The sequence below is a fragment of the Elephas maximus genome, chromosome 2, assembly GCF_024166365.1.
Source record: "Elephas maximus indicus isolate mEleMax1 chromosome 2, mEleMax1 primary haplotype, whole genome shotgun sequence".
Classification (NCBI taxonomy): Eukaryota; Metazoa; Chordata; class Mammalia; order Proboscidea; family Elephantidae; genus Elephas; species Elephas maximus.
This window is the reverse complement of record NC_064820.1, coordinates 177,313,451-177,385,539: the sequence shown is the minus strand read 5'-3', so window position 1 is coordinate 177,385,539 and position 72,089 is coordinate 177,313,451. Positions and strand designations below refer to the sequence as shown.

At 39.3% G+C, this 72,089-nt stretch overlaps 3 protein-coding genes across 8 annotated transcripts; 2 read left to right on the top strand and 1 right to left on the bottom strand.

Moving 5' to 3' along the window:
• Positions 1–1,705: 1,705 nt before the first annotated feature.
• PTTG1 (PTTG1 regulator of sister chromatid separation, securin) lies at positions 1,706–10,842 on the bottom strand. 6 transcript variants are annotated; one of them, XM_049874257.1, is made up of 6 exons: positions 10,762–10,842; positions 9,993–10,094; positions 9,452–9,636; positions 7,873–7,966; positions 2,616–2,774; positions 1,706–1,837 (listed from the first exon to the last, which is right to left on the bottom strand). In XM_049874257.1, the coding sequence occupies exons 2-6, from the start codon at positions 10,081–10,083 to the stop codon at positions 1,758–1,760; spliced, it is 609 nt and encodes a 202-aa protein (XP_049730214.1). In that variant the 5' UTR covers positions 10,084–10,094; positions 10,762–10,842; the 3' UTR covers positions 1,706–1,757. The 6 variants fall into 6 exon arrangements, with proteins under 6 accessions (XP_049730214.1, XP_049730220.1, XP_049730215.1 ...); XM_049874263.1 differs by having other exon boundaries at positions 9,452–9,633; XM_049874258.1 differs by lacking the exon at positions 10,762–10,842 and adding an exon at positions 10,622–10,746.
• Positions 10,843–27,367: 16,525 nt separating this feature from the next.
• Positions 27,368–43,217, top strand: SLU7 (SLU7 homolog, splicing factor). Its single transcript, XM_049874256.1, has 16 exons — positions 27,368–27,454; positions 30,172–30,355; positions 31,234–31,387; positions 31,741–31,821; positions 32,190–32,354; positions 33,472–33,540; positions 35,055–35,102; positions 35,294–35,425; positions 35,684–35,781; positions 35,947–36,014; positions 36,143–36,282; positions 37,152–37,313; positions 39,558–39,662; positions 39,829–39,900; positions 40,015–40,122; positions 41,001–43,217. The coding sequence occupies exons 2-16, from the start codon at positions 30,186–30,188 to the stop codon at positions 41,178–41,180; spliced, it is 1,752 nt and encodes a 583-aa protein (XP_049730213.1). The 5' UTR covers positions 27,368–27,454; positions 30,172–30,185; the 3' UTR covers positions 41,181–43,217.
• Positions 43,218–44,491: 1,274 nt separating this feature from the next.
• Positions 44,492–52,866, top strand: FAM200C (family with sequence similarity 200 member C). Its single transcript, XM_049874255.1, has 3 exons — positions 44,492–44,926; positions 45,789–45,866; positions 47,772–52,866. Exon 3 carries the CDS (start codon positions 47,821–47,823, stop codon positions 49,603–49,605), a length of 1,785 nt encoding a protein of 594 aa, XP_049730212.1. The 5' UTR covers positions 44,492–44,926; positions 45,789–45,866; positions 47,772–47,820; the 3' UTR covers positions 49,606–52,866.
• Positions 52,867–72,089: the final 19,223 nt, after the last annotated feature.

Here is a 72,089-nt window from a genome sequence, read left to right as displayed (position 1 = left end):
GAAGTTCAGTTCCCCTTAAAGCCACCAAAGGGTCTGTGGGGTAGAAAGCCATTCCATCACCACTCGAGCAAGGACTGGAAACAAGGGCCTATGTCTGCCTGATGTGCTTTTCCAAAAGGAGCTGAAAAACTGAAGGGATGCGAAACTTCCGAGTTTTAAATGGTATCCAACAATTCAGTTTTTAAAAATATTATCCACACAATCTGTCCAAAAAAGAAAATCCACGGGCCATCATTTACAATCTCTGATGTTTTTATTCCAGTCTCAGATTTGGAACCAAATACCTGCTCTACCATTTCCTAGTTCTTAAAACCTTGGCAAATCAATGAACTTCTGAGCTCATTGTCTTCACTGAAAAATAGGGTCATAAACATTAAACACAATAATGCTCATCAAATACTTATAACAATGTCCAAACCAAAAAACAAAACCCATTGCCATCCAGTCAATTCTGACTCATAACGACCCTATAAAAACCCACTGCTGTCGATTTTATTCCAACTTATAACTGTCATGGATTGAATTGTGGCCTCCAAAAATAAGTATCAACTTGGTTAGGCCATGATTCCCAGAATTGCGTGGTTGTCCTCCATTTTGTGATTGTAATTTTATGTTAAAAGACAATTAGGGTGGGATTGTAACACCCTTACTAAGGTCACATCCCTGAACCAATGTAAACGGAGTTTCCCTGGGGTGTGGCCTGCACCATCTTTTATCTTACAAGAGATGAAAGGTAAGGGAAACAAGCAGAGAGTGGGGAGCTCATACCACCAAGAAAGTAGTATGGGAAACAAAGAACGTCCTTTGAAAGGACCCAGGGTCCCTGAGCCTGAGAAGCTCCTTGCCAGGGAAAGGTTGTGGACAAGGACCTTCCTCCAGAGCCAACAGAGAGAAAGCCTTCCCCTGGAGCCGATGCCCTGAATTTGGACTTTTAGCCTATTTTACTATGAAGAAATAAATTTCTCTTTGTTAAAGCCATCCAATTGTAGTATCTGTGATAGCAGCGCTAGATGACTAAGACAACAGCAACTCTATAGAGCAGGGTAAACTGTTCCACAGGTGTTGCAAGGCTGTAAATCTTTACAGAAGCAGACTGTATCTTTTTCCTGTGGAGCGTCTGGTGGGTTCAAACCGCCGACCTTTCAGTCAGCAGCCGAGCACTTAACTACTGCTACCAAGGGTAACTTAAAACAATGTCCAACATAGAGTAAACAATGAAATACAATTTTCTATAGCTGAAGGGTTAATCAGTAAATCTTACTATCCGTGAGTTATTTTTTGTGATCTGCAAAGTACCTAATTGAAGATTCCAAGTTCTCAGAAGATGTACAGCTACTCAAATTCTGGTTACTGAATACTAGTATTAAGGTCATTAGAAACTCAATAGAACCAGCAATAAACAATGCCCAGCAGTAGATTCTTAATGAGCTGGAAGTGGTTCTTCTAATTAAGAGTTCTAACGACTGTCACTAGTTAACGGCCACAAAAAGGCAATAAGGTACACATCAAGGGGTATATATTTCAGGGAAAACAGTGGCAGCTTCTGAAATAAGCTGTTAAAACACATCAAAGAGTTTTAAGGTTCAGTTTGTGCAAACCAGATGCTGGTCTGATAAACATTTTAGCTACTTTTCATATGGTTATAAACAAACTCCAAGAAATACCGACCACAATATTAGGAAAAGTCTTAAATAAAGAACAGCTTTATTAATAAAAAAAAAAAAAAAAATACATGGAAACTATAAAGCACTAGAAGCTTAAACATCTAAGTCATAGCAAGCAGGTGGCAATTCAACATCCAGGGTCGACAGAATGCTTGAAGGAGACTGCAACAAATCTAGAAAACAGAAATTTATTATATTTCTGTAAATTCCTGAGTCTATCCATGTCAACACTGATATTAGTTGTCACTTATAATCATAGATTCATGTTTTTCTCTAATGGGTCCCTACCCCCACCCCCCTGCCACATATTTCTTGGAATGTGGTTGTGGCCCCAGAATTAACCTTCTTTAGGAAGACTTAGAAGTACCTAAACCTCTATTGTTCTAGTATTAATGTGGTACTATTAATACTATTGATCTAGTATTAATGTGAGCTAACAGTCTCACTAATGTGGTTTATAAAACAGTACAAGTTATTCCATCAAAGCCAGGCAAGAGCAAATAGAAAATATACCGATGATGGTTTTGACTACCAGTTTAAGCCAAGATCTCAAATCTTGTATAATAAGAAGGTATTGCTATTCTATGCTATTACACAAGCATCTTGTTCCTGTTACCCTTGGACTGGATATAATTTGTGATTCTCATCCCAAGCAAGTTTATAATACTTCAACGTACAGCCTAAGAAGTTACATATTAAAATAACTCGTTCTGCTGTACATAAGACAGTCTGGATTCCAGAATGACTTAATTTTACCCTAGCATTTGGAACTAAAAACCAATCCCAATTGAGAACAGTTTTCATTATTCTGAAACCTTATCTCCATAGGTCAAAGGATAGAAATTACTTACATGCTAACTTACTGTACAACTCTGTCCCCACGGTAATGGAAGTGTTATGAAACAAATTGTTAACAGCCCTTCCAAAAGGAAGGGCACTTGGTTCACTTACCAGACTCCCATGTCAGAGAAGGCATCTTCACAGGTGAGGGGGGACCCATGTCTAAGAGCTTTTCGAGTTCCCTCTCCTCATCAAGGATCATGAGTGGCACTCCATTCAAGGGCAGGTGTGCAATCTGGTGCTCTTCAGGCAGATCAAAACTCTCAAAATCTGTCCCAAAGAGAGTCATTTTGTGAGGGCAGCAGTTCTCCGTGTGATTGGTGGAGTCCCCTGGGGCTCTGAGACCCTCTCAGTGTATCCATGAGACTAAAAACTATTTTTATAATAATAGGAATACATTTTACACTGTGTTGACACTTGCAATGATGGTGCAAAAGCAATGGTGGATAACTCTGCTGATGCCTTAGCACAAATCAAGGCAGTGGCAATAAACTATATTAGTTGTCATTGAATTCTTCACCACTAACACTTGCAGTTAAAAAAAATAAATAAAAATGCCAGTTTCACTTGAAGTCACATTATTGCATGCAGTAAAAAAAATATTAGTTTTATTAGCTCTCAACCCTTAAGAACATGTCTTTTAAATATTCTGTATGATAAAATGAAAGTATGCATAAAGCACTTCTGCTGCATACTGAAGTATGATGTTCATCTTGAAGAGAAAGGATTGTACGATTATTTGAGTCGCAAGCTAAGCTAGAGGCCTTTTTCCTGGAACATGGTTTTTACTGGAAAGAATGACTGGTTACTCAGAGCTGGGTAATTTGTCTCACATTTTCTCAAGGGAAGGAAAGAAGTTATCGCAACTCAAGGAAAACTGACAGCTGCCAAATATACAATTGAAAATTTCAAGAAAAAAATTGAGAATTTTGGGAAACTTCTCTGCTACCATGAGTTGACAGCTTCCTAGTACTTAAGACTGTTCTGATTAAATCGCTGGTGATGATAATGTATGTTTACATAATAAAACGCTTTAGGTGATCTACATCTCAGTGGACCAGTATTTCTAAATCATCAATTCTTTATAAATTCAAGGATAAAAGACCCATTCCAAATGAAAGAGAGACCAAGGGATTTTACTGTCAGAGTACAAATATTCATTGGTATGGTTTCCAATTCCACACTGCAACTACAAGGAACAGCCACTTGTGCGGTTTTAGTGTAGTATCAAAGGAAAATATTCATACTTATCTGAAAGAACTAATACAATTCTCCTCCCTTTTCTAACTACATATCTGTGTGAGGCCATACTTTCTTCAGGTACTTCAGTCAAAACAACAGATTGCAACATACTGAATGAAGATTCAGGTGAGAATATAGCTGTCTTAAGACAAATTAAATGAATTTTCAAAAGGCTTACCATTCTTCTAATTTTTGTTTTGGAAAAGTAATTTTTTCACTTAAAAAAGTTATTTCTGTTATTTTAAATATTTACGTTTTTCAGTTTTAATTTCTAGTAAATAAGGATAGAGCACACAAAAGCTCATCAGGGTCCTCAATTAGTTTAAGAGTTCAAAGGATCCTAAAACCAAAACCTTTGAGAGTCACTGTGTTAGGTAACACTGCCTCTTAAAATCCAAGTGCCTTACTTCTTAGGAATCATTTAAAAGATCCAATTTTTCTTGATAGTAACAAAGCGTAACTTAAATATTGAGCCTTTCCTCTTTTCTCAAAAGGTCAAAACCAAACCACTCAGGAAACAAAACAGAGTCCCTGATGGAGCAGGAGAGAAGTGTGGTACAGAATGCAAATTCATGTAAAGAAATCAGATTTAATGGTCTGAGACTAGAGGAACCTCTGAAGACAGGGCCCCCAGACTCTTTTAACCCACAACTAAAACCATTCCCAAAGCCAACTCTTCAGAAAAAGATTAGACTGGACTATAAAACATAAAATAATACTCGTGAAAAGTGTGCTTCTTAGCTCAAGTAGATGGAAGAGACTAAATGGGTGGCTCCTGCCTGGGGGTGGGATGAGAAGGCAGAAAGGGACAGGAGCTGGTTGAAAGGACATGAGAAACACAGTGTGCAAGGGGGCATGTGTTGTCACATTATAGGGATTGCAACTAGGGTCACATAACAACATATGTATAAATTTTTGTATGAGAAATTAACTTGAGCTGTGAACTTTCACCTAAAGCACAATTTAAAGAAGATTGTAATCCCAACAGAATAATCACGAAGTCCAAAAAAAAAAGAAGAAAAACCAAACCCACTGCCATTGAGTTGATTCTGACTCATAGCGATCCTATAGGACACAGAACTGCCCCACAGGGTTTCCAAGGAACGCCTGGTGGATTTGATCTGCCAACCTTTTGTTTAGCAGCCAGACTCTTAACCACTACACCACCAGGGTTTCCAAAAGGTCAAAGTATAGTGTTTTTTCTTCCACCTTTTTTCTTAGGAGTGACATTTCTCTAAAGCCTTAAGCTCTCAGAAATCAGTCTACTCTTTTCCAACCTTGGTAAAACTCAAGTCAAAACAGAATTGAGTGATGCGTGGCCCCTTAATTTAAAACCACTGAACTGTAAAGGAAACCATTAACAGAAAATAGACAACAAAAGAAAAGTCTGCCGCATAACAAGACTAATTCCCTTTATCCACAAATGGCTCTAAAAAAAATCTGTAGGAAAGTCACAGTCAAGGGAAGACAGACACAAACACGAAGTCCTAAGAGAAAAAAAAAAGTACAAAGTCAATAATCAAATATGCTCTTAACACACAGACACAAAAACAAATTTAAAACAATGAGATATCATTGCCCTTCTGATAAAGATTAGAGTTTAAGACATGTGCAGTTAAACACTGTCATCCACTGTGTGTGGGTACAATAATTTATACTCCAGTTTTGGAGGGCAACTTGGTGGTATCTCTTTCCTTAAACACAGCACATTTCAGTCCTCCTTTCTGGTCAATACACAGAGATCACCTCAATTTCCTTAATGACTGAAAGGAAATCACTAGTATGGAGACACTGCATTTTATTAAAACATTTTCTCATATGCCCTCTGACTCAGTAATCCTCCTTAAGGTTTACCCTACAGATATACTTACAAACTTGCAACAATACAATTGAGAATACTAATTGCAGAACTGCTTATAATACACAAAAGCTGGGGAAAACTCAAATGTACATCACCAGAATGGCTAAATGCCCTTTGGCTAAAAGGGGAAAAACTGCTCAGCTCTCTAGAAGGCCCTGCCTGATCTGCCCTTGCCATAATCTGTTGGTCCTTCACTCTGGCCAACTTTGTTTCCTAGAGCCATTTCAATCCTTTTTCCACCTCAAGACCTTGGCATACACTTTTACCTACAATGACCTTGCTTTGCCTCTCCCATTCTTCACATAGCTATCCCCTTAACTCCTTCAAGACTCAAAGCTTCACGACACTTCCTGATCTTCCAAGGCTAGGTTCAGTAATCTCCCCATAGGCCCTATTTTTCTCCTTCCCCACACTCAGAGTGAGATTTGCTCAGTGTTTGACTTTCCCTCCAAATTGTAGGCTCCCTCAGGCCAGGGGCTCTCTGTCTTATTAACCACTGCAACCAAAGCCTAACAGTGCCTGGCACACAGTAGCGTCTCAAACGTTTAAGTACATTAAAATTAGAAAAGCTGATTCTATAACAGTAAATACTTCAGATACACATTGCAGGTTTAAGAACAAAAACATGTTTTTACTGGCTACATGGATTTTTCTAAGCAAAAGAATACTTAACCCTACCAGAAGGACTCTTGGGCATTGCTCAATTGACACAAAGCCCACCTTCTAAAAGGCTTGCTAGAAAAACTCCACATTTATACCTGATCAATGTTAACAAACATATCTTATCTCCCTTAGCCTGATGTACCAGCACTTCCTAGATGGCAGGGAAGGGGACTTTGACTACAGCACAGCAGATGACAAACCCTGACTTCAACAACCTGGACTTTGTGGCGCAGGATGAGGAGAGATGCTTTGACGAGGAGGTGCCTGAGGATGTGACCAGCTCAGAGCTAGATGAGGATTGATGCCAGCCAGCCTCTCTACCTGTCCCTAGCCCCAGAAAGACAGCTGATGACAGACAGGCTCAGTGACTCCTTTTCTGAGGGGCAGTTCCCCACACCACCACTGCCTCCCCGCTGAGGGGCCTCTTCCTCCTACACAGGGCCAGGCATCCCTCTTTGGATTCAAACAGGCAACAAAAACCTTTTACTTTGTTTGCCCCCACCTTCTCCCTCCTCTTCCTCCTTCCTTTTTGTCTAAAGAATCTCTCCTCCTCCCTTGATTGTAAGGTGAGGCTCCAAGTGCCTGAGGGGAGGACCCCTCCCATCCTGTCATTCCAAACCTTCAGCCCCTCAGCTTGCAAGATCTTCATGCAGTTTGTTGTAAATTCTTTCAGGAGCTGTTTTACTTTTCAGGATTTGAAGAAAAAAAAGTTAAAAATTTAAAACACAAGTTTAAAAAAGCAAAATGGGGAGGGAGGAAGGGAGGAAGCAGTGACAGATACTTTGTTTGCTTGTTTTTGGTGACTGTGCTTTTTTTTTTTTAATTTTTAGAATTTGTCAGTTTTTACTGTGGGTAAAAAAAAGCTGTGGGTAGGCTACTGATATTTCATCAAGGTAACCATCTCTTTGCTGAGTTCAGGTGACCTTGAAACAAACCAACACACACAACCAACCACAAAATCACCTAATTTTTTATACGATGTCTCACTTCCCTGTAACTTTGCACGCAAGTGTCTGTGTTAAGTTGAACTGTAATTGCTTTTTGTATTTGGAGAGAGTGTGACTACCGAACTTGAGACTTTTTATTCTGGGCATCCTGGTAGTTTCTGGTGGGATGTAACGGGTGAGAGGGGGAAAAGGGAGGTGGGGGTGGGGGTGGGGGCGGAGGTGGGGGTAGGGGCAGAGGTAGGGGTCTTCTTCCCCTCAGAACATGAAGTTCTCCCGCTGCCCCTCTCAAGAGGTCTCCAGGTCCCAGACCTGAGAGTTTTCCCTACAGTGATCTTCTTCAATTATTTTTACTTTCCCTTGTCCCATGTTTTAACAGGATTTTAACAAACTGCACTTAATGTGTTTGCCCTGTAAAAAAAATAAAAAAGGACAGGAACACGGTCCTCCATCTTTACTCCTATTCTGTGCTCTGTACTTAAGAGTATACCTTGTAAATAATCCCATCAACAAATACACTGTTCAAAGCAAACCAGATTCAGAAAGTCTTTCGTTTCACTTCCTGATCATATGCCATATCCACATCAAAGTACAGCTGAATTGAATTCTAATAGAAACTGAAAGCCAAAATCATTTTTGCAATACTAAAAGATACTACCTAGAGGATTGAAGGGAAAGAATTTTTCTATTTCTGGATAGGCGTCATCCAAAGCAGGAACTGAGCTTTTTGCTTTACCAGTCTTCTCAGTCATCTAAAACAATACAATATAGATTAGTGAGAGGGGAAGCCTTGTCAACTGATTAGTACAATAAAGAAAAGGGCCTTTTCAAAGCATATGATTACTCCACCAGTTTAAAATGTGTCAATTTTATGCTGGCTTCTAAGACGCCATAATCCTTAGTTCTCACAATTACACACAAATATAATCCAGCAAGCAGAATGGTTCAAAAGTTAATTCTGAAATTTAAGTATTAGTACCGGTTGGTGTAACTTATCATCAAAAATGAAGAGATTTATAGCTCAGAGCTAATCAACTCAATTATTTGCCCTAAAAGAGAAAATGGGCATGAATCACCAGAATACTACAGCAGTTAATCCCAAAAGCCATTTGGCTTTTGGAAGTGTGATTTTCCATTAGCGTTATCTTAATTATTTGCTCACCAAAAAAGACCAAACCCTTGCAACAAATCGATTCCAACTCAGAGCGACCCAACAGGACAGAGCAGAACTGCCCCAAAGGGTTTCCAAGGAGTAGCTGGTAGATTCGAACTGCCAATCTTTTGGTCAGCAGCCTGAGCTCCTAACCACTGTGCACCAGGTTAATATTAAAAACAAGTTTGTGTTCCTCAAATACATGCACTGTGTAAGAGTCAGGAAAAGACAATCAAAGACTTTTAGAGTCTACTGTGGATAATTCTCTAGTCTGGAATTGGCAGGCAGGCAGTCTAGTACAGTGTAGGCCAAAACAGAAGCCTAGGTATTCTTGGTTTACCTTACCGCATACGGGCATGCATACCCAGAGAAAATCCCTAGGGCAGGTGTATCCCATACGTCAGTCCTCTGTATAACATTATCATTATTTTTGTCATATCCTTGTAATAACTGTATTTAACATATTTCTTTAACTCACCTTTTTTTTTTTTTTAAAGACATTCTTATCCAAAGGCACATTACACGTAACAGGTTTGACGTAAAATACGTTGTTTTTTTTTTTAACACATTAAACAATTATTAAAATAAAGTGTTAATCCACAGGTCGGCTGAAGTCATCTTACATAGCGAAGTCATCTTACATAGCAAATTCACTGGCATGTAGTTCATGTGCATGCATGCACAAACAGAGGTCAACACACAAGCAGACTGTCACATAACAAGCTGGTGCTTGCTGCTGGCAACATCTGGGCAATATTAGTCCTATTAACAATGTGACCTCTTACAAGGTGCACTCCCTCTTAAAGTGTTTTACTCATCTGTAGGTAGATGCTACCAAGCGATCTGTTTCAAGACACCAGTTAATGGCAGGTGCAGCAAAAACATTCACTAGCTGCTTCTGAGATTTCCGATCTCAAGGTCCACAAAGACCATATGATTCTCCTCTGCTAATCTATGTTTGCTAGCCTGTATTTTCTTCTATTCAGCAGGGTAGAAAGCCAGGGAGGATGCTAAGTTATTTTATTTCTTTAAAGAGTCAAAAGTACTGAAGTGTTTAAACAGTGTGTTTAGAGTCAACACTTACCTTCTTGGCAGAGAAGATTGGCTGCTTTTGTTTGAGGGGTCCATTAGTCTTTCCTGACTTTTCTGTAGCTCTGTTGACAGTTCCCAAAGCCTTTCTGGCAGGTTTAGGTAGGGCAGATGGCGCATCAAATATTTTACCAATATGTGGTGTTGAAACCTGAGATTTCCCATCTAAGGCTTTGACTGCTGAAGAAAAATAGTTTAAGATTATTTAAGCAGTAAACAGCTGTGTAACTTTGAAGGCTGACTGGCTGACTGGTATTTAAACTTGTCCTAATTCTCACCCCTAAACTCGCCCCGATTTTTGACAATGGCATGGCTATGATATGCTCAACAGCACTTCAGTTCAGTGCTCTCTTAAATAATCCTATTAAGATACTAAGCAAGAAAAAGAAACCCATAACAAATTGTTTGCAATAAGAGGGAGCCGTAGACTTGACAACAATTACCGACAGAGCACACCAAATCCCTGAGCTAGCTCTGGACCACATGCACAATGAATTCAGAATAGTTGTATTTTCAATTGTAGCCTGTGTACTTACAAGACCCAGATCCCAGCTTCAGTCCATCCTTGGGAGCAACACGAGTGCCTACTTCTCCATTTTCCTTATCAACAAAAATCAGAGTAGCCATTCTGGATTACTCTAGGGGTGATACATAAATATTAGACCCTGAGGGTTATGGAAGCCGAGAAAAGGCTGAGGCACCAAAAGGCGGATTAAAAACAAACAAACCCGTTGCCCTCCAGTCAACTCCGATTCACAGCGACCCTATAGGACAGAACAGAACAGAACTGCCCTATAGGGTTTCCAAGGAGGGCCTGGTGGATTCGAACTGCCAGCCTTTTCGTTAGCAGCTGTAGCTCTTAACCACTAAGCCACCAGGGTTTCCAAGCGGCGGATTGACCATGTGAAATCACGCACTACCGATTAGCAAGTAAACACAAGTAAACTCGTGCATACCTGGCTTACTGGTTAATCCGCCCCAGTAACAGGACAAAACTTGCCCACCCCGTGAACGGCCACATACCAAGAAAAGCTACACAGGGAGAGAAGCCCGTGTTTGAGCCAGTAAGCACTTAACTCAGCTCTTAACTCTTCAAACCTGAGTCAGGGGCTCTAAGCTTCTGAGGAGCAGGCGGTTTGAGTTCCGCACAGGGCCTGGCACCTACCAGACGAGAGCCGCCGGGAGTCCCAGACGTGGCAGATGCCGCCAGTAAGCCCGGCGCAGTGAAATCGACACCTGCCAGCCCGCCTACCTCCCCTTGGAACTCAGCTCTCCCGACCACACCAGGAGCCTCCGTGGACCCACCTCGACCTCAACAGCCAAATTCACCCGAGACTCAGCCGCCAGCGGTCGCGCCACGCTCGGCGTTTAAACTACAACTCGCGCCCCTATTGGTTCGTCAGCCCAGGCGGCGTGGTGGGGGCTGGACGCCCAGGAAGAGCCAATGGGAGGCGTCCAAACTCTCTGGGCTGCGCCCCAAAGCCCTTTCCGGAAGTTTGTAGCTAGTTTTCAAGGGACGCTGCTTGGAAACTCCACGGGGCAGGTTTACTCCATCCTATAGGGTCGCTGGGTCGGAATCTACTGGAAGGCACAAGGTTTAGTTTTCCGGGGAGCGGGGTGGGGTGGAGGAGGGGGAGGTGTGGATCGTGTAATATTCAAAACACCTGAGTTTTTTTTTTTTTTATTATTGATTATAATGTTGAGCTTGCTGGGCTGGGGCCCTGACCCAATAAGATGGTTTTCTTGTGTTAAGGTCATTTTACTCAAATAACTATGTAGAATTTATTGAAAATAAATTGAAGTAATGAATACATCAGATTGGCTGGTTTGAAGAAAAGTATGCAGATAATCAAAAAGCCCAATTCCTTCTCAAAGAAATAACTACTGTTAATATAGATATTGGTGTATTTCCTTCTAATTTTACATATATGTGTGTGTGTGTATATAGGAAACCCTGGTGGTGTAGTGGTTAAGTGCTACAGCTGCTAACCAAAAGGTCGGCAGTTCTAATGCACCAGGCGCTCCTTGGAAACTCTGTGGGGCAGTTCTACTCCGTCGTGTAGGGTCGCTATGAGTCGAAATCGACTCCACGGGAGTGGGTGTGTGTGTGTGTGTGTGTGTGTGTATGTATATATATGTATATATAAACCCGTTGCCATCCAGTCAATCCTGACTCATAGCGACCCTACAGGACGGAGTAGAAATGCCCCATAGGGTTTCCAGGGAGCTACTGGTGGATTCCACCTGCCGACCTTTTGGTTAGCAACTGTAGCTCTTAACCGTTGGATCTCCAGTTATATACACACACACACACACACAGTCGATGTAAGTCAAACACCTCATTTTTTTGTTTTCATTATTATTGCCTTTTATTATCAGTATCTTTATAAATACAACCTTCATTTGTCTTTGGGAGTTGAAAACATTACACATAAACTTACAGATTCATTCAGGGCTTTGAAGAGGTTCTTTCTCTGGTTTGAACCCCTGCTGAGAACTTGCATTTCCACCCCAGATATACTGAACCAAATCTACAGTTTAACAAGATCCCCAGGTGATTTTCATGTATAAAAATTTTTGAGAAGCACTGCTCTAGTAGTGGTTCTCAGAATTGGTCCCTAACCAGCAGCATTAGCATCGCTGCCCAGGCACTTATTATAAATAAAAATTCTCACCAGGGGTTTGAACCAGAACAAACCAGTTAAAAGCCCTGGATATATTTTAACATTGTATGTAGTACACAGGGCCCTGGTGGCACAATGGTTAAAAACTCAGGTTGCTAACCAAAAATGTCAGTAATTTGAATGCACCAGCTGCTCCTTGGAAACCTATGGGGGGGGGCAGTTCTGCTCTATCCTATAGGGTCATAGCGATCCACTCAATGGTAGTGGTTTTGGTTTTTATGTAGTACACATTACTACCAATAAGATGTACCGAAAAAAAAAAACCGATATAAGTGCAGCTCGTCGACTGCATCTTAAGTTGGAGACTACCTGTACACAAACCTGTTGCCGTGGAGCCAATCCCCATAACTCATAGCAACCCTACAGGACAGAGTAGAACTGCCCCATAGGGTTTCCAAGGCTGTAATCTTTAAGGAAACAAACTGCCATTATCTTTCACCCACAGAACAACTGATGGATTCCAACCCGCAATTTTTCAGTTAGCAGCCGAGCACTTAGCCACTGTGCCACCAGGGAGATGTATGTATGTATATATATGTGTGTGTGTGTATGTTTAAATTTATTCAGTACACACGATTTCTTAGCTTAATGAGCACTTAATATGATCTTGTGGCCATATCCCTATGACAGTGATTTTGTGTATTTTTTGAAAACATTTTGATGGCTACAAGAAAGTTGTAGGGATATATGCACCACAATTTATTTGATGAATCTCGTCCTGCAGGACAATCAAGCTGTTCTTAAAATGGTGCTAAGTTGCTGAAAAGTCTTCAAAATTGCTTTAGAGTCTTTTTACTTAAATAACACCTTTCAGTGGGGTGTCAAGTAGAATTTGTTTCTCAGGTAAAACAAGAAGGAATTTTACTTTTTATTGAAATGAAAGGTATAGGCTGTTGCACTTGGGTGTCAGGCATCTGTTTCTTTTGTCCAAATTATTTCTTTCTTAGAAGGAGCCATTATAAGCCTAACAAAGGAAGATCACCAAAAATCTCAATTCTAGAGAATTAAATCAGGAAAAAAATATTAAGAAGAATATCAAATAACATTTTTTTTTTAAGGAAAGAAATAGTTTAATTAGTTTTTAATTACAAAATTAGCACAGGTGTGGTAGAAATAAGATTCATCGTGGAGTGAGCATCACATGGGGATATGATGGTGAAAGGTGATATAGGAGATATTTCCATTTAGTTTTCAAATTTTCCCTTTATTTATTTGCGTGGGTGTGCTTTCAAACTTTTTACTTTGTCAATTGCCTTCTTTAAAAATAAATTTCCTTCCAGATTTCTCTTAATCCCCCAAATAAGATAAATGTAATGACAACACAGCATTTCTTTTAGGAAAGGAGCTTTTGAAGGACTAAGTGGGTCAACAGTTTCGAACTTTGATGTGAGTCAGAATCAGATGTGGTGCTTGTCAAAAATACAAACCCTGGAGGCGGAGCTAAGATGGCGGCTTAGTCACACACACCATAAGGTCCCCCTCTACCAAAGACCCCAAAAAACAAGCAAATCAGAAGCAAATAACAATCCAGGAACCTTGAATGTCAAAAAAGAAAGTCTAAGGACTGCATCGAATACCAACTGGAAGGAATAAAGAAAGCAGTGAAAAGAGTAACACTGAACAGTGGAGCTCCACCAGTCCTTCCAGGCCACCACAACTAACTTAAGACTAAGCCAGCAGAGACTGTGACCCTAATACCTCACAGCATGTTTTCTCTTTTTCAAAACGGGTGACTGAGAGCTTGACATGACTAACGCCATAACGATACTCCAAGTAACCTATAAGTTTTTTTTAACTGTACCAGCTGCACTGGTCTCTTTCCAAAAGGGCGTGGGGCCTTCTCGGCTCTTGCGGCTTTGGTCTCCCTCCTGTTCTTTGTTCTCTTGGGAGATGACCTTCAGCCTGCAAGACTGCAGCTAGAAAGGCTGTCTGGCACTTTTGGTCTATAACTTTCTTTCTTGCTCCTCATCTCAGTCAGAGTAAACTTGGCAGGCTAGTTCCACTGCTGAGAGATTTTTATGTCTTTTTTTTTTTTTTTTGCCTGTTACAGACAAAGATTAGAGTCCGGATGTCTGGCATGCATATCTTTAGTTTAATAAAGAGTTTTCTTGTAGTTGTTTTATGATGTATACTCATCCGACTATCTCTGAGCTACGTGCTTGAAGACATGAAATGATACATAAGCTTGCAGAAATGATATATAAGCTCTGATGTGCAAATAGCTTTTCAGGACTCCATAGAGACAGCCTGCATTGCTGCCAGACTTCCCGTTGGTGTCATCTCCTAGTAAACTTTCTCTCTCTTCCTGATTTGGAGTATGTTTCACTGGCTCACCTGCTCCAGGGCATGGACCTCAATTGGGTAACAGAGACTTTGGGTGAAGAAAAGAGCAAGGCAGCTTCACGACTTTTCCAAAAGGGATAGAGAGCCTCTATAGACACAGGAGAAAGAAGCAGAGACAGAGAGTGTGCTAGATCTAGAACCAGAGATACTGAGGAGGGTGGCCCTTGACTTCGGGGTGAGTGTGCGCATGAGGCAGTGGACTTGCGGAATGTTGGCGGGAGCTCTTCTAACCAACTGGTCCCTGGGTGGCCACAGGTCCTATTTGCTGGCTGCAGTGGATGCAAGGTGCCCTGGCACCTGCATATCCTAGCTGGAGAAACACACTCCCCCACACCCCATCCTCCTGATCAGAGTCAGCAGAGGGTCCCATACACCAACTGCCTTGCCTGACTGAGGGACCATAACGCAACCCTATCCTTTTCCCCCCACCCCACCCAACCCTGTCTACTACCCTTGCCCACCTGAACAGCCAGTCTAGGCGCACCCCCCTTCATGTGCCAGCCCACCACCTACACCTCCACCCCTTCGGGCCCGGTAGAGGGCAGCAGCAGCAGGACAGGAAGAGAGCTCGCCCGCCGCTTCCTCCTCCCTCCTCCCATCCAGCATGAGAGGGCATTTCTGTGCATGTATTCACCAGACGGGACTCTCTCCCTTAACCCACCCAGTGAGGGGCAAAGGAACTGTGATTGTGTGCACATCCCACTGCAGCCCCTTTCTTCCCTCCTCACCAGCTGATATAAAAAGACACCACTGTATTTGCATTTGCCAGGCACAACTTTCTCCCTTAACCCATCCAGCAAGGGGCAGAGGAAATGTTACCAATATGTCTCATGAATATAGACACAAAAATCTTCCACAAAATTCTAGCCAATACAACAGTATATCAAAAAAAATTCACCGTGACCAAGTGGGACTCACACCAGGTATGCAGGGATGGTTCAACATTAGAAGAACAATCAATGTAATCCATCACATAAATAAAAGACAAGAACCACATGATCTTATCAGTTGATGCAGAAAAGGCATTTGACAAAGTCTAACACCTATTCATGATAAAAACTCTCGGCAAAATAGGAATAGAAGGGAAGTTCCTCGACATAATAAAGGGCACATCTACAAAGCCAACGGCCAACATCATCCTAAACGGAGAGCATCTGAAAGCATTCCCCTTGAGATCAGGAACCAGACAAGGATGCCCTTTATCACCACTCCTTATTCAACATTGTGCTGGAGGTCCTAGCCAGAGAAATAAGGCAAGAAAAAGAAATGAAGGGGATCCAAATTGGTAAGGAAGAAGTAAAAGTATCCATGTTTGCAGATGATATGATCTTATACACAGAAAACCCCAAAGAATCCACAAGAAAACTACTGAAACTAATAGCAGAGTTCAGCAGAGGATCAGGATAAAAGATAAACATACAAAAATCAGTTGGATCCCTCTACACCAACAAAGAGAACATAGAAAAGGAAATCACCAAATCAATACCACTTATAGTAGCCCCCGAGAAGATAAAATACTTAGGAATAAATCCAACCAGAGACATAAAATATCTATAAAAGGAAAACTTAAGATGCTACTGCAAGAAACCAAAAGACATCTACGTAATTGGAAAAACATACCGTGCTCATGGAAAGGAAGACAACACTGTGAAAATGTCTATTCTGCCTGAAGCAATCTACAGATACAATGCAATCCTGAACCAAATTCCAAAGACATTTTTTAACAAGAAGGAGAAACTAATCACCAACTTCATATGGAAAGGGAAGAGGTCCCGGATAAGTATTACTGAAGAAGAAGAACAAAGTGGGAGGACGCACACTACATGATTTTAGAACCTACCGTACTGCCACAGTAGTCAAAATAGCCTCATAGTGGTACAACAACAGCTACATAGCCCAATGGAACAGAATTGAGAATCCAGACATAAATCCATCCACATGAGCAGCTGATACTTGACAAAGGCCCAAAGGCAGTTAAATGGGGAAAAGACACCCTCTTTAACAAATGGTGCTGACATAACTGGATGTCCATCTGCAAAAAAATGAAACAAGACCTATAGCTCATACCATGTACAAAAACTAACTCAAAATGGATAAAAGACCTAAATATGAAATCTAAAACAATAAAGATCATGGAAGAAAAAGTAGGGACAATGCTAGGAGCCCTAATACATGGCATAAACAGAATACAAACCATAACTAACAACGCACAAACATAAGAAGAGAAAAGAGATAACTGGGAGCTCCTAAAAATCAAACACTTACGCTCATCCAAAGGCTTCACCAAAAGAGTAAAAAGACAACTTATCTACTGGACTGGGAAAAAATTTTGGCTACAACAAATCCAATCAGCATCTAATCTCTAAAATCTACAAGATACTGCAAAACCTCAACAACAAAAAGACAACCCATTTAAAAAATGGGCAAAGGATATGAACAGCACTTCACCAAAGAAGACATTCAGGCGGCTAACAGATACATGAGGAAATGCTCACAATCATTAGCTATTAGAGAAATGCAAATCAAAACTACAATGAGATGCCATCTCATCCCAACAAGGCTAGCATTAATCCAAAAAAACACAATACAGGTTGGAGAGGTTGTGGAGAGACTGGAACACTTATACAATGCTGGTAGGAATGTAAAACGGTACAAGCACTTTGGAAATTGATTTGGCGCTTCCTTAAAAAGCTAGAAATAGAAGTACCATATGATACAGCAGTCCTACTCCTTGGAATATATCCTAGAGAAATAAGAGCTGTCACATGAATAGAAATATCCACACCCATGTTCATTACAGCACTGTTCACGACAGCAAAAAGATGGAAAAAACCTAGGTGCCCATCAACAGACAAATAGATAAACAAATTATGATACATACACACAATGGAATAGTACGCAAAGATAAAGAACAATGATGAATCTGCAAAATGCCTCATGACATGGATGAATCTGGAGGACATTATGCTGAGTGAAATTAGTCAGTCACAAAAGGACAAATATTGTATGAGACCACTATTATAAGAACTCAAGGAAAGGTTTAAACACAGAATTAAACATTCTTTGATAGTTACGAGGGTGGAGAGGGAAAGAGAGGGAGATTCACTAACTAGGTAGTAGACAACAGTCATCTTAGGTGAAGGGAAGGACAACACACAATACAGTCAGCATGACTGGACTAAACCAAAAGCTAAGAAGTTCCTGAACACAACCGAACACTTTGACAGGCAGAGTAGCTGGGATGGGGGTCTGGGAACTATGGTTTCCAGGGTCAATTGGCAGAACAAAGTTTATTAAAATGTTCTGCATCCCACTTTGGTGAGTGGCATCTGGGGTCTTAAAAGCGAGCAAGCAGCCATCTAAGATGTATCAATTGGTTCCAAAGGAAAATGAAGAACACCAAAGACACAAGGAAAATATTAGCCCAAGGGACAAAAGGACCATAAAACATAATTCTCGTGAGAAATGTACTTCTTAGTTCAGGCAGATACGTGAGACCAAATGGGTGGCTCCCGTCCAGAGGCAGGAGGAGAAGGCAGGAAAGGACAGGAGCTGGTTGGATGGACACAGAAAACCTGGGGTGGAAAGGGGGGTATGGTTTCACATTATAGGAATTGCAACTGCTGTCACATAACAACATGTATATAAATTTTTGTATAAGAAATTAACTGGAGCTGTAAACTTTCACCTAAAGCACAATAAAAGAAAAAAAAAAAAGACGAAATTGAACGGATCATTAAAAAAAAAAAAAAAAAACCTCCCAACAAAAAAAAGCCCTGGTCCAGTAAGCTTCACTGGAGAATTCTACCAAACATTCAGAGAAGAATTGACACCAATTCTACTCAAACTATTGCAGAACACAGAAAAGGAAGTAATACTCTGGAACTCATTCTGTGAAGCCAGCATAACCCTAATACCAGAGCCAGGCAAGGATACCACTAAAAAATAGAACTACAGACCAATATGCCTCATGAATATAGATGCAAAAATTCTCACAAACTCCTAGCCAATAGAATACAAAAGCATATCAAAAAAATAATATCATGACCAACTGGGATTCAAACCAGGCATGCAAGGTTGGTTCAACATTAGAAAATCAATCAACATAATCTACCACATAAATAAAAGAATCACATGATCATATCAATCAATACAGAAAAGGCATTTGATAAAACTCAACACATTCTTGATAAAAACTCTCAATAAAATAGGAATAGAAGGGAAATTCCTCAACATAATAAAGAGAATTTATACAAAACCAACAGCCAACATTATCCTCAACTGAGAGAATCTGAAAGCATTCCCCTTGAGAACAGGAACCAGAGTAGGATGCCCTTTATCACCAGTCTTATTCAATGTTGTATTGGAAGTCCTAGCAACAGTAATAAGGCAAGAAAAGGAAATAAACGGCATCCACATTCATAACGAAGAGGTAAAACTATCCTTATTCTAAGGTGATAGGATTCCATACATAGAAAATCCTAAGGACTCCACAACAAAGCTATTGGAACTAACAGAAGCATTCAGCAAAGCAGCAGGATACAAGACTAACATACAAGACATCAGTTGGATTCCTCTATACCAAAAAAGAGAACTTCAAAAGGGAAATCAGGAAAACAATACCATTTACAGTAGCCTCTCAAAAGATAAAATACGTAGGCATAAACCTAGCCAGGACAGAAAAGACATATACAAAGAAAACTATAAAACACCACTGCAAGAAACCAAAAGAGACCTACATAAATGGAAAAACATATAATGCTCTTGGACAGGAAGACTTAACATCGTGAAAATGTCAGTACTACCTAAAGCAATATATAGATACAATGCAATCCTGATCCAAATCCCAACAGCACTCTTCACTGAGATGGAAAAATTAATCACTAACTTTATAAGGAAGGTAAAGAGTCCCCAAATAAGTAAAGCCTTATTTAAAAAGAAGAACAAGGTAGGAGACCTCACCCTACTTACCTCAGAATGGTAGTCAAAACAGCCTGGTAATGGTACAACAACAGATACATAGACCAATGGAACAGAATTGAGAACTCAGTAGTAAATTCATACACCTATGGACAGCTGATCTTTGACAAAGGACTAAAGGTTATTGAATGGGGAAGAGACAGTCTCTTCGACAAATGATGCTGGCAAAATTGGATATCTATCTGTAGAAAAATGAAAGAGGATCCATACTTCACATCATACACAAAAACTAACACAAAATGGCTCAAAGATCTAAGTATAAACCTAAAACTATAAAGATCATGGAGGAAAAATTAGGGACAATGCTTTGTTGTTAGGTGCCATTGAGTTATTTCCTACTCATAGTGACCCTGTGTACAACAGAAAGAAACACTACCTGCTCCTGTGCCATCCTCACAATCATTATGCTTGAGCCCATTGTTGCAGCCACTGTGTCAATCCATCTCATTGAGGGTCTCTTTTTTGCTGACACTCTACTTATGGCATAAATACATTACCAAACATAACTTGAAATCCACACACAGAAGAAAATGAACTAGATAAATGGAACCTTCTAAAAATTAAACACTTATGCTCAACAAAAGACTTCTCCAAAACAGTAAAGAGAGAACCTAGAGATTGGGGAAAAAAAATTGGCTACAACGTATCCAACAAAGGCCTCATCTCTAAAATTTATAGAAAACTTCAAAACCTCAGCAAAAAAAAGACAAATAATCCAATTGAAAAATAGGCTAAGGAAATGAACCAACACTTCACCAAAGAAGACATTCAAGTTGCTAACAAACATGAAGAAATGCTCACAATCATTAGCAATTAGATGCAAATCAAAACTACAGTCAGTTACCATCTCACCCAACATTGCTGGCAATAATCAAAAAACAGAAAATAACAAAGGTTGGCGAGGATGTGGGGAGATTGGTACTCTCACACACTGCTGGTGGGAATGTAAAATTGTACAACCACTATGTAAAATGGTATGGCATTGCCTCAAAAGGCTAAAAATAGAAATACCATATGATCCAGCAATCCAACTCCTAGGTATATATGCTAAAGAAATAAAAGCTGTGACACAGATAGACATATGCACACCCATGTTTGCTGCAGCATTATTCACAATAGCAACAAGGTAGAAGCAACCTAAGTGCCCATCAACAGATGGATGGATGAACAAACTGTGGTACATATACACAATGGAATACTATGCAACAATAAAGAATAATGACAAATCCTTGAAACATCTCACAACATGGATGAATCTGGAGGGCATTATGCTGAGTGAAATGTCAATCACAAAAAGACAAATATTGTATGAGACCGCTTTTATAAAGTATCAACAAAAGATTTAAACACAGAAAAAAAAAAAAAAGACTCTTTGATGGTTACCAGGTATAGGGAGGGAAAGGAGGGAAAATTACCACAGAGATAGTAGACATGAGTAATATTGGTGAAAAAAACCAAAACCAAACCCAGTGCCATCGAGTTGATTCCGACTCATAGTGACCCTGTAGGACAGAGTAGAACTGCCCCATAGAGTTTCCAAGGAGCGCCTGGTGGATTCTAACTGCCGACCCTTTGGTTAGCAGCCATAGCACTTAACCACTACGCCACCCGGGTTTCCAATATTGGTAAAAGGGAACACGATACACAATATGAGAGAAGTCAGTACAACATGACCAAGGCAAGAGAGGACACTGAGAGGAATGCAGGAATAAAGGACAATTATGGTAACTACAGACCTCTAGTGGTGCTGTGGTTAAGAGCTTAGCCTGCTAACCATAAGATTGGCAGTTCAAATCTAACAGCTGCTCCTTGGAAGCCCTATAGGGTAGTTCTACTCTGTCCTATAGGGTCACTATGAGTTGGAATCAACTTGACAGCAAGGGGTTTGGTTTTTTTTTATGGTAACTACTTTCTTTTTTTACAGGAGTCCTGGTGGCACAGTGGTTAAGAGCTTGGCTGCTATCCCAAAGGTCAGCAGTTCAAATCCACTAGTCACTCCTTGGAAACCCTATGGGGCAGTTCTACTCCGTCTCATAAACCCAGTGACCCATACTCTGTCTTATAAGTTCACTATAAGCTGGAATCAACTCAACAGCAGTGGGTTTTTATGTTAACTATTATAGCGTAGACACGGAGGTGGAAATTTCTAAATACATGGCTATAGGTTCTCCTCATATATTAATACAGACAATAGAGCACACAAGTGGCACAGTCAGGGAAACCTCTTAGACATAACTAAACACATCACGGGATGAAGTTCCCAGGCTTGAAGGCAAAACATCATAGACTCAGGGGACATCTACATCAATTGGCACAACATAGTTCTTAAGATCGATATTCTATATCCTACTTTGGTGAGTAGCATCTAAGGTCTTAAAAGTTTGTGAGCGGCCATCTAAGTTACAACTATCGATCCCTTCCACTCCAGAACAAAGGAGTGGGAAAAAATCTAAAGACCCAAGGATGCAATTAGTCCAAAGGACTAATGAACCACAGCCCACATGACCCTGAGACCAGAAGAACTAGACGGTGCCCGGCTACCACTACCAACTGCTCTGACTGGGACTACAATGGAGAGCCCTGGAGAGAGTGGGAGAAAACTGAAGAACAAATTACCAAATTTACTGAAAAAGACCAGACTTACTGGTCTGGTAGAGACTGGAGGTACCCCTGAGACTATGGCCCCCCAGAAATACTTCTAACTCAGACTTGAAGCCATTCTCAAAGTTCACCTTTCAGACAAGGATTAGGCAGGCCTATAGGACAAAAAATAACACACATGAGGAGTGTGCTTCTTAGATCAATCAAGTATATGAGATCAAAAGGGCAACACCTATCCAAGAAGAGAAGGCAGGAGGGGACAGGAAAACTGGACAAATGGACATGGTGAACCAGAGTGGAAAGGGGGAGAGTGCCAACACAACATGGGATTCCAGCCAATGCCATCAAACAATTTGTGTATAAATTTCTGAATGAGAAACTAATTTGCTCTGTAAACTTTCACCTAAATCACAATTCAAAAAAAAAAAAAGACCCTGGGCCCACTCCTAGAGACTCTTGATTTAATAGATTGGCTTTGGGAAATGGGCCAGGCTGTCTCTGTATGTTTGACAAGGGGACAGGTAAATCTAATGTACACTAATGTGTGGGTTAAGTGGGCTAGGTATTATCTTACGATGTTGGAATTACATAATATTATTAATGGGTTATATTAGACATCAGTACATAAGACATCAGAACATAAGACATATGCCTATTTTACCCTTTTAAAGTCATTACATACGTCATGAGTAATGGCTTTAAAAGGGTAAAATAGGCTATCTAATTCATACCCTTTACTTTCTACAGAAAGAAACACTGAACCTTCCGGGGGGGAGGGGGAACATTTAACACAACTCTCAACCCTGGCCCAGGCCATAGGAGAGACAGAGTTAGTGTTTAGTATACTTTCTCAAAAGTTTGGAAAAATCTGGCCTCTAACCTTTTGGTTTGGTAGTAGAATTACACAGTAAAGGCATTAAATTTAAATTGTTTTAAGGTAAACATACAGTACTGGTTACAACATGAACTCTATTTAAATACAGGGGCCCTGGTGGCGCAGTGGTTAAGTGCTCATCTGCTAATCAAAAGGTCAGCAGTTCAAACCCATCAGTCGCTCTACAGGAGAAAGATATGGCAGTCTAATCCCTAAAGATTACAGCCTTGGAAACTCTATGGGGCAATTCTATACACTGTTCTATAGGGTTGCTACGAGTCAGAATTAACTCAGTGATAAAGGGTATATGAGTATTTAAACACACCTAGGTTTGAACCTGGACTCCCTCACTTCAAGCAGTTACTTAGCCTCTCCTTCCTTCAGTTTCCTCATCAGTAAAATGAGGATCGTAAATAGTATCTACCTTTGCAAATTGAAATAATCATCCGGCCAATACTAAGCACTCAAAAAATGTTAGCATTAACAAATTAACACAGTGAAAAAATTGGATCAAAATTTTGCCTCATATCTTTTAAGAAAGTTTTTGTTAAGCAAAGATTTTGATAATGGTAAGATTTAAGCCACCAGTGGCTCCTCCAGGGAAAAGACCTGGTGATCTGCTCCCATAAAGTTTACAGCCTACGAAAACCTATGGACAGTTCTACTCTGCCCCATAGGGCTGCCATGAGTCGGAATCAACTCGATGGCACACAGGAGATACAGAAACATACCTAACATGATTTAGAAAATCTAGGATTGTTTTCCAAATTTACAGTTAAGAAACTTATGGTACTTTTAATTTTTCCACCCCAAAAGAGTACAAAGAAATCAAATCTAATTTTACCTTTTCTTGTCCTTTCTGACAAATACCTTAGAAGTAATATTTTGAAAGTGTATATAAATCATAAGGGCCACTGGTGGCACAAATGATTAAAGCGCTCTGCTGCTAGCTCAAAGGTCGATGGTTTGAACCCACCAGCCATTCTGTGGGACAAAAGACCTTGTGATCTGCTCCCATAAAGATATCAGCCTAGGAAACTCTGTGGGGCAATTCTACTCTGTCCTGTAGGGTTGCTGTGAGTGGGAATCAACTCCACGGCACACAACAACAACAAAATTAATCATGGGATATGCAAGTGTAAGGAGCTGTTTTAACCTGCTCCCAAAAGAGATATAAGGGACGTGAATGTGGTCTCCAATTCCAAGAACTGAAACATCATTATGATTGTTGTTGTTAGGTGCCATCAAGTCATTTCCAACTCAAGGCAAGCCCATGTACAACAGAATGAAATATCGCCCAGTCCTCCATCATCCTCACAATCATTGCTGTGTTTGAGCCCATTGTTGCAGCCACTGTGTCAATCCATCTCACTGAGGGTCTTCCTCTTTTTTGATGACCCTCTACCTTACCAAGCATGATGTCCTTCTCCAAGTACTGGCTCCTCCTGATAACATGTCCAAAGTACTTGAGACCAAGTCTCGCCATTCTTACTTCCAAGGAGCACTCTCACTGTACTTCTTCCAAGACAGACTTGTTTGTTCTTCTGGCAGTCCATGGTATATTCAATATTCTTCACCAACGTCATAATTCAAAGGCATCAATTCTTCTTCAGTCTTCCTTATTCATTGTCCAGCTTTCACATGCATATGTGGCAACTGGAAATATCATGGCTTGGATCAGGAGTACCTTAGTTCTCAAAGTGACATCTTTGCTTTTTAAACTTTAAAGAGGTCTTTTGCAGAAGACTTGCCCAATGCAATATGTCGTTTGATTTCTTGACTGCACCTTCCATGGGCATTGATTGAGGATCCAAGTAAAATGAAATCCTTGACAACTTCAGTACTTTATCATGATGCTGCTTATTGGTCCAGTTGTGAGGATTTTTGTTTTCTTTGAGTTGTAATCCATATTGAAGGCTGTAGTCTTTGATTTTCATCAGTAGGTGCTTCAAGTCCTCTTCGCTTTCAGCAAGTAAGGTTGTGTCATCTGCATATCACGAGCTTTTAATGAGTCTTCCTCCAGTCCTGATGCTGCATTCTTGTTCATATTATCCAGTTTCTCAGATTATTTGCTCAGCATACAGATTGAATAAGTATGGTGGAAGGATACAACCGTGACACACACCTTTCCTGACTTTAAACCACGCAGTATCCCCTTGTTCTGTCTGAATGACTGCCTCTTGGTTTATGTACCAGTTCCTCATGAGCACGATTAAGTGTTCTGGAATTCCCAATCCTCACACACAATGTTACCCATGAATAAAACACAGGTAAACATCTTTCTGGTATTCTCTGCTTTCAGCCAGGATCCATCTGACATCAGCAATGATATCCATCCTTCCATGTCCTCTTCTGAATCCAGCTTGAATTTCTGGCAGAGGAAGCATTGTTTCTCCCAAGGTCATACCGAACCCAAAACCAAACCAATTGCCTTTTAGTTGATTCCCACTCATGGCAACCCTATAGGACAGAGTAGAGCTATCCTTTTCAAGGCTGCAAAACTTTACAGAAGCAGGCTGCCACATCTTTCTCCTGCCAAGTAGCTGGTGGGTTCGAACCACCAATCTTTTGGTTAGCAGCCGAGTGCTTTAACCACTGCACCACCAGGGTGCTTCTCAAGGTCATACAGAACTATAAAATGCATAACAATTCCCTGTCTGAGGGACCATCACTATCTTACCAATGATGCTGGAACAGGCTGCTTTGCCATGACATGAACAGGACCTATGCCGTTTTTTTCTCTTCTAAACTTATCCTCGACTGCTCAGTTCCTTTTTCCTTGTTGAATTTTTACTAATGACTAATGTCCTTTTCAGACTGTGAAAACAAATGTTATAATCTAAGACAGTCTTATGACCACCAAAAGCATCCCAGGAGACCAGTCACCCCCTGAGCAGATGAGATAATACCTTGGGACCATGATCACCGAAACCACCCCAGGAGACATTCCACAAGTTCCTGAGATCCGTGATTTTGTCCTATAAATCTTTCAGCCTATCTCCAGTTTGGGGAGACAGGCTTTGGAGGAGATCATTCTCCCCTGTCTCCTGTGTATCGATACACATTAAAGCTCTTGCTACTCACCTCACGCCTGTCTCAGGAAGTGGCTATCTGCAGCAGGAGGCTCTGACCTCCGAAATTGTAACAATGCCCCCAGACTCACTTTGCTATTCCCAACTGTTACTGCAGAAACCCCATTGCAAAACCACCCTGCCTCATGACAAGACCAAATCCCTGGTTAATCCTAGTTTCATCTAATCCTGCATTAGAAATAGGAACCAATCTAGAACTGGTCCCCCTTCCCTAGACCCTCCTCACATCCTCCCACAGGAACCCAAATCTTGAAAGACTTATTCCTGCTCTCACTTACTGAACACTTACTGAACTAACAAGAAGAGGGATCTTTCTTGTCCAGCACATTCTAAGATTCCTCTGGGGGATGTGCTTCCTGGTTTGTGCCTGGTAATTCTGGGTGATTAGGTTTCAACATCCTAAAGCAAAATTCAGGAATTCTTTTAAATGGACTTAAAAAAAAAAAAAGTCTGGAAGATTTATAGACTCTACTTTCAGACGAGTCTTGACACTTTTTATTCCTTCATCTGCTATTTTGCCCTCTTTGAGGCAGAGATATTAGCTTTTTTTTACTTTTTAAAAGAAATACATGTTTATTTTAGAAAAATGCCTACGGTAGGTATTACAAAGAAAAAAAATCACTGTAAATTAAACTACCAAAAATCCCGTTTATTTTCCAGTATTTTATATATATGTCTTAAAGGGATGACTGGGATGTCATAGATACTTTTCTTCTCCAAAATGGAAACCGTTTTATACTATTTGTTTCTAATGATAAAATACAAGATCACTTAAGCATGAGTAGTCACAATTACCAGTACTTCATATTCTAACACGTGTTATTCCTTTCATTGTGACATTTGACAACTGTAATAAATTATTGGAAAAACTATCTTAGTGTCTTTCTTACTCGACATGGTGTAAACTCGAGGAGTGGGACGCTTGTGTTCACCACACCCCAGCAATTTATACAGTACCTGGTAACTAATTAATACTACTAATTTTAGCTACTCTTTTGTAACACGTCACGAACCCCCCCCCATTCACTTCATACTCTTCTATAAGGCATGAGGTCTGTGTGCTGCTTTCTTTCTGCTGTCGATTTTTTTTTTTCTTTTACGTCCCTTTGAGCCCTGAGAATCTGAGATTGCAATACAATCTACATATAATCTATTCAACTCTAAAGTTCACATGCACTGAGAAGCGACTAAAACTCAACCACCTTAACAAGACGGATCAATAGCACGATACGCACAGCTCAAAATCTCGCGACACCAACGGAGCAAAGGCTTCAGAGACCAAAAGCGTTGTTAATGCGCATGTGTATGACTGTAGCGGAAGTTACCGCAGTGGCTGCTGGGAGATTGCGGGGCCCGGAAGTAAACATTGTACAATTGGCTGTTTTTCTGTCGTGTTGTTTTGGGGTCGGCTGCTGCGGGTTTGGGTAAGTGAATATTCTGAGAACCTGGACCCCGGAGCCAGGGAACCTTGGAAAATGGGCCAGAGACTTCCAATTCTTAGATACATCCTGGTGATGGGAGATGAACGCCAGACTGAGGGGCGAAGGGACGTCCTGACGGTGAAGGAAACTGCTGTCCAGAGTCTCAGACATGGTGCTATGTCCAAGCCGTCAAGGCCTTCGCCCTCTGGGAAAGAGCCGGGATAACTTAGAGTCTTTCCTTTGTGAGGTGATTTTTAGTATATCCTCGGAAAGCCCGAGCAGTCTCCAGACTTCGAGGAGACTGGAATCGCCTTCTTCCTGTACCCAAATTGACAGGCTTTGGCTCCTCTCCAGAAGAATGTCTTGGAGCTTCAGTTTTTCTCATCCATTAAGAAGGGACGGTAATAGTATCTTCTTCACTGAACTACTGTGAGGGTTAAATAAAACGATAACATGTAAAACGCTAGACAGTGTCTTCAGTCTTATAGTGAGTGTTCAGTAAGTGAGAGCTATTATTATTATTACTTGTAGAAGGTAGCTTCTAGGCCCGCACAGCGTGGGAGCCTAATAGATACATCTTGGTGACTACAACCCTTTATTCAGCTTTAATTTTTAATATTGCACGTCCAGAAGCCAGTGCCCTATGGAGGGAATAAAACAAAATTGCTTAAAGAACCAACTTTGGAGTAAAGCTTGGGTTGAAGTGCTTCTGTGTCTCTTACTAGCATGCATCCTTGGGAGAGTGTGTGAACCTGTCAGGGCCTGTTTCTTCATTTGTAAATGGGATTACTAATGCACCTGTTACAAGGTTACAATATGTTATAACAAAGAGGGTTAGATCTGCTATTGTCCCTCTTCACCTCACAGTATACTTGGGCCATCATGTAGATTTTCTGTATGTTAGACACAGGAGAAGAGAACACTTTTGAGGAGACTCATGGACTCCCAGTCATTGAGCAATTCCATTGAGAAAGAGTCTATGTAAAGTTCCTATAGCTGGAAGGAGCATGATGCATTAGAAAAAAAATTATGATAAGCCATTGGAGCTGCACTGTCCAGTATGATAGCTACTAGCCACTCGAGGCTATTGAGCACTTGAAATATGATTAGACCTAAAAAGTGTAAAGTACACATGGGATTTTAAAGGTATAGTTGATTTTTAAATGTTGATTGCTTATTGAAATGTTAGATATATTACATTAAATGAAATATTGTAAATTTAATTTTACCTGTTTCTTTTTTACTTTTTAATATGCCTACCAGAAAACTTCAAATTACATCTGGGGCACACATTATATGTGCAGCACTGCATTGGAGGGTTTTAATCTTCATCCAAAGGTTAATGTTATGTGTCAGCTTGGCTAGCCTATGGTGCCTAGTTTGGTCAAAAAACACTGTCATCAGTGTGGAGAATGGATTGGGGGGAACCATAGGAAACTAAAGTAATAATTTACACAAAGGTGGTAGCATTGAGAATTGAGAGAAGTAGATGAATATGGAGCACTGGTGGTGCAGTAGTTAAGAGCTATGGTGAGCTACAGCTGCTAACCAAAAAAAAAAAAAAAGCCCACATTTCAAATCCACCAGCCACTCCTTGCAATCCCTATGAGGCATTTCTACTCTGTCCTATAGGGTCGCTATGAGTTTGCGGCACCTAAACAACAACAGCAGCAGATGAATACGAATGTGGTTCAGGAAGTGAAAATAACAGTTCTTAATATTGAAATAGATAGGAGGTATGAGTGGACCACTTGTGTAAATAGATGGATGTTGTCATTCATTGAGATAGAGAACAGCAAAGGGGGACTAGATTTCAGGGGGAAAGTTGTGAGTTTGCACTAAGACCTGTTGAGTTTAGATGTCTCTGGGACCTCTATATGGAGATGTCACATAAGTAGTTGGATATATGAATCTGAATACGTAAGAGGTCTGGAGTAGAGAAATAAATTGGGAAGCTGTCAGTGATATATTGGTGGTACTGAAACCTTGGATATGGATGAGCTTGTTCACTAGCTGAGTTTAGAGTGAGGAGAAATGCTCTAGGTCTGAGCATTGAGGAATGCAGGTGTTAAATAACTAGGCAGAAGTGGGTGAACCTGCAGAGGAGACAGGAGGAGCAGCAAGAGAAGTACAAGAATAACCAGGAGATGTGGTATCATGGAGGCCAAGGGATAGGACTATATCTAAAAGGAAGGAAACAGTTGACAATGGATTAACACATTGATCATTGATAACTTATTGGTAACTTTTTCTGTAGAGTGGTAGGGAGTAGAAGTACATTAGAATGATGAGGGGAGAAGCAGAAGGTGAAGAAATAGGGACAGTGAATATAGATAACTCTTAAGGCGTTTGGCCTTGATAGGCAGAGATGGGAGCCTGTTTATTCTCAAGAGTTAATATGGTAGAAAAGTTTGAGACACAATATACAGAGAAAATCAGGGATGTATATGAGAAAAAGAACCCTGTGAAATTTTAAATACATGTATGTATGTCTTTCTTCATATGTAAATTAGGGGTGAGGGAGAAACAGGTCTAAGTGTATTTAGGGACTTTTTTCGAGGAAGGGAAAGAGACTTCCCTTACAGATACTATGAAAGAATAAGAACATGTGAAACGTTATATATAATCCACAGTAAGTGTTATTAGGATATATTTTCATGAATGGTGAATTCTTGAAAGCCTAGCTTATGTTGTAAACTTATTTGTTCCTTCTCTTACAGGAGACCAGGTAATCATGTCGGCTGCAGCTGTGGAAGCAGTTAATGCAGCCCCCCTGACTGGGTCCAAAGAAATGAGTTTGGAGGAACCAAAGAAGATGACCAGAGAGGACTGGAGAAAGAAGAAGGAGCTAGAAGAACAGCGAAAACTGGGTAATGCTCCTGCAGAAGTTGATGAAGAAGGAAAGTAAGTATTTTATTTTTTCTGCACGTTCTGTATATTCAAAATCCTTGTCTACTTAATTTATCAGTTTATCATTCTTTGAATTGGCCAGAAGCTATCTTTATCATTTACATCATTTTTGTTTTACTTATTTTATCAAAACTAGTATGTATAATATTTAATAACCAATTCTGAAGGGCTTATAATAGTAATAGTAATACTATTATATTACTATTGTTTAAAAAAGTAAACATCCCTCTCCACCCTTTTCATTCCCTATCACACTCTCCAGAAATGACTACTTTTAAGTCTTTCTTTTTTTAGTTTTTCTGGTTGATACCTCCATAAACCAAACCTGTTGCTATTGAGTTGATTCCAACTCATAGCTACCCCACAGGACAGAGTAGAACTGCCCCCGTAGGGTTCCCAAGGCTGCAATCTTTATGGAAGCAGACTGCCACGTCTTTCTCCCTCAGAGTGGCTGATGGCTTCAAACCACCAACCCTTCAGTTAGCAGCCAAGCACTGTGCTACCAGGATTCCTTTGATACCTCCATATCTCTAAACAATATACTTAAACCATTATTTTAATCAATCAGTTCTAGACATTATCAGTTAACTTCTTGCTGTGAGAGAAGATTCAGCTCACTAGCAAAATAGCTCCATCTTCCTTCACCTCTCTTCCTTATGTCACTATTCTTACTTCTTTGTTGGAAACTTTTTTGACTGATATAAATTACTTTCTTCCTTCTTATTTTTTATTGTATTATAGAGTTATCAACTGTTCCCTCTTCGTCTTCCCACTAAAATTGTATCTCCAGTCTTAGACTTATATGCTAGATTTGCAATTTTAATATTAATTACTTTAAAGGTTTAATGTTAAACTTTAAATTTTTTTCACAGAGACATCAACCCTCATATCCCTCAGTATATTTCTTCAGTACCATGGTATATTGATCCATCGAAAAGACCTACATTAAAGCACCAAAGACCACAGCCAGAGAAGCAAAGGCAGTATAGTTCATCTGGAGAATGGTACAAGAGGGGTGTGAAAGAGGTATGGAGGCAATCTGTGTATGTCCTTGTTTATGTGGAGATTTTATTTTAAGAATCTAAGACAAGGCACCTTACTTAATATAATAGTATATAATGTTCAAACAGATTATATAACCCTTTAGCTGGTGTTGAAATTCACAATGCATACTACTTTAGATTCTGGTTTTTCTTTTATAAATTTAATATTGCTGAAGTTCATAAACTTTCTCATTTGTAAATGTGTGGTGACTTCCAACAGGTTTTCCTTTTAAGGATTAATTCATTTCATTAGGTAATATAGTAATGAGAGCCAACATTATTTCTAACTTATCCAGACAGATAAAATATTTTGTTTTTCTTCATATCCATTTATAGAATTCCATACTTACTAAATATCGCAAAGGAGCATGTGAAAATTGTGGGGCCATGACACACAAAAAGAAAGACTGCTTTGAGGTAAGTTTGCCTTTGAGAATTTTGGAAATTGCCACCTGAGTCTTCCTTTCTATATTGCTTGTCAGAGAGCTTAATTCTGTTTTTTAAAATTACGTATATTTGAGCAGTGTTTCATTTTCTTGTACATAGGGTTGGTATGAGTCAGAACCCACTCAACAGTACCTAACAACAACAACAATTTGTATACAAGTTCAATAGAAATTAATTTGAGTGGCTGAGTTCAGCACCACCAAAAAATTTCTGCTGCAGATTAAATAATAATTGACCAAAAAGTCTTATGGTATTTTTATTCTACCTCTGTAAAGGTTTTATGAAATTTTGCTATGGGTTGCTAGTGCTTAGGAAAAATTAATTAATCTGTTTTTCAGAGACCTAGGCGAGTCGGAGCAAAATTTACAGGTACTAATATAGCTCCCGATGAACATGTCCAGCCTCAGCTGACGTTTGACTATGATGGGAAGAGGGATCGGTGGAATGGCTACAATCCAGAAGAACACATGAAAATTGTAGAAGAATACGCCAAAGTTGATCTGGTAAGCAAAATTCTCTGCTTTCCTACTATCCTTAAAGAATATATACTCTTGCTGTATTTCTAATTTAGCAATTTTTTTTTTTTTTTTTTTTTTGAGTCTTAAAGCCTAAAAAAAATGGTGGTATTTTTTTAATACCAGTAATAGTAGTGGGAGAAAGATGTGGCAGTCTGCTCCTGTAAAGATTTACAGCCTTGGAAACCCTGTGGGGCAGTTCTACTCTGTCCTGTATGGTCTTTATGAGTCAGAATTGACTCAACAGCAATGGGTTTTTTTTTTTTTAGTGGTAAAGTGAAGATAAAAGTGTGCTAACCCTACCTGGCAACAGTTCTTTCTTATTTGATTCTTTTATTGCCTTTACTTTCTTACTTAGATTTTAGAAGTTACTGGAAACATGAAAGCAGTGTAGTGTCCAAAGTTTTTGGCTTTCTGAAGTTGTAAACTCTTGGCTCTGAGGCTGTATCTTGCCCATGGGTCTGTTTTATTTGTCTCATGCAGCACTTGTTCCAGAGAATTGAAATTTATTTTAATTCAACCTCATTTTTTTCTGTCATGATTTCACATACTCTTCCCCCATTCCTTTAAAACCAAAGCCACACTGCATTATTTTTAAATTAGACTAAATGTTTCAAATTCTTGAGATTTCACTTAAAAGTCTGGATTTCGTCCTTTCTTGAACAACAAAATACCTAATAACCTGGGCCTGCCTGGCAGGAGCCAGTCACCCGGAGTCAGGTGGTTACTACCCCTTTTAGCCAGAGGGCTTGCTCTCTGCAGTTGACTACTGATGCCGTCTGATGCAGTCTGCATTAACTGCCTGGTCCAAACAGGCAGTCATAGATCTTAGGGTAAACATTGATTGTTGTCAGCATTCTCATTATTTCCATTCTGTTTGTTCTCTTTCCACTAATCTAGCTTCCCTGCCCCTCCATACCTTTTCATTGTTGCTTCAGGGTAAATGTCGAAACAGCCATAGATCTTAGGGCTAGAGAAATCTTAATGAGAATATTTTTGGCCAGTGGCCCTTTCTGAAAATTATAAAGTTATCCTTTTTAAATATATAAAAATTAAATGGCCATTTGAAAGCTGTAAGTAAATTTTGCATGTTTCTGTTTTTTAGGCAAAACGAACACTAAAAGCCCAAAAACTCCAAGAAGAATTGGCCTCAGGAAAATTAGTGGAACAGGCTGTAAGTAATAAAAGCAATCAATTAAAAAACGTTAAACTCTTAGCACTCAAAGAAATAAAAATTGTGAAACAGATTAATGTTTTTATGTCTCTTATTAGACAAGATTTTAGAGAGAAGAGCTGTTGAAGAGGAAAAGTAAAACTGACACTTCTAATACTTTCATGGAAATATAAATTGATGGGGTCCTTTTGGAAAGGATAGTGCCATAAAATATTTATATACCCTTTCTGGATTGAAATTACTAGATCCATTCATGAAAAGAATTTTTGAGAGTTCAGAAAATTCATTATGCACAAAAATTTTCGTTGCTCTTCTAATTTAACAATATATAATACAATGAGGACCAGTTTCTATGTTATTAAATTATAGAGCTATAGCATTATTTGAAGGAGCCCTGGTGGTGCAGTGGTTAAAGCACTCAGCTGCTAACCAGAAGGTCCACAGTTTAAACCCATCCGTTGCTCTGTGGGAGAACAATGTGGTATTCTGCTTCCATAAAGATTTACAGCCTAGTACCCCTGTGGGGCAGTTCTGCTCTGTCCTCTAGGGTTGTTACACGTTGGAATTGACTTGGCAGTGAGTTTGGTTTGATTTGCTGTAGCATTATTTAATTTTAGATAATTTCACTTGGTTCAAAAATCAAAAACAATTTAAGAAAATATGCAGTGAAAAGTTTCCCTGCCCTGCCTCTGTCTACTCCATTTCTCTACATGCCCTGAACCAATAACTTTGTTTTTATTTTGCTTGTGACTCTATTTGGAGTTTCAGTGTAAACATAAACAATACAAATATATATTCTTATTCCCACTCCTGTTTTTATTTTTCAAAAGTAGCAAATTATACATATTCTCCAGCATCTTGGATAGCATCACTTTTAATGGTTGGTCAGTGTTCCATCGAGGGACATAAATTATATTACCAATCGTCTATTGTTAAGTATGATTTTTTTTCCCCAATTTTGTTATCATAGACAATACTGTAAATCATATTCTTGTACATATATCTTTACATGATTGACCTTTTAATTCATTATATATGTATTTTGTTGTTTCATGATGTCAAGTTGATTCAAACTAAGCACAACCCCATGTGAAAGAGTAGGACTGCCCCATAGGGTTTTCTAGGCTGTAATATTTACGGGAGCAGATTGCTAGGTCTTTTCTTCCGCTGAGCCGCTGGTGGGTTCAAACCTCCGACCTTTCAGTTAGCAGCCCAGTGTTTAACTATTGTGCCGCCAGGGCTCCTTATAGTCATCTTAATGTTACTATTATAATCGTGTAATTATAATCTTAAAATGCTCTAGAAATACTCTGGCTTTGTAGACAGTCGAATAAAATTAACCATTCAGAGTGGCATACTTGCATTCAGAACTTTCGTTGTTCTCATTACAACAGAAATACGGCAATTTGTTCACTTAGAATTGAGCTATCTTAAATATATTTTTTAAAGTGTTAAATAATCGGTCGATTCAGTGGAATAAGATTACAAATTCTTTTCCTTCTTTCATGATGCAGAATTCTCCAAAACACCAGTGGGGAGAGGAGGAACCAAATTCTCAGACGGTAATAAATGTTTGCTCAACCTGGGTAATCAATGAAATTTTAAAATTCCCAGTGGTTAATATGAATAATTGCTTGACCTGTAGCTTTAAATAACACAAGTGAATAAGGGTTTGGTTGAAAGGAAAGAAAACATGAACAAGGTGTTGATCTTTTTTTCTTACTAGCTTCCCCCACCCCCCTCTCTGTCTCAGGAAAAAGAACATAACAGTGAAGATGAGGATGAAGATAAATACGCAGATGATATTGACATGCCAGGACAGAATTTTGACTCTAAGAGAAGAATTACTGTCCGGAATCTCAGGATTAGAGAAGATATTGCAAAAGTAAGTCTTGCCAACCTAACATACGTATTTGAAAAACATTTCTGTTTTCAGCCTAAATTTTGTCTACTCATATGATACATGGATAGTATAGTCAGAATTATTTCAAGATTAGGTACCATTCTTTTTTTTTTCTCTTCATCTATACCCAAAATATGCACGCATCCATTTAATTTATCATGATGAATTCCTCCTACGAATCCATGGAAATCTTTTTTACTGTAAGTAAAACATTAATGTAATGTTTTTTTCTTCTTCTAGTATTTGCGGAATTTAGATCCAAATTCTGCTTATTATGACCCCAAAACCAGAGCAATGAGAGAGAATCCCTATGCCAATGCAGGAAAGAATCCAGATGAGTAAGTATCAAGTTTACAGATTTCAAGATGAGAGAAAGAAAATTTTAAGCATAAAACTAAATCTTAATTAGAAAGAACATCATGGGTGATTGGGTCACAAAAAAATTAACATTCCTTTAAGAAACCAATTTCTCTGAAACACTTTTCTTTAATTTGTGTTTACAGAGTTAGTTACGCAGGAGATAACTTTGTCCGATACACAGGAGATACCATCTCCATGGCTCAGACACAGTGTAAGTGTTTGCTCTTACATTAAGGCATGAGCTCGTAAAATATTTGGGAGCAGTCTTTTAAGCTGGTTTTGAGGATGGATGTGACAAATGTAGCTGGCCACTCATCTGGATGTTTTTGATGATTCTAGTGTTTGCTTGGGAAGCCTATGACAAGGGATCCGAAGTGCATCTGCAGGCAGATCCTACAAAACTAGAGCTGTTGTATAAATCATTCAAAGTTAAAAAAGAAGATTTCAAAGAACAGCAGAAAGAAAGCATCCTGGAAAAGGTAACTTTGACAAAATGCTGAAGAAAAATGATACTTAAGAGAAATTACTAGGTAGCAAGTATTTGTTTTACATTTGGAATGCAATACAGAGTCCCTTTTATTTCACGACGAATCTTCCTTTCCTTCCACTGTCTTAATCAGTTGTTGTGTCCTTTTTTTAATCAGCTTTTGCAGCAAAACAAACCACCTTAGCTTCGGATGAACATTTATGGTTTCTCACAATTCTGTATGTCACCTGGGTCTCTGGGTGTGGACCCTCTCAGCTGAGACCGATGGTCTCAGATGGCCTCAGTCTGGTATCTGTCAGTTAGCAAGCTAATTATCCCAAGAGGGCTCTGTCTGTGATAGTCCCATCTCAGCACCATATGGCCCCTTATCCTGCAGCAGACTAGTCCCTCTTACTCCTTTACATGGTAGTCTCAGGGTCTTGGAGAATAGAAACAGAAAGCATGCCATATGCACAAGTGCTTTTTAGGCTTTTGTTTGAATTATATTTGTCCGTTTCCGATTGGCTAAAGCAAGTAACATGGTCAAATCCTGATTTAAGGAGTGTAGAAATAGACCACATCTCTTAATGGGAGGAGCAGCAAAGTCATGTGTCAAAATGTCACACATACAGGGATAAGAGGAATTTATGGCCTTTTTTTAACCTACAACACTCAGCAGATGAATAACACCTGAGACATCTTTGATTTGCTTATAAAACTTTGGTGGCATTTTAGTGTTAATTTTTTATCTCTGTGTTTTGTATAACAAAGCTTAGTAAAGAATATTCCTTCAGTCGTTCTTATTGGGAATAAACCCTCCAGTACAGGTATGAATGCAAATCTTTGTTATAATTTCTTTAATAATGCCCAATGTCCTTTTAGTATGGTGGCCAAGAACACCTGGATGCTCCTCCAGCTGAACTGCTTTTAGCTCAGACTGAAGACTATGTGGAGTACTCAAGACATGGAACAGTCATCAAAGGACAGGAGCGGGCTGTCGCCTGCTCCAAGTATGAGGAGGATGTGAAGATCAACAATCACACGGTATGTGTTCAACCAGAACCTTCTTGTGCCTTTGGTAGCATTTTGCTCTGGGTTGCATCTTCTTTTATAACTCATTAACTATTAGTTGTTATGCCCTTTTTTTTTTTTTTAAGAATTTTAAGTTTGTATTAGGAAATTTTTCCAAAAGTAGGAAAAATGCGTAGAAGTACTACAATGTTCACCTATAGATCCACCACCTAGATTCAGAGTTTTTTAAAGACATTTTGGTATATATGCTTTGTGTGTGTGCACACATGCTGAGAAAACTGAGGGCACGCATGCACACACACATTTCTTTTTATTTTTTTAATTTTGCTTTAGGTGAAAGTTTACGGTTCAAGTTAGTTTCTTGTGCAAAAATATGTACACACATTGTTTTGTGACCCTAGTTGCTCTCCTTATAATGTCACAGCACACTCCTCCTTTCTACCCCAGATTTCCCGTGTCCCTTCGACCAGCTTCTATCCCTTTCTGCCTTCTCATCTCACCTCCGGACAGGATTTACCCATTTAGCCTCGTGTCCACCAAACCCATTGCCTTCAAGTCGATTCAGAGTGTATCTACTTGAAATAAGAAGCACATTCTTCATGAGCATCATTTTATGTCTTATAGTCCACTCTATTCTTTGGCTGAAGAGTTGGTTTTGGGAATGGTTTTAGTTCTGGGTTAACAGAGAGTCCAGGGGCCCTGTCTTCTGGGGTCCCTCCAGTCTCAGTCAGATCCTCGAGTCTGGTCTTTTTACTAGAGTTTCAGTTCAGCACCCTACTTTTCTCTTGCTCCATCAGGGGCTCTCTGTTGTGTTCCCCGTCAGGGTGGTCATTGGTGGTAGCTGGGCACCATCCAGTTCTTATGGTGTGAGACTGATGGAATCTCTGGTTTATGTGGCCCTTTTGTCTCTTGGGCTACTATTTTCCTTGTGTCTTTGGTGTTTGTCATTTTCCCTTGCTCCAGGTGGATCGGGACCAATTGATGCATCTTAGAAGGCTGTTTGCTAGCTTTTAAGACCCCAGATGCCACTTACCAAAGTGGGATGCAGAATATTTTCTTAATAAACTTTGTTATGCCAGTTGACCTAGATATCCCCAGAAACCATGGTCCCCAGACTCCCACCCCTACCACACTGTTCTTTGAAGTGTTTGGCTGTGTTCAGGAAACTTCTTAGCTTTTGGTTTAGTCCAGTGGCATCGACACATTTCTTATATATATTTTTTTATATTTATAAAAATTTTTTGCTGAAAATTTTGGAAATTAGATATATTTTATCCATAAACACTATATTATATATCCTTAAAGAAAATTTTTCTCCTATATAAGCACAGTAACATTATCACACTTTAGAAAGTTAACATTAATCCTGTAATATCATCCAATATCTGGCCCCTAATCAATTTTTCCAAAATAGACCCCGAAATATCTTCTTATTAATAGCTGTTTTTTCAAGTCAGGTTCCAATCCAAATTGTTATTTGGATATTATGTCTCTCTAGTCTCTTTTTTCTAAAATGTTTCTCCCTTTTTCTTGGCATTGACTACAGGAGAGATCTAAGCCAGTTACCTTGAAGACTGTCTCATGATCCGTATTTGACTATTTCCTTATAGTATCATATAACTTATTCCCGTATTTTTATAAATGAGAATGTAGGTCTGAGGGCTTAATTAGATATAAGTTAAATATTTTTGATAAGAATACTTCATAGGTGTCACAGGATGCTTCATATTGCATCACATCAGAAAGCATAGAGTGTCACTTGCTATACTCTTGAAGTACCCAAACTGTAATTTTCCTTGTAAATCAGAGATCAAAAATTCAGCTGCCTGTAGGAGCCAGCCCACTAACGTATATGAGTAAAGTGGACCAGGCAAATTGTACAAACTGGAGAACACAGATTCTGTGTAATAGGGGCAACCACTATTCAGCAGCAGCCGGTTATTGCCATGTGGGAATGTAGGCTTCCCAACCCTTCTAAGTTTTTCAGAAGTCAATTATTACATGTATGTGTGAGGGTATGTACATGTGTGTATTTATAAGTTTTGGGGAATAGAATGTAAGACCATTGTAACCATAATGCTTGCTTCTCACAGTTGAGCCCCAGACACCCTCTCCCTGTTAGTCAGCCCTGTTATCTCCATCATTTTCCTCTCAAGTTACTTTTTGAAGGGGCTTTATTATTTCATATTCCTACCCACAGTATATAAGAGTGCCCACTTTTAGTTTCCTTTTAAAGTAATATCTCTCTATTTGCAGCACATCTGGGGATCTTATTGGAAAGAAGGCCGATGGGGATACAAATGCTGTCACTCTTTTGTCAAGTATTCTTACTGTACTGGAGAAGCTGGGAAGGAGATTGCTGTAAGTAGTTGTCATCTGCTTCTTATATGTGTAAAACAGCCTAAAACTCTTAAGTCAAACTCTGTGTGAAACATCTTATGTTTCAAGTTTTAACTTTTCCTTCAATGATTGGTAACTATGATACTCAAGTCAAATTAAATGTATTTTCTCATAAACCATTACACAGAACGCGGAGGAATGTGTTCCAAGTGATGTAGCTGGAGAAGAGTTGGTGAAGAAACCTCAAACCCTCATGGAGGTAAGTATGTAATCAGTTGTCCTGAATTTTTAAGTCCTGGAGGGAGTACTTTAAAACTTGCACTAGAGGTTTGTTTTCACATTAATAACACCGTACGTCAATCCTCCCTCTCAGATGCATCAGGAAAAACTAAAAGAGGAGAAAAAGAAAAAAAAGAAGAAGAAACATCGAAAGAGCAGTTCAGATAGTGATGGCGAAGAAAAACGTGAAAAACTGAAAAAGGTACTTTGTGAAGTCTAAACAGTAAAACTGACAAATAACAGTCTTCTGCATTTGGAAGAGACCATAGGAAACAGTCTAGTCTTATCTCCTTCATTGTAAAAATGAGGAAACCAGCCCAGAGTCTGGGTGATTTGCCTGGATTATGTATCAGGTTATATCAGGTCTAGAATTAGAATAAGGAGCCCTAGTGGCACAATGGTTGAACGCTTGGCTGCTAACTGAAAGGTTGGAGGTTCAAACCCACCAGCCTCTCCAGGGGAAAAAAGATCTGGTGATCTGCTCCTGTAAAGATATCTGCCTAGGAAACCCTATGGGGCACTTATTCTACTCTGTCCTGTAGTTGGAATCGATTTGATGGCAAAGAGTAACAATAGAATAGAATGGATACTTTTGTGGGTCTAAGAATTGAGTTCTTGGATTATTTGATAAATATCACTAATGCAGAGAAGAAATGTGCTTTATAAGTTGTTATTTTAGCGTTATTGACATATTGCCCAGAAAGAATTACCTTCTAGCTCCATAATTTTTAAATTTCAGTAAGTTTTTGGGAAACATAAAATTACAGTCTCCACCAGAATCATCAGCTGTGGGCTTGATCTATAAGATGAACTTCTTTCAATATTTCTTATAAAATGTAGTTGCTTTAACATTGACTAAAAATGGCAGAGAATGTTTTGTGATCTACGAAAATATTGTACCAGCCAAACAGCCAGTAGCTGTAGCTCGACAATAGAAGGACTGACTCCCAAGTTCTTTCAAGCAGTCCAGGTTTTTGATGTAGCAGTTCATATTCAGGGTGTCTTTTTGGTACTCTGCCACTTTCGAACAAAAGAGATGTACTATAGAGCCATGGTGCTCATTTTGTCCCCTTACTACAGGCACTGAATGCAGAAGAGGCCCGCCTTCTTCACGTCAGGGAGATCATGCAAATTGATGAGCGGAAGCGGCCTTATAATAGCATTTATGAAAACCGGGAACCAACGGAAGAGGAAATGGAGGCCTATAGAATGAAACGTCAGAGGCCCGATGACCCCATGGCCTCTTTCCTTGGCCGGTAGTAACCAGTCATAGAGAGTCATCCAGAGTGGACACAGTGGATATATTCTTTTCAACTTCTTGCTGGTAATTGTTAATGGAAAAATCCTTGTGTTCTCTTCTTACTGCCTGACTTTAATAAAGCTTCCAGAAGTCCCGTAGTAAATTCAGTCCTTTCCACGCTAAAGAAACAAAACAAAGAGGAAGTACGTTAAATGGGAATTCAGATTATATTTTCAGTTTTATATAAGTGATGTGGAAAGAGTCCCCAAGTCACTACCTATCAAAATGTCCTTACCCAACAGTTCTTACATCTCAGACTTTATTTCCTCAAATTCCGTGGCCCTTTAATATTTGTACATGCACATTTTTAAATGTAGGTTAGTTACTTTTTCTCAAAAGCAGAGCTTCATTTTTTTAATTACGAAGTAACTCTGTAATTGCATTTATTTTATAAATATATGTCTTTGTCTTTTAAAGTTTTCCTGTAGGAACTGAAGCTAAAAAATTATTCTACCTTGGGCTTTGGATCTCTGAAAGGAAAGCTGTATAACATGTGAATAATTTTCAATGTCAATCTGAATAGCAGTATTTTGTTTTTTACTTGATTATAAAAGTTTGATTTTCAGTGCATTTCCTTCCGCATTACTACTAGAAATAAATGTTAGCCTTGACATTTAAAATATGTCAACGGAAAAATAATTATTTCCTCATCCTTGAATCAGTGTTGACCAATCAGCACTAAGTCTTTTACCATTCTGGACGTGAGCCTTTAGACAAAATAATCTTTATCATACAGGATATGGGTTTGTGATTCTGTTTGTTATTTTGTGATTGCATTTATGTAACAATCATGAATATTAAATTAGATCGACTATAGAAAATCCAGTGCACTTAACCATTATACCCAGCAGATGTCGCTTTCTGTATAAAATTTGCAAAAGGCAAAACCTGAAGTTTTTCTTCAGTGAACTGTAAGGACAGATTGTAGGGATGTTAGCAACTGAGATTGCCATGATCCTCAAACCTCTGCTAAGAGTATTGTGTGAAGGTAATACTGGCAGAATGGAATCAGTGAAAACAGCCTGTTAAAAACATCTGATATGAGCACGGTGATATTTAACACCTCACTGGCTTTTCTAAGCTACCAGAAACCATTTGTCAGGGAGCCCTGGTGGCTCAGTGGTTAAGAGCTCGTCTGCTAACCAAAAGGTTAGCAGTTCAAATCTGAATCCACCAGCAGCACCTTGGAAACTCTATGGGGCCATTCGGCTCTGTCCTATAGGGTCGCTATGAGTTGGAATTGACTCGACAGCAAAGGGCTTGGTTTTGGCTGATTTTTGCATTAAGTCAGCATTTCAGAAATAATGCTGGTAAGAATAACTGAATCGCTATCTCAAATACTATTGATATACATGTCCTTGGGCGGTGCGATGGTAAACGTGTTCAGCTGTTAACCGAGAGGCTAGAGTTTTGAGTCCGCCCAGAGACACCTCGGAGGAAAGCCCTGGCAATCTACTTCTGAAAAATCAGCCATTGAAAATGCTACTCTGACACACGTGGGGTCTTCATGAGTCAGAGTCAACTTGATGGCAACAACAAAAACATTGGTAATACGTGGTATCTAGATTCAACTCAGACTAGTATGAAATTAAAACAATGGAGATAGATTTCATTCTTACTGGCTTTAATAAGGTCAAAATTTTATGTTTTCATATTCTTACCTTAATGTGGACAAGATCAACATAAAGCCTGACGTTGCTATTTTGTGTTTTATTTATCTTTTGTCAGTAAAGAGACATAAATATCTGAGAAAACTGAGTATTGTGTAGCCTTATTTCAAATATTTGGTAGAAGAGTGGGTTATAGGACTGGCAGGAAGCCTAGATAGCTTCTGTGAGTTCATATTAGAACAGTAACAACAAAAATATGTCCCGTAACCTTTCTGGGCCTCAGTTCCCTCCTCTATAAGGTCTAATTTACTCTTGATTTTAGGAAGAGTTCTGTTATATTCAAAATCATGTCTTATTTCTGTTTCATTTTGAAATAAAGGTAACATCTGGACTATTAACTCTGAGCTTTGGTTTTATTATCTCATTAAGAATAATGGCAGCCTTTTCAGTGCTAGAACAATGTGCTGTAATTTTCAAAAGTTACCTCACTCATCAAAAGAGCTTCATGGAGTGAGTAATAGGCAGTATCTGTATTTTACAATAAGCAAACAGGCTAAAGAAGCCCAAAAGTCTTAACAAAGTGCCAGGTCATACTGACAACACCTGCCCCTTTCTAGTATTTTTACATCCCTTGTTTCTGGACTGTGGAGACCTAGTGGTGCAATGATTGGTGGCTTGAACCCACCAGCCACTCTTCTGGAGAAAGATGTGGCAGTCTGCTTCAGTGAAGATAACAGTCTTGGAAACCCTATGGGGCAGTTCTACTGTGTTCTATAGGATCACCATGAGTCAGAATCAACTGGACAGCAACAGGTCAATGGTTTGGTTTCTGGACCAGGGCAGCTGATCTTTTACAATCTTTCACTGACAGAAACTTTAAGCAGGACTTCAATCTTTACAGTTGGCAGTTCGAATCTGCCAGGCGCTCCTTGGAAACTCTATGGGGCAGTTCTGCTCTGTTCTATAGGGTCGCTATGAGTCCAAATTGACTCGACGGCACTGGGTTTGGTTTTGGCTTTGGGTCAATCTTTACAAGTTTACATGTGAAAATGATGCATCTGTCCCAGATCCTTGTCTTCCAGCCCCTATAGTGGCAGTCTTGAGGGATGCAAGGTTTGACTATACAAAATGGATAAACTGCTATTCATTAAGTCTACAGGAATTCTGGAAGGAAATACCCCAGAAATAGAAATGAGGGGTGTTTGGGTTTGTTTCTTTCAAAAATCTTATTTTTTAGTTTGTACTCTGAGATTTTTCTTTAAAACCTATCTAATATGGGTTTATTTCTTTAAAGTAAAATTACTATTTTCCCCAAGATGGATGACAATTCTTAGGAAATTCATCTACAGGCTCTGATTTATGGGAAAGCGCAAGGGCACCTGGGTGGGCAGGGGAGCAACAAGCTCTGGAAGCCCGTCATCCATTGTGATTTCCAGTGCTCTGAATGTTAAAGAGTAAAACTATGTGGACTTCACAGTGCCTTCCATTTCTGAGATTTTATGATTCACTCTGCCTGGCAGACACAATCAACTGAAAAAAATCCTCAGGTCCATGTACTCAACCTAAAAAAACTGGAGAGGGTCAGTACGCATGCTCCATACTCAAGCCAACTGGTCCCTAAACCCTTTGCTAATACGCCTGCGCGCGGGGAGAGGCCTCGCCTTGTCTGCGAGCGGGAAGCAACCGGGAAAACCCGGATGCAGGCCCCAGCGGGCTGAGGCGGAGGCAGCTGCGAGTGTTTCTGTGTGTGGCCGCGCTCCTCACAGATTCCTACTTGGGGGTCGGACCTGAGAACCGCGACCTTCACTGGTTCTAATGAGCTAGGGGCTGGGCCCCAGGCCGAGCGGAGAGCGGAATTGGAGCCCGAAACTGGCCTCCCTGACTCGATTCCCGCGCCTCAGGCTCCGAGATGGGTGGGTCGGGTCGCGACTGAACGGAGCTCTTCTTTCCTGGCCGCTGGCGCTTGTAGCTAGTCCCGGCCTGCTCTAAATGTTCGGCGTCCTTAGTAATATTAACACCTACAGCTCCTACGAGTTAAAAGCTGCGTGTTCTTTAAATGCATTCTAATACTTTAGACCCCACAACAACCCTATAAGGTAGGTACTATTATCTGCATTTGAGGAATTGAGGTTTCTCAGCCCTTAAGTGACAAAGCCAAGATCCCAGCTGCTTCTGGAGCGCATGTTCAGCTACATTCCTGTCCCATTTTTTCCTAGTTAACCGATTTTAATGTAAAACGTAATAACTTAATCCTCCACCGCGCCAAACACCCGCACATACCATGTACTTGAATAGGCAGGGACTAGCTATATGTCGAATTGTATTTGGTACGGAGTTTTAGGTTTACAGTTGCACTTTGGTGTTGTCACTGTTAAAATACATGTTTTAACATGCTCTAAATATTCCTGTTATGTGAATGTTCACTTTTAACTGACTGATTCTTCTCTTAATTGTGGTACTTTTTCATATCTACCCTTGCTTCATGAACCCGCAGTCATTTTACTTTGTTATATCAGATCTTTCATTTCAGCGACTTAACATCTCTCTCAAAAGATTGAAAAGAACCATTTGGAAACAGATTATTTCCAGCTTAATGAGATAATGCTTTTTATTTATTTTACTTTTTACTATGGAAGTTTTCCGACATACATAAAAATAGTGGAAATGGTGTAATGTATCGACGGCTTTTTATACCTATGATCCAGCTTCAACAGCAACAGTTAAGCAACTCAAGACTAATTGTATTTCATCTATCTCCACCCCACTTTGTGTGTGTGTGCTGAAGTGTGACATTTCAGAGGAAATTCTAGACATCTTATTTCACTTATAGTTAAGTCAGACTCTCTAACAGTTAAGGACCTTTTTTTTTCCAACACAACCACAGTGCCATCATCACACTTGTCTGTATTAACAGTTCCTTAACATGTTGATGCTTTTTTTAATGTTTACATTTTTTAGGATATTGTGATTGCTAACTACCACAGAGGAACATGTGAAAGTTATGAGGTTCTAAAGCACAAGAAAGCCTACTGTGTGGTAAGTTCATCTTTGAGGATCTAGAAAGTTTTTGCTACCTATCCTCTTTTTGAGAGAGATATATAACAAAATACAGAAAGAAAAGCATTTTTATGCTCAGCTGATAATTGTCATCAATTAGAAGTAGTTCTGGACACAATTGACTACATTATCTCATTACTTGACAAAAGAATGCATAAGATCAAGTCTTTAAATTTAAGATCCTCTTTATTGATTGACAGACATCCCCCGGTATTTAACTGGCTCATATAACAGGTCAACTTATCAGTTACATAGAAGTACATTTTGCAACTAGTTTATCTTGCAGATCCATTAGAAAGCTAGTGCTTAACGTAAATATTTTGGCTTATTTTATTGTGACTTTTTTATGGTCAGAGTGGGCATTTGGATTTAAATGTGTCCGTATTAAATTATTTGAGCCACATTCTGTGGGATAGAACTTCGTAAACTTTGGAGATCACTTGTTTATCTTGGAGATAGAATGTTTTCTAAGGTATATTTAAGCCTACCTGTGCTCATTGCTAAAGAGTGAGAAAAAGAGAAAAGGTATGGTTTTCTTTTTAGATCCCTCATCTTTCATAGGAGGTTGTCATCAACTGACAACACTTAAATGTGTGGTACAGCATTTGGACTGTTCACTAGGCAACCTAGAGTATCTATGATCCTAGGGACTGACCTGAAGAATATGCTTTCATTCTTCTAAATCTGACTGTTCACTAAGATGTACATCAGAATCACCTGGACAACTTTATTTCAAATTCTTTTGCCCCACTAAGATGACTTACTAGTTTTGAGATAGTTCAAGGACATGTATACTTTCAAAAAGATTCTCAGTGATTGTGATGGGCACCTCTTGTTAAGGATCACTGTTCTAGTTATTATTCATAAGAATTACCTAAAATGCTTGTTTAAAATACAAATTCTGGGGTCCTACCCCAGAGTTAGAGAATCAGAATTTCTGGGATTGGGGCCTGGGTATCTGCATTTTAGAAAGGGACTGAGATGATTCCTCCTTTTACTAAAGTGGAGAACCCCTGCCTTCTATATCCTGCCCTTGGGTTAAGCCAAACCTTAGGAGGGTGCTTATTTCCATTCCATTGTTTAGGCTTATTTCTTGACTGCTTTTTCAGAGGGATAGTTATATGAAAAAGCATCATGAAATACTTTTCTATAGTTAAGGTAGTCCTCCTATAAAGAATTTTTCTGAAGCCTTGATAATAAGAGTAGTAGTTTTTCTCCAGAGCACCTTGTTTTGCTTTTATATATGGGTAGTGTGAATCATGGACTGATAGTGTGTTACACTTTACTGTACCAACAAGGAAGCTCTGAGCCAAATTTCTAGCCTACGTCTGTAACAACGATGGCTTAACTTAAAGACTGTTTGGAATTCTCTGCTTAAGTTGGAAGCAGAGCTGCTCAGGACAGACCTGTTTAATCCTTTACTACTAAAAACAACTAGTTACCATGCCATAATCTGCCCTTTCTTAGAATATTTAGTAAATTACTCCTTCGTCTATTCAGTGGTTCCTAACTGAGGATGCATGTATCCTTGAGGAAAGTTGAAGGAGATCATGGTAGTGAGATGCCCTTTCTGGGGATAGAAAATGTGCCAGATTTGTTTGGAACATACATCATTGAAAACAAATTTAGGCATAACTATGTAACTTGCCTAAACTCAAATCTTCTATATATACTTTGGTTGGCAAGTCATTTGTTCTAGGGAATTAGCTATGAGTTGCTAGCTTTAAATTGGACTTTTCATGCTGTCATGGCTTACTTTGAGCTGACATGTTGTGGGGTATTTCTTGAGATGTGCACAGATGACAGAATGGCATGTGATGTGGCTTTGCTTTAATTTGATTAGCCACTAATTTTTAATGTGTGGGTTATATTTTACTCCCAAAGCAAAATTCTGCAGCATCTCTGGAGTTACACCTGAGAATTTTTGTATGCCATGTCGAAGAAACGCAAATGGGATGATGATTATGTTCGTTACTGGTTCACCTGTACGACAGAGGTTGATGGAACTCAACGCCCACAGTGTGTTTTGTGTAACTCAGTATTTTCAAATGCTGATCTCAGACCATCAAAACTGTCTGACCATTTTAATAGACAGCATGGTGGTATAGCAGGGCATGATCTCAATAGCCTGAAGCATATGCCAGCACCATCTGATCGGAGTGAAACCTTGAAAGCACTTGGAGTTGCATCTCAAGAGGATGCTTTATTACAAGCCTCATACCAGTTTGCATATTTATGTGCCAAGGAAAAGAATCCTCATACAATAGCTGAAAAATTAGTGAAACCTTGTGCATTGGAAATAGCACAAATAGTTTTGGGACCAGATGCACAAAAGAAGCTTCAGCAGGTTCCCTTATCAGATGATGTGATCCATTCTAGAATTGATGAGATGAGCCAGGATATCTTACAACAAGTTCTGGAAGATATCAAAGCCAGTCCTCTTAAAGTGGGTATTCAGCTTGCTGAGACAACTGACATGAATGACTGCAGTCAGCTAATGGCATTTGCGCGATATATAAAAGAAAAAGAGATCATAGAAGAATTCCTATTCTGTGAACCATTGCATTTAACCATGAAAGGAATAGATGTGTTCAATCTCTTCAAAGACTTCTTTTCGAAACATAAGATACCACTTGACGTATGTGGCTCCATTTGTACTGATGGTGCCTCTTCTATGCTAGGAGAAAATTCAGAATTTGTTGCCTGTGTGAAGAGAGATGTACCTCATATCGTGATCACACATTGTATGTTGAACCCTCATGCACTTGTCACAAAGACATTGCCATCAAAACTGAGGGATGCTCTGTTTACTGTGGTGAGGGTAATAAATTTCATCAAAGGACGAGCTCCAAATCATCGCCTTTTTCAGGCTTTTTTTGAAGAAATTGGTATAGAGTACGGTGTCCTCCTTTTCCATACTGAAATGAGGTGGCTTTCCCGAGGCCAGATACTTACTCATATTTTTGAAATGTATGAAGAAATAAATCAGTTTCTTCACCACCAAAGCAGTAATTTAGTTGATGGCTTTGAAAATAAAGAGTTTAAAATTCACCTAGCGTACCTTGCAGATTTATTCAAACACCTAAATGAACTTGGTGCATCTATGCAAAGGACTGGGATGAACACAGTATCAGCTAGAGAGAAGTTATCTGCTTTTGTTAGGAAGTTTCCATTTTGGCTAAAGCGAATTGAGAAGAGAAATTTTACCAACTTTCCTTTTCTTGAAGAGGTAGTTGTTTCAGATAATGAAGGAACACACATTGCAACCGAAATAACACTGCATCTGCAACAGTTGAGCAGCTTCTTTCATGGATATTTTTCTGTTGGAGATCTTGATGAGGCAAGTAAATGGATACTAGATCCATTTCTTTTTAATTTGGATTTTGTCGCCGATAGTTATTTAATGAAAAATGATCTTGCTGAATTACGAGCTAGTGGCCAAATCCTGATGGAATTTGAGACGATGAAGCTTGAGGATTTCTGGTGTGCTCAAATCGCAGTGTTTCCAAACCTGGCAAAGACAGCTCTAGAAATCCTTATGCCGTTTGCAACTACATACCTTTGTGAGTTGGGATTTTCATCACTTTTACATTTTAAAGCAAAATCTAGAAGCTGCTCTCATATGAGTGATGACATTCGTGTGGCTATTTCAAAAAAAGTTCCTCGTTTTCCAGATATCATTGAACGAAAGCTGCAGCTACAGCAGAAGTTACTGTAAGCTGACACACTTTTATGTATGATTTTTAGTGAATTCTTAATGTCATAAAATTAAGCTGTAATCATAGCTCTTATATTTATGATATATCAAATCCTAAATTTGAAAAATTAAGCAACTTCAACTTTTAATGAGGCATATAAAAATGTTTTGAGAGTACGAGGAACACAAGCAGCAGAAAAGATTAAATACCAAAAAAAATACATAGGATTTTTCTAATTCTGAGTATCTATCTAACCTATTGATGTGATACATAAAGAAGACGGCAAAGTACCAGAATATCCAGCTAAATAGTATAGTAGGCTAGGAATTGAGCCAAGAGAAAACCTCCCAGAATAAGCATCTTCAAGTTGAGCGTAAAAGTCAAAGGGCAAAATGACAGACAGTCCTCCCATTTATGTCAGGGTTGTTATAGGGAGGTTAATGAAATCAGAAGAGCATTGTGGAAATACAGTGGGAAAATGGATGATTCTAGCTTATGTAAGATTTATTATTTTAATGTGAAATTTCCTGGGTGGAGCAAGCACTTTGCACTCGACTGCTAACCTAAAAATTGGTCGTTTGAACCCACCCAGCAGTACTGCGGAAGATAGGCCTGCAGATCTGCTCCTGTTAAGATTACAGCCAAGAAAACCCTGTGGAGCAGTGCAACTCTGTAACACCTGGGGTCACCATGAGACGGAACCGACTCAACAGCATCTGACAACAACATTTTTTAATGTACTCTTTGGAATTGGTCTCACAGTCTCCATTTCCCTAGCACCTATGGTCTAAATACCTTGACATTAATAAATATCCTAATATTCTATTAGTCACTTCTTCTTTAATTACTTCAGGACTTTTCTGGCATCAAGGCTGCTGAAAAAGAGATTCCAGAGCCTGTCCCTACAGATTCTGATTTAGCAGGTCTGAGATAAGGTCAGGGGTCTTCATTCTTAACCAGTATCCCGAGTATTTCCAATGGATTCCTTGGTCATCTGCCTCATTTTATTTTTTCTACACTAATTTGCCATTTACCTCAATTTCCTCACTTATTTCATATCTTATATGTGTTTTTCTAAGACACTTCAAAACTTTTGGAAGGACCATAGTAAAAATTAGGGGGGAAAAAAATCATAAGTAAATTGACCTGAAATTACTGGAGTAATTCAAGGTCATCAAAAAAGCCCTCAAGAGACTCTAAATTAAAACTTTTTTTTCTGGATGATAATTTGATAAAATATATTTTAATTAAAATTTTCGTTTTTATTTCAAAAATTTAATATCTTATCAAAGTACTACATGCTCATGGCTAAAAAAAAATAGTATGAAGAGTCCTATAATGAAAAGCAACAGTCCCCTTCTCAATTACTCATTTCTATTTAAATTTCTTGTGATTTCCACCCATATATCTAAATATCTTCATACAAAGTACATATGCCAGTCTCGGTTTATCAGCTTTTCATTGCATGCTTACTTCTCTTGGTAGTAGATAAGGATTTATCTATAACATCCATTTCCTTTCCTATTACTCCTTCTAATTCTTTATTATACTAGCACTCATTTTAGTTCCTCTATTGATTTTTCATAGTGCTTTGACTGAAGATTTCTCCCTGTAGAAATTTATCACATGGAAAAAATCAGGGGTATTCACAGAGTTTTATTTGGAAGATGGGTAATTATAGCATTTTTATAATGGTGAAGGGGAATGAAGCCTGAATGCTAAGTATAAATACCACTTGAGTACTGCAAATTGAAGTTTTATGTTTTCTACATAAAACTCAGCTTTGTCACTATTCCATTAAAATCCTTTTATTAGTGAATATAAATACATGCTTTTTCATTTTAAAAAGCAGTTACAGAATTTTAGTACTTATTTTTCCTATTATGATCTGACATCAAGAACGGTGGCGGAAATTCCCAAAACTGCTTTAAGAATAAATCTGGATATGTGTAAAGTTTAGTTTGTTTGCGGATATAAAGATAGAAAGGAAGTAGGGATAGGAACAAGGGCACAGATGGAGCTGGATACCTACTAATACAATAGCAGGGCTAGTATGTAATGCCAGAAGTAAATGACCTTTAAGAGCCAATCTCTCATTAAGTGTACCAGAGTTCTCTCTTAGACTAAATTGATTTATTTCTGCTCTGAAACAAAACCTCAAAAGACATTTTTAAAGGAAATGGCTAACTAGAGTTTTTTAATTCATTCCTAAACTCTACAACAGCCTGTCTCCTCTTCCCTCTCCTCCCCTTCCCTGGACAAATGAAAGAGGCTGCAGTGTTCGCTAAAATGAAGAAACTTAGATTCTATGTGTGTATGTGAGTTTAAAAAGCCTCCCACAATGGTCCATATATTGGCACATGTAAGTCATATGTGTTGGTTCCCCCTCCCCCAAGGAGGAGGCGGTGGTTTTATATTTTTGCTATATAATTTAAAAAAGAAAAAACTGTTGTCATGGAGTTGATTGTGACTCATTGTGACCCCACATGTTTTGTAGCAGAACTGTGCTCCGTAGGGTTTTCAACAGCTGTGATCTTTTTTGGAAGTAGATTACCAGGTCTTTCTTCTGAAGCACCTCTGAGTGGATTCAAGCCGCCAGCCTTTCATTTAGTAGCCAAGTGCTTAACCATTTGCACCACCCAGAGACCCCTGCTGTATCATTAAGGTCACTGATAATTGCAAAAAGGATTCAAGACGGGATAAAGACAATCTTTTTGACCAGCAGATGGTACTCTGTGCAGGACTGGCTGAAAGCAAACTTACATTACTGATTTTGCTGAATAATATCTCATGTTGAATATCTCTCGTAAAGGTATTGTAGCTGAAATTAAAAATGCCTCACCTGAGCCTCTGCTGACTTAAAATTAGCAGAGAGAACTCTGATGGAGCCAGTGGCTGCCAGATTTCAAGAAATCATCAGGGGAACAGGATGGGGAAGAGGATATAAACAGCTTTTTCTAAAAACTCACCTGAGCATGTGGATTTTTGATACCTTGTTTGCTTTTCTAAGTCACTAAAAGCAACTTGAAGTAGGTAAATAAGTCAGCATTTTCAGACAATTCAATGAGAAAACCAAGTGGATACTCTATAATTGGCTGGATTTTATGATATGGGAGTTACAGCTCAGTAAAAACAAATAGGCACATTCTGGATATTTATAGTAAAGAATTTTATCAGCACTAAATTATATCAAAATATTGTAATATCTACTTTTCCAAGCATTTGGAAAAGTCAAATTTGAAGTTTTCAAAGTCTACATTAATTTGAAAGACTGTCTAATGTTATTGTCTAATTCAGTGTATTTTGTACATTATATTCTGAGAATAAAGAGATACCTGAGATTATATTCCCTCTGTTGTACAGTTTTTCTCTAAATCTTACTTTAATACTAAAATGGATTCCAGCCCTGGCTCACTATTTACTAGCTGTGTGAAGTCCATAGACCTCGACTTATAGACATCAAGAGGTCTGGCAAATGAATCATCTCTCATTTTGCCTTGCTCATTCATCAGCAATGGGTGTGTAGGGAGGGAGGGATAGAACAGTATACCAGGTGCCAGGTAATGTATTGATTTATTTGCCGTAGTAAAAATATCACATCTGGAACAGTAGCTGTAATTGAAGTAATCTCCTGATTAAATTTACAGTAATCCACAGATCTTACCCAGATCCACTAACCTGCGTGGGACAACAGCTGAATTTATGTGAGGATTACCATTTTGTTCCTGCTGTCCATTATTTAAATTCACTCAGGAGGTGGTCCAAGATGATAGAGTAGTCAGATGCTTTATAACATCCCTCTTAAAGACCCAAGAAAACATGTTAATTGGATATAGATGACAACTTTGGAACCCTGAGCATCAAAGACAAGGCTGAAGCATCGGACTGAGCATCAAGTGGAAGAAGAGACAGTATACAAACAGAAAAGCACCAAAAAAACGCCACTGCTGTCGAGTCAATTAATTATACTTAATACAAACAGCAGACGTGGAAAATTACAGATCACTGGAACCCTGCTAGCTGAACCTGTGGAGTGTGGGTGTATGGAGACAAAGCAAGCAGTGCTCCCAGTCAAAACCCCCATCACCTAGTTTAGCCAAGCAGGAACGACTCACGTCCAAAGCCACACAGGAGTGCTTTTCACTCTGTGAAAGTTAACTACACACATCTCACCCACCACACCCATCCTAGCTCCCCTTTCTGGAGGCCGGCCCTGTGGGTCCCCCCACCCTCTTTGTCCATTCCCCCTCCCCTCATGCAATCAAAGTCCAGCAATACCCACCACTGCCACACCTCTTAAGCTGGGAGCCCATGAACTGGAGTCACCCACCCCTTAGCTCAACCACTCATGCTGGAGGCCCACAGATCTGCAGCATTCCTACTCTTTCCAGCCACCTGTACTGGGGACCTGAGGGCTGCCTCCCACTCCCTCTGGCCACTCGTGCTGAGGGCCTGAGGGTTGGCCATAGCTCCCACTCCACCCACCCCCCTATATCACAGACCTGAGGTGGGCGGTGCCTCCCACTCCCTCCAGCCATGTTTGCCAGAGACCCAAGGACCTGTGGTGGTTCCTATTCCCTATAGCTGCCTGCACTGGGGGCCCAAGTACTAGCTGCACAATCTCCCCTGCAACATGCCCTAGCGAACAGAAGCGTGTCCCCAACTGGGCACCCATGGACAGGCAACATCCCTCCTGCTTCACTCCCTATGCTCCCCCGCCCCTGCAACTGGAGGCTTGTGTCAGCTCTGAACGCCTGCACTTAGTTTTGCCCACCCTGGATCATTGGTGAGAGCTTCTGCACCACCCACCCAGTGACCGACAACCAAGCACCCTGCCCCAACCACTCAGCAGTTAACAGAGTGCACGCACAACACCCAACCCAGGGTGAATACCCCCTGTGCATGTGGCCAGGTGACCAGCTGGACAGATAAATCACCTCACCAGAAATGCCAGCTACATCCTCAGCATCCTGAAAGACCAGCAAACAGAAACCCATGCTCATGCACCCAGTAGCTGCACCACCCACCAGGAGACAGGAGGTGAAAGCTTCAGTGTGGCCAGATTAGTGACCAGAGTAGTACACACACCTAGCCTACTCAAATATATCAAAATAAAACAAAAGCTCAGGACACAGAAAACAAGCATACAATAAATAAATAACAATAACTTCTTGATGCATTGGAGAAAACAGACGATATCAAATCGCATCAAGGAGCAGGACACGATGGCTCCAGCAAGTAACTAAAATAAAGAACCAGAAAACCTTCCGGGAGAAGAGATGACAATGGAACTACCTGGTAAAGAATTCAAAAAACTAATATACAGGGTTCTCCCAAACATCAGGAAAGAGATCAAGGAAAACAGACATAACCAAGTAGAACATGGGCAAGATCAAGAAAAGCACAGACAAAGCAATAGAAGAATTCAGGAAAACAATAAAAGAACAAAATGACAAAGTAAACAGAGGATTAGAAACCATACAAAAACAGCAAATAGAAATCTAAAAGATTAAAAATAGACAATTTCAGAAATAGACAACTCAACAGAAGGATATAGGAACAGAATTGAAACAATGGAAGACAGAATCATCAGCTTTGAAAACAAATCCCTTGACACCAATTTGTTTGAGGATAAACCAGAAAAAAGAATGAAGAAAGCCTGAAAATTATGTGGGACATTATTGAAAATAATTTGTGTATGATTGAAGTTCCAGAACAGGGGAGGTAGTGGAAAGCACAGAGAGAATTGCTGAAGATGTGCTGGAAGAAAACTTACCTAATATCATGAAGGATGGGAAAATATGCATCCAAGAAGCTCAATGAGGTCCATAGAGGATAGACCCCAAAAGAAAGTCACCAAGACGTATCTTAGTCAAACTTGCCAAAACCAAAGACAAAGAATCCTGACAGTAGCTCAGGAAAAACGAAAAGGCACCCACAAAGCAAAAACAGACTAAGCTCTAATTACTCCACAGAAACCATGCAAGCAAGAAGGCAGTGGGATGTCGTCATTGTTGTTAGGCGCTGTTGAGTTGGTTCTGACTCACAGTAACCCTATGTATAACAGAATGAAACACTGCCAAGTCCTGCACCATCCTCTTGACTATTGTTAAGCTTAAGCCCATTGTTGCAGCCACTATGTCAGTCAGTCTTGTTGAGGGCCTTCTTTTTTGCTGACCCTCTACCAAGTATGATGTCCTTCTCCAGGGACTGGTCCCTCCTGATGACATGTCCAAAGTATGTGAGACAAAGTTGCCATCCTCACTTGTAAGGAGCATTCTGACTGTACTTCTAAGACAGATTCGTTCATTCTTTTGGCAGTGGAAGAGTGGATTAAAAAACACAACCCATCAATATGCTGTTTAAAAGATACACACTTTAGACATAAATACATTAAAAATCAGAGGATGGAAAAAGGATATCAAGTAAACAGTAACCAAAAAAGAGCAGGAGTGGCAATACTAATCTCATAAAATGGGCCTTAAGGGAAAATGAACCATAAAAGACAACAAAGGACATTATATAATGATCAAATGGACAATCCCCCAAGAAGATATAACCTTAATAAATATCTACACACCCAACGACAGGGTTCCAGAGTACATAAAACAAACTCTATAACAGCATTGAAAAAGATAAATAGTTCCACAATAATAGTAGGAGACTTCAAAACACCATTTTCTATAAAGGACTGAAATCTAGAAAGAAACTCAACAAAGATACAGAAGATCAAAGGCCACAGTCAACCAACTTGGCTTCATAGACATATAGAACACCCAACAACAGCAAAATATACCTTTTTCAACTCACATAGGACATTCTCCAGGATAGACCACATTTTAGGCCACAAAGCAACTGTCAATAAAATACAAAACATCAAAATAATATAAAGCATTCTCTCTGATCACAACACCATAAAAAGTAGAAATCAACAGGAAGAGCAAGGAAAAAAAAAATCAAATACATGGAAACTGAATACCACCTTATTTAAAAACAATTGGGTAACGGGAGAAATGAAAGAGGGAATTAAAAAAAAATTCCTAGAAGTAAGGTGTATATAAACTTATATGTGACAGTCTGACTTGATTTGTAAACGTTCACTTGAAGCTCAATAAAAGTTAATAAAAAAAAAAAAATTCTTAGAGTCAAATGAGAATGAAAACACATACCAAAACTTTTGATACACAGCAAAGACAATGCTCAGACATCAATTTATAGTGATAAATGCACTCATCAAAATAGAAGAATGGGCCAAAATCAAAATGCTAGCCTTACGTCTTGAACAAATAGAGAACGGCAAAAGAAGCCCACAGACACCAGAAGAAAGGAAATGATAAAGATTAGAGCAGAAATAAATGAAATAGAGAACAGAAAAACAATAGAATCAACATGACCAAGAGTTGGTTATTTAAAAGAATCAACAAAATTGACAAACCATTGGCCAAATTGACAAGAGAAAAACAGGAGAGGAAGCAAATAACCCAAATGAGAAATGAGATAGGGGTATTACAACAGATCCAACTGAAACAGAAAGGATCATAACAGAGTACTATGAAAGATTATACTCCAACACATTTGAGAACCTAGAGGAAATGGACAAATTTTTAGAAATGCACTACCTACTAACACAAACTGAGGTAGAAAGTCTGAACAGACCCATAATAAGAGATTAAAGAGGTAATAAAAAAAAACCTCCCAACAACAACAAAAAATCCTGGCCTATACTGTTCCACTGGAGAATTCTACCATACACTCGGAGAAGAGCTCACACCACTGCTACTCAAACTATTTAAGAGCATGGAAAAGGAAGGAATATTCCCAAATTAATTCTATGAAGCCAGCATAACCCTGACACCAAAGCCAGGGAAAAACACCACAAAAATAGAAAATTACAGACCAGTATCTCTCGTGAATATAGATGCAAAAATTCTCAACAAAATTCTAGCCAATACAATTCAGCACCATATCCAGAAAATAATACATCATGACCAAGTTGGATTCATACCAGGTATGCAAGGATGGTTCAACACTAGAAAATCAAACAATGTAAATCCACCGCATAAATAGAACTAAAGAAATGAATCACGTGATCGTCTCGATCAATCCAGAAAAGGCATTTGATAAAGTCCAACACCCATTCCTGATAAAAACTCGCAATAAAATAGAAGGGAAATTTCTCAGCATAATAAAGTACATCTATACAAAACCAAGGAAACCCTGGTGGCATAGTGGTTAAGTGCTATGGCTGTTAACCAAAGGGTAGGCAGTTCGAATCCACCAGTCGCTCCTCGGAAACTCTATGGGGCAGTTCTACTCTGTCCTATTGGGTCACTATGAGTCGCAATCAACTCGACAGCACTGGGTTTTTTTTTTTTTTTTTTTATACGAAACCAACAGCACTATTATCCTCAATGGAGAGAATCCGAAAGCATTCCCCCAGAGAAAGGAAACAAGACAAGGGTGCACTTTATCACCAGTCCTATCTAGCATTGTGCAGGAAGTCCTAGCTAGAGCGGTAGGGCAAGAAAAAGGCAGAGCATTCTAATTGGAATGGAAGAAGTAAAACTATCCCTATTTGCAGAAGGTGTGGTCCTATACACAGAGAACCCCAAAGATTCCACAAGAAAACTACTGGAACTAATAGATTCAGCAGAGTAGCAGGATACAAGATCAACATACAAAAATCAGTTGGATTCCTATACACCAACAAAGACAACTTCAAAAAGGAAATCAGGAAAACAATACTATTTATCATAGCCCCTAAAAAGATAAAATACATAGGAATGAATCTAACTAGGGATGTAAAAGACCTATACAAAGAAAACTACAAAACACTATTGTAAGAAACCTACATAAATGGAAAAACATACCATGTTCATGGATAGGAAGACTCAACGTTGTGAAAATGTCAATTCTATCCAAAGCAATCTACAGATACAATGCAATCCTGATCCACATACCAACAGCATTCTTTAACAAGATGGAGAAACTAATCATGAACTTTATATGGAAATGAAAGAGGTCCTGAATAAGCAAAGCATCACTGAAGAAAAAGAACGAAGTAGGAGGCCTCACACTACCTGACCTCAGAACCTACTATACAGCCAAGGTAGTCAGAACATCCTGGTACTGGTACAAAGACATACACATAGACCAGTGGAACAGAATCAAGAGCCCAGACATAAATCCATTGACCTCTGGCCAGCTAATCTTTGACAAAGGACCAAAGTCCATTAAATGGGGAAAAGACAGCCTTTTTAACAAATGCTGTTGGCCAAACTGGATGTGCATGTGTAAAAAAATGAAACAGGACCCATACCTCACGCCATAAACAAAAACTAACTAAAGTGGATCCAAGACCTAAATACAAAACCTAAAATTATAAAGATAATGGTGGAAAAAAAATAGGGACAATGGTAGGGACCCTAATACATGACATACATAGAAATATAAACTATAACTAAAAATGAGGAAACACCAGAAGGTAAACTAGATAACTGGGAGCTTCTAAAAATTAAACAGTTGTGCTCATCAAAAAAACTTCACCAAAAGAGTAAAAAGAGAACTTACAGACTAGGAAAAATATTTTTTTTGCCTACAACATATCCGACAATGGTCTAATCTTTATAGAATACTTCAACACCTCTACAACAAAAAGACAATGCTCTTGGTCATTAGCCATTAGAGAAATGCAAATCAAAACTACAATAAGATACCATCTCACTCTGACGTTACTGGCACTAAAAAAAAAAAAGTTGGAGAGGTTGCGAGGAGATTAGAACTCTTATGCACTGCTGTTGGGAATGTAAAATGGTACAACCACTATGGAAAATAATATGGCTCCTCCTTAAAAGGCTAGAAATAGAAATACCATATGATCCAGCAATCCCACGCCTAGGAATATAAAAAAAAAAGAGAAATAAGAGCCATCGCGTGAATAGACATATACACACCCATGTTCATTGAAGCATTATTCATAATAGCAAATAGATGGAAACAATCTAAGTGCCCATCAGCAGACGAATGGATAAACAAGTTATGGTATATATACACACAATGGAATACTATGCAAAGATAAAGGACAATGCTGAATCCACTGAACATCTCACAACATGGATGAATCCAGAGGGTATTGTGCTGAGTGAAATAAGTCAATCACAAAAGGACAAATATTGTATAAGACCACTTATTAAAACCCAAGAAAAGGTTTACACAATTAAAAAAAAAATTATTGGATGGTTAAGAGGGAGGGGAATTGTGGGGAGGGAAATCACTAACTAGATAGTAGACATGTTAACTTTGGTGAAGGCAAAGACAACACACAATATAAGGGAAGTCAGGACAACTTGACCAAAGCAGTCGTAGAAGCTTCCTAGACACATCCAAACACCTTGCGGGGACTGAGTTACTGGGGCTGAGGGCTGGGGACCATGATCTCCGAGGATATTTAGGTTAATTGGCACATAACATAGTTCATAAAGAAAATGTTCTAAATCTTACTTTGGTGGGTAGCATCTGGGGTCTTAAAGGCTTGTGAGCAGTCATCTAAGATATATCTGTGGGTCCCATCCCATCCGGAGCAAAGGAGAATGAAGAAAACCAAAGACACAAGGAAAATATTAGTCCCAAGGACTAATGGGGAAACACTGGTGGTGTAGTGGTTAAGAGCCACGGCTGCTAACCTAAAGGTCAGGAACTCGAATCCACTAGGTGCTCCTTGGAAACCCTATGGGGCAGTCCTACTCTGTCACATAGGGTTGCTTTGAGTCGGAATCGACTCAACAGCAACAGGTTTGGTGTTTTTTTGGTAAGGACTAATGGACCACATGGCCACAGCCTCCAGCAATATGAGCAAGCCCAGAAGAACCAGATGATGCCTGGCGACCACCGCTGACTGCTCTGACAGGGATCACAATAGAAGGTCCTGGGTAAAGCGAGAAAAAAATGTAGAACAAAATTTAAATTCACAAAAAAAGACTAGACTTTCTAGTCTGACAGAGACTAGAGGAACGCCTGAGACTGTGGTCCCCAGACACACTGCTAACTCAGAACTGAAACCACTCCTGAAGTCCACATTTCAGCCAAAGATTAGACAGGCCTATAAAACAAACAACGAGCCCTGGTTGCATAGTGGTTAAGGCCTTGGCTGCTAACTGAAAGGTCAGCGGCTTGAACCCACCTCCTTGGGAGAAAGATGTGGCGGTCTGCTTCTGTAAACATTACAGCCTTGGAAACCCAATGGAGCAGTTCTGCTCCGTCCTACAGGGTCACTATAAGTCAATATCGAGTCAACTTGACGACAGTGGGTTTGAGTTTTTTTTTTTGTTTTATAAAATAATTTTAAAAAATGAGGAACATGCTTCTTTCAGTCAAGTATGTGAGACCAAATGGGCAACACCTGCCTAAAAGCAAAGAGGAGAGGACAGGAAAACTGGGCAAACATGGGAAACCTAGGGTGGAAAGGGAAAGGGGGAGAGTGCTGACATTGTGGGGATTGCAACCAATGTCACAAAACAATTTGTGTATAAATTTTTGAATGAGAGACTAATTGCACTGTAAACTTCTGTCTAATGCACAATAAAGATTTAAAAATATATATTTGGAAAAAATTTTATTCACCTTATCTCTAGTGTTTGAGCACTGCCACTTGGCGTCTGCTACTCTGGAATACCATAATCTCCACTGAAATTAGTGAACCCATCTCAGCATCTTCTACTGTTACAGTAGCTGAAAAGCCACCATGGAGAATTTCAAGGACACCAGTGCTCTCATCATTAATGAACTGCTCAATACCTTGGGGAAGGGAGTGTCCTCTGGGCCCTCTTGAAGGATCTAGTAGTAGGATCAAGGGAGAGATTTGGAGGTCACACATGATGTATTTACCCTAACATTTCTATCTCTAAATCTTTAGATTACTTTCTCTACATTATTCCAAGTAAGTTCTGTTTTGTTTTTTATTGTGCTTTAAGTAACGCTTTCAATTCAAGTCAGTTTCTCATACAGAAACTTATACACACGTTGTTATGTGACCCTAGTTGCTCTCCCTCCAATGTGGCAGCACACTCCTCCTCTCTGCCTTGTATTTCCCATGTCCATTCAACCAGCTTCTGTCCCCCTCTGCCTTCTCATCTTGCTTCTGGACAGGAGCTGCCCATATAGTCCCATGTGTCTACTTAAGCTAAGAAGCACACTCCTCACCAGTATCATTTTATGTCTTACAATCCAGTGTAATCTTTGTCTGAAGAGTTGGCTTCGGGAATGGTTTTAGTTCTGGGCTAACAGAGAGTCCAGGGACCATGTTGTCTGGGGTCCCTCCGGTTTCAGTCAGACCATCAAGTCTGGTCTTTTTACTAGAATTTGAGTTCTGCATCCCACATTTCTCCTGCTCCATCAGGGACTCTCTGTTGTGTTCCCTGTCGGGGCGGTCATTAGTCGTAGCCAGGCACCATCTAGTTTTTCCCATGTCAGGCTGATGGGGTCTCTGGTTTATGTGGCCCTTTCTGTTTCTTAGGATTATATGTCCCTTTGGTCTTTGGTGTTCTTCATTCTCCTTTACTTCATGTGAGTTGGGACCAATTGATCCATCTTAGATGGCCACTTGCTAGCTTTCAAGACCCCAGACACCAATCAGCAAAGTGGAATGCAGAACATTTTCTTAATAAACTTGTTATGCCACTTGACCTAGATGTCCCCTGAAACCATTGTCCCCAGACCCCTGCCTCTGCTACTCTGTCCCACAAAGTGTTTGTTGTATTCAGAAAACTTCTTAGCTTTTGGTTTAGTCCAGTTGTGCTGATTTCCCCTGTATTGTTTGTTGTCCTTTCCTTCACCTAAAATAGTTCTTGACTACTATCTAGTTAGTGAATACCCCCTCCCTCCCTCCCCACCCTAGTAACCATCAAAGAATGTTTTCTTCTATGTTTAAACCTTTCTTGAGTTCTTATAATACTGGTCTCATACAATATTTGTCCTTTCGTGACTGACTAATTTCACTCAGCATAATGGGGTCCAGATTCATCCACGTTATGTTTCACAGATTCATCTTTGTTCTTTATCATTGCTTAATATTCCATTGTGTGACTATACCATAATTTGTTTATCCGTTCATCCACTGATGGGCATCTAGGTTGTTTCCATGTTTTTGCTGTTGTGAACAGTGCTGTGATGAACATGGGTGTGCATATTCGTGTGAGGGCTATTATTTCTCCAGGATATATTCCAAGCAGTGGGATTGCTGGATTGTGTGGTAGTTCTACTTCCAGCTTATTCAGGAAGAACCAAATTGATTTCCAAAGTTGTTGTACCATTTTACATTCCCACCAACAGTGTATAAGTGTTCCAGTCTCTCCACAACCTCCCCAACATTTATTATTTTGTGTTTTTTTGGATTAATGCTAGCCTCGTTGGGGTAACTCACTGTAGTTTTGATTTGCATTCCGCTAATGGCTTATGATCGTGAGCATTTCCTCATATATCTGTTAGTCGCCTGAATGTCTTCTTTAGTGAACTGCCTGTTCATATCCTTTGCCCATTTTTTAATTGGGTTGTCTTTTTATTGTTGAGATTTTGCAGTATCTTGTAGATTTTAGAGATTAGACCATGATTGGATTTGTCATAGCCAAAAAATATTTCCCAATCTCTAGGTTGTCTTTTTACTCTTTTCATGAAGTCTTTGCATGAGCATAAGTGTTTGATTTTTAGGATCTCTCACTTATCTAGTTTCTCTTCTGGTGTTTGTGTATTGTTAGTAATGTTTTGTATTCTGTTTATGCTATGTATTAGGGCTCCTAACATTGTCCCTACTTTTTCTTCCTTGATCTTTATCGTTTTAGATTTTATATTTAGGTCTTTGATCCATTTTGAGTTAGTTTTCGTGCATGGAGTGAGGTGTGGATCTAGTTTCATTTTTTTGCAGGTGGATATCCAGTTATACCAGCACCATTTGTTAAAGAAACTGTCTTTTCCCACATTTAACAGACTTTGGGCCTTTGTCAAATATTTTACATCTGGATTCTCAATGTTGTTCCATTGGTCTATGATTTTACATCTGGATTCTCAATATTGTTCCATTGGTCTATGTATCTGTTGTTATACCAGTACCAGGCTGTTTTGACTACCATGATGGTATAATAGTTTCTAAAATCACGTAGTGTGAGGCCTCCCACTTTGGTCTTCTTCAGTAATGCCTTATTTATCCGGGGCCTCTTCCCTTTCCACATGAAGTTGGTGATTAGTTTCTCTATCTTGTTAAAAAATGCCATTGGAATTTGGATTGGGATTGCATTGTATCTATAGATAGCTTTGGGTAGAATAGACATTTTCGCAATAAGCCTCCCTATCCATGAGCAAGGTATGTTTTTCCACTTATGTAGGTTTCTTTTGATTTCTTGCAGGAGTGTCTTGAACTTTTCTTTGTATAGATCTTTTATGTCTCTGGTTAGATCTATTCCTAAGTATTTTATCTTTTGGGGGGCTATTGTAAATGGTATTGATTTGGTGATTTCCTCTTTAACTTTCTCTTTGTTGATGTAGAGGAATCCAACTGATTTTTGTATGTTTATCTTGAATCCTGATATTTTGCTGAACTCTTCTGTTAGTACCAGTAGTTTTCTTGTGGATTCTTTAGGGTTTTCTGTGTACAAAATCATATCATCTGCAAATAGGGATACTTTTACTTCTTCCTTATCAATTTGGATGGCCCTTATTTCTTTTTCAAGCCTAATTGCTCTGGCAAGAACCTCCAGCACAATGTTGAATAAGAGTGGTGATAAAGGGCATCCTTGTCTGGTTCCTGATCTCAAGGGGAATGCTTTCAGACTCTCTCCATTTAGGATTGTTATTGGCTGTTGGCTTTGTATAAATGCCCTTTATTATGTTGAGGAATTTCTCTTCTGTTTCTGTTCTCCTGAGGGTTTTTATTATGAATGGGTGTTGGACTTTGTCAAATGCCTTTTCTGCATCTATCGATAAGATCTTGCGGTTCTTGTGTTTGTTTTATTTATGCGATTGATTGTTTTTCTAATGTTGAACCATCCTTGCATACCTGGTATGAATCTCACTTGGTCATGGTGAATTATTTTTTTGATGTATTGTTGAATTCTATTGGCTAGAATTTTGTTGAGGATTTTTGCATCTAAGTTCATGAGGGATATTGGTCTGTAATTTTCTTTTCTTGTGGTGTCTTTAGCTGGTTATGGTATTAGGGTTATGCTGTCTTCATAGAATGAGTTTGGGAGTATTCTATCCTTTTCTATACTCTGAAATACCTTTAGTATTAGTGGTGTTAACTATTCTCTGAAAGTTTGTTAGAATTCTCCAGTGAAGCCATCAGGGCCAGGGCTTTTTTTGTTGGAAGTTTTTAAATTACCTTTTCAACCTCTTCTTTTGTTATAGGTTTATATAGTTGTTTTACCTCTGTTTGAGTTAGTTTAGGTAGGTAGTGTGTTTCTAGAAATTTGTCCATTTCCTCTAGGTTTTCAAATTTGTTACAGTACAATTTTTTTTATAGTGTTCTGTTATGATTCTTTTGATTTTAGTTGGATCTGTTGTGATATCACCCATCTCATTTCTTATTCAGGTTATTTCCTTCCTTTCCGGTTTTTCTTTTGTCAGCTTGGCCAATGATTTATCAATTTTGTCAGTTTTTTCAAAGAACCAGCTTTTGGTTTTGTTAAGTCTTTCAATTGTTTTCCTGTTCTCTATTTCATTTAATTCTGCTCAAATTTTTATTATTTGCCTTCTTCTGGTCCCTGAGGGCTTCTTTTGCTGCTCTCTATTTGTTTGAGTTGTAGGGTTACTGCTTTGATTTTGGCCCTTTCTCCTTTTTGGATGTGTGCATTTATAGCTATAAATTGACCTCCAATTTGATTCTGTGAATTTGAGTCTGTGAATTTCTTTATTCTGTCCTTAATTTCTTCTATAACCCAGTAGTTTTTGGGCAAGGTGTTATTCAGTTTCCATGTGTTTGATTTTTTTTTTCCTTGCTTTTTTGTGTTATTGATTGCTACTTTTATGGCTTTATGGTCAGAAAAGATGCTTTGTAATATTTCGATGCTTTGGATTCTGTTAAGGCTTGTTTTATGGCCCAATATGTGGTCTATTCTGAAGAATGTTCCATGTGAGTTGGAAAAGAAAGTATACATGGCTGCTGTTGGGTGGAGTGTTCTGTGTATGTCTATGAGGTCAAGTTGGTTGATTGTGGCATTTAGATCTTCCGTGTCTGTATTGAGCTTCTTTCTGGATGTTCTGTCTTTCACTGAAAGTTGTCTGTTGAAGTCTTCTACTGTTATTGTGGAGCTGTCTCTCTTTTCAATGCTGTTAGAGTTTATGTATTTTGGAGCCCTATTGTTGGGCACTTAATTATTTAATATGGTTATGACCTGTTGGTGTATTGATCCTTTAATCATTATATAGTGTCCCTCCCTATCCTTTGTGGTGGATTTAACTTTAAAGTCTATTGTGTCAGAAATTAATATTGCCACTTTTGCTCTTTTATGATTGTTGCTTGCTTGATACATTTTTCCATCCTTTGAGTTTTAGTTTGTGTCTTTAAGTCTAAAGTGTGTCTCTTGTAGGCAGCATACAGACAGATCTTGTTTTTTTTAATCCATTCTGCCACTCTGTCTTTTTATTGGTGCATTTAGTCCATTTACATTCAGTGTAATTGTGGATAGATATGAGTTTAGTGCTGTCATTTTGATTTTTTTTGTGTGTATTGTTGACAGTTTCTTTGTTCCACTTAATTTTCTGTGCTGACTCGTTTTTCTTTATGTATTTTCTTTTCATCTTTTTCATTGTTGTTGATTTTATATTTGCTGAGTCTTTTATGTTTTCATGTTTTTTGTTTTGATATGTATTGTTAGTTTCCTTTGTGGTTACCTTAATATTTACCCCTGTTTTTCTAAGTTTAAACCAATTTTTTATTTCTTTATATTGCCTTGACTTTCTTTCCATATGAAAGATCTATGACTACATTTTTTAGTCTCTCTTTTTTGTTCTAATTTTATCATCTTTTACATAACGACATCTCTGTTTCCCTATTTTTAGTGCTTTATCTTTGATTTATTTTTGTGATTTCCCTATCTGGGTTGATATCTGGTTGCTCTGTCCTGTGTTCTAGTCTTGGGTTGTTATCTGATGTTATTGATTTTCTAACTGGAGGACTCCTTTTAGTATTTCTTGTAATTTTGGTTTGGTTTTTGCAAATTCCCTAAACTACTGTTAATCTGGAAATATCCTAATTTCGCCATCATATTTGAGAGACAGTTTTGCTGGATATATAATTGTTGGCTGGCAATTTTTTTCCTTCAAGTCTTTGTATATGTCATCCCATTGCCTTCTTGCCTGCATGGTTTCTACTGAGTAGTCGAAGCTCAGTCTTATTGGCTCCCCTTTGTAGATGACTTTTTGTTTATCCCTAGCCACTCTTAAAATTCTCTCTTTACCTTTGGTTTTAGCAAGTTTGATTATAATATGTCTTTGTGACTTTCTCTACCTTGTATGAGTTTTGATGAGCATCTTGGATAGATACCTTTCATGATATCAGTTAAGTTTTCTGACAACAAATCTTCAACAATTCTCTCTGTATTTTCTTTTATCCCCTACTGTTCTGATTCTCCAGTCACTTGTAGGTTATTCCTCTTGATAGAGTCCCACATGATTCTTAGGGTTTCTTAATCCTTTTATCTGATTTTTCCTTAAATATGTTGGTGTCAAGTGCTTTATATTCAGTCTCACTAATTCTGACTTCCATTGCCTCAATTCTGTTCCTATGGCTTTCTCCTGAGTTGTCTAATTCTGAAATTTTATAGTTAATCTTCTGGATTTCTGTTTGCTATCTCTCTGTGGATTCTTGCAGCCTGTTAAATTTGTCATTATGCTCTTCTCTAAGCTTCTTAAATTCTTTTATTGCTTTGTCTGTGTGCTCCTTGAGTCATTCTGTGTTTTCCTGATTTCCTTCCTGGTATCTTGAACAGTTCTGTATATTAATAGTCTGTGTTCTACCTCTGGTATTTCCAGGAAGTTATCTTCATCTGGGAGAGTTCTCGTTTCTTTGTTTTGAGAGCTTGCTGAAGCCATCGTGATCTGCCTGTTTGTGTGATACGGTATTGACTGTTGTCTCCAAGCTATCAATAAGTTATTGTATTTATTTGCTTTATGTTTGTTTACTGTGTCCTAGCTTCTTGTTTTGATATGCCCAAATAGGCTACACACATGAGCCAGTTTGATTATTGACCCCTTTGAAGCTCTAATGTCTTGTCACCAGGTGGTTAGAGCTGTTACTAGGTATGTGAGCCCAGGAGTCTATTTACTTTTCTTGTATGGATTCAGCTCAGGTGTCCAGGTCACCAAATGATTGGTATAGGCACAGGTATCTGGCTGCAGTAGGGGGTCATACACTGAGCAAGACAGGGGGCTGACAGCTGCCCCTGAGTGTCTGTGAGGAAAGCATGTCCCTGTCCCCTAGAGCTCATAGGTGGGTGGGTTTTGCAGCCAGACTGTGGGAACCCAGTGCTGTTGGCTGTAAGGACTGGGAGGCACCGCTTATTCTTGGAACTGTGTCCCGGGTTGCTAGGTGGTGTTGATGGAGCCACCAGTCCTCAGGCCCCTGATGTGGGTAGGTGAGGACCCTGCTTAATAGGCAGAGTGGTATCAAATGTCACGAATCTCCGTCTCCACCATATAGCTGATACAGCTGAGGTTAGACTTCACATATATACCCTGTTTTACTGTGCTAATGAGGGCCTATGCTGTTGTAATGGGCCCACACAGGTCTATGCAGGGGCAGAAGGCATTCAAAGTCCGTGGACTCCTTATGCCTGTGCCTAGGCAAAGAAGCTGTTTCTGCCCTAAGTCCCCAGCTTAGGGGAGCTGACAGATTATTTTTCCTGTTTGCTAATTTGTTACCTCTCCAAAGCCAGGAGAATGGCTCAAGGCATCTGACAGATCCCACTTCCAGCCCAGGGGACATGGCAATCTCTGAAGCCGGCTCAGACCCAGTGCAGATCGGAAAGGGGGCAGGTAAATGAGAGAGAGGCTTTTCCCAAAGGGGTTTTTTTTGTTCCACATAGTACGTTAGACACATGTACCTATGCCAATTGAGCGCCACTTTTCCCTGATTCTGGAGCTGTAAGTGGACTCTCCACTGCTCAGTCTCCCCTGATGTGGAAAATGCGTCCCAGACACCACTGCTTGCCTCACCACTGGTGCCAGCGGATCTGGCCTACAGAGCACTGGTTCCCACTGATTCAAGTCTGGCAACTCCTCATTCTTCCTGAACTGTCTCTCCCTCCCCCTGCTGCTCAATCCAATTCCTCAACTTTACCTTTGATGTTCAGGGCTCCTACATTGTCATATATAATGAATTCACTTGTTTTTGGGGGGTCATTGTTGTAAAAGGGACCACAGAAAGTATCTGACTACTCTGCCATCTTGGCCCCGCCTCCCAGTTCTGGTATTTTGACTTCATTAAATTTAGGTCACCGTTGAGTCCAAATTTCTGCCATATAAGTAAATAAATTCTTATACTCACTTCCTGCTGTACATCTAACACATTAAATCCAGAATCTCTGGCAAGTACACACATATCAATAAATTTGGCCTGTTATATTCTGTCCTCTTTGGTGTAACACTCCTAGAATTTATTCCCACATGAATTACTCAGGAAAGAAAGACTCAGAGTGGCTTAGGGGTTAATTAGGACTCTGAGCTTCATCTGAGTCCACAAATACAGTCTCATTACAAGGCTTAAGACAGAACTTGTTCCCAGTCCTTACCCTAACTTTTACATGAGAGAGACAGACTGTGAATTCAACTTTCATTTAGTTCTGTAAGCCTCACAATTAAATATTGTGTCTGAATTTCCTCTCGATTTGAGTTACTTTTAGGACTGCCATAGAAGCTCTCTGTTTCTCTGACAGGGTCTTGAGCTTAGATTTTAAAGACCTGAACCTGTCATTTTCTTTCTCGAAGCACTCCAGTGCACTCAGAGGAAGGCATCTTAGCCCGTGGTCCTTGTAGTCATCATTACTCCCAGCAGCCACTTGGTCACCCAAGGCACCTTCTTTACTAGGTTCTTTATCCCAATAATCTGTAGCTGACAATTTGATTAATCAGTGCTACTCTATGCCAAAGGAGCTGTGGTGGTGCAGTGATTGAACATCCGGCTGCTAACCCAAAGACTGGCAGTTCAAACCCACCGGCTGGTCCATGTCAGAAAGATGTGGCAGTCTACTTCCTTAAGAATTTACAGCCTTGGGAACCCTATGGGGAAGTTCTACTCTGCCTTATAGGATTGCTATGAGTCAGAATCAACTTAATGGCAGTGGTTTGGTTCTGGGTTTTACTCTATGCCATGATTACCAGCATCCCATTTTGCAGGGAACTCAACACTGCATTCAAGTTCAAAGGCAAATCCAAACATCCTGGAAGTTCCAACTTTGAGAGTCTGTTTCCTGCGACTCCCAATAACAATTTCTGTTATCAGTCAAAGTCCAGTCGGGAGGCACAAACTATACCAGTTGCTTTAACAGATATTTTAATATACAGAGTTGTTCAATCAAGTATTGTAGAACTGGAAGGGTAACAAGAATACTGAAGGATCACAGAGATAGTGAATGCAGAAAGCAGCTACCGTCCCTAGGGCTAGAAAACAAGGTGAAGAGCTTGAGACTATTAAAATTTAGAAGCTTCAGTGAGGGACTCCATGGAACTAGGACAGAAGTGGCATCTGCCAGCTGTTACTGGTGTATCTGAAGAAGTGTAATGAGGCTGGCTTTAGGATTGTGAGGGAAAAAACTTGAACCGTATGTTCCTACTGGAGATAATTGTCATTGCCAGGCTCAGGAACTGTTGCTGGGGTGACACTGACAGGAACAGGAGTCAGAAAGGACTAAGTCCCTTGCCATTCCTTAGACTTCCAGGTGCCTTTTTTTTTTTTTTTCTAGTGCCAGGTCCAGCTAGCAAAGATAAAACGTGATTTGCAAAGTCCCAGTCCCAGCATCACACAGTATAGAAGGGTGAGTTTGAAGCTGAGGGGCCTGAACTGTGAACCATTTTAAAATGAGTTCCCAGCACCATGTCTCTTCTCCCCTACATACTTTAGCATGCATCTCCTAAGAAAAAGGACATTATCCCATATAACCACAGAACCATTATGATATAGGCAGTCCCTAACTTAGGATGTATTTGGGTTATGATAAACCACACTTAACGACTGTCTGTTTTTTTGTTTGTTTTGTTCATCTTATTGTTAGTAATATGTACTATATATAATGTTGCACTGCATAATTTGCTAATGTTATCATTCTCAGATATTCAATGTTATAATTTATAAAGATATTGATAATAAAAGGCACTGATAATGAAAACTAAAAAAAAGGGGGGCATTCAATTTATGTCAGAACCACCTTAACAACAGAGTCCTCAGAACAGAACCCCATCCTAAGTCAGGGACTACCTGTACCTAAGAAAGTTAACAATAATTTCCTGATGCTCAGTCCATATTCAGAGTTCCTCTAATTGTGTCAAAAATTTATTACATATTTTTTGGAAGATCCTCTTTATTTTTCATGACATTAACATTTTGAAGAATGTGCCACATTCTGTATTGTTTCTTTATATGTCATTTAACTAGTTCCTCTACTACTTATGTTTTCTTTTAATCAGAGATTAGGTCTGAAGACTTGGTTCTGGTTAAAAACTCTTCATGCATCATAGTAGTAGGCACATAATGTCAGATTGTTGTGAACTTAGTAATGTTAATTTTGCTCACTTGATTAATAGGGTGACCACAAAATCTCTCCATTATAAAGATATGTTTTTCCCTTTGAGCTTTTTTAAAAGTTTGTTTTTATGCATGCATATGGTAAATTGAACAGCACAGTGAAAGCTATGCCTCCCACCCCATCTCCAAGTTCCATAGTGACCCTCCTCAGGGGTAACCACTGTCAACCAGGTTATATATCTTTTAAGAAATGGTTATACGTGGATAACGTGTTGTAGCACACTAGATACACAAGTGGTAGCACACAAGATACACTCTTGTATGTTTTAAGGGTTTGGGTTTTTTTTTTTTTTTGTGGTGAATATATAGGTAATAAAACTTGCCGTTTCTACAATCTTTACATGTATAATTCAGTGACATTAATTACATTCATCATGTTGTTCAGCCATCACCATTAACCATTCCCAAATTTTTCTATCACCCTTAACAGAAGATCAATGTCCCTTAAGCATTGTGTCTTCCTTTCCCCTTCCCTCTCACCCACTCCTGTTAACCTGTTGCTATCGAGTCGATTCTGACTCATAGCGGCCCTATAGGACAGAGTAGAACTGCCGCATAGAGTTTCCAAGGAGCACCTGGTGGACTTGAACTGCCAACCTTTTGATTAGCAGCCATAGCACTTAACCATTACACCACCAGGGTTTCCATACACTTGCCTGTTCTAGACATTTCGTGCAAATGGGATCATACAACATTTGTCTTTTTGTGACTGACTTATTT

Bases quoted from the DNA above. Each gene is read 5' to 3' on its own strand.
- PTTG1 (XM_049874257.1), bottom strand. From the start codon at position 10,083: ATGGCTACTCTGATTTTTGTTGATAAGGAAAATGGAGAAGTAGGCACT. The intron at 7,967-9,451 runs GTAAGTGTTGAC...GTATTGTTTTAG, and splicing joins CAATCTTCTCTGCCAAGAAG to ATGACTGAGAAGACTGGTAA. The intron at 1,838-2,615 runs GTAAGTGAACCA...TCTGTTTTCTAG, and splicing joins TTCTCTGACATGGGAGTCTG to ATTTGTTGCAGTCTCCTTCA.
- SLU7 (XM_049874256.1), top strand. From the start codon at position 30,186: ATGTCGGCTGCAGCTGTGGAAGCAGTTAATGCAGCCCCCCTGACTGGG. The intron at 30,356-31,233 runs GTAAGTATTTTA...TTTTTTTCACAG, and splicing joins GAAGTTGATGAAGAAGGAAA to AGACATCAACCCTCATATCC. The intron at 36,015-36,142 runs GTAAGTGTTTGC...TGATGATTCTAG, and splicing joins CTCCATGGCTCAGACACAGT to TGTTTGCTTGGGAAGCCTAT.
- FAM200C (XM_049874255.1), top strand. From the start codon at position 47,821: ATGTCGAAGAAACGCAAATGGGATGATGATTATGTTCGTTACTGGTTC.